The sequence below is a fragment of the Amblyraja radiata genome, chromosome 14 (assembly GCF_010909765.2).
Source record: "Amblyraja radiata isolate CabotCenter1 chromosome 14, sAmbRad1.1.pri, whole genome shotgun sequence".
NCBI lineage: Eukaryota > Metazoa > Chordata > Chondrichthyes > Rajiformes > Rajidae > Amblyraja > Amblyraja radiata.
Genome location: NC_045969.1, coordinates 48,328,898 through 48,393,710, shown reverse-complemented (window position 1 = coordinate 48,393,710; position 64,813 = coordinate 48,328,898). Strand labels below are relative to the sequence as shown.

General features: G+C 43.4%; 1 protein-coding gene across 3 annotated transcripts; it reads left to right on the top strand.

Moving 5' to 3' along the window:
- Positions 1-20,387: 20,387 nt before the first annotated feature.
- Positions 20,388-53,134, top strand: b4galt4 (beta-1,4-galactosyltransferase 4). 3 transcript variants are annotated; one of them, XM_033033285.1, is made up of 7 exons: positions 20,388-20,462; positions 29,847-30,257; positions 36,022-36,254; positions 36,799-36,986; positions 44,427-44,549; positions 49,286-49,390; positions 50,216-53,134. In XM_033033285.1, the coding sequence occupies exons 2-7, from the start codon at positions 29,996-29,998 to the stop codon at positions 50,397-50,399; spliced, it is 1,095 nt and encodes a 364-aa protein (XP_032889176.1). In that variant the 5' UTR covers positions 20,388-20,462; positions 29,847-29,995; the 3' UTR covers positions 50,400-53,134. The 3 variants fall into 3 exon arrangements, with proteins under 3 accessions (XP_032889176.1, XP_032889178.1, XP_032889177.1); XM_033033287.1 differs by lacking the exon at positions 20,388-20,462 and adding an exon at positions 20,473-20,673; XM_033033286.1 differs by lacking the exon at positions 20,388-20,462 and adding an exon at positions 20,473-20,688.
- The last annotated feature ends 11,679 nt before the right edge of the window (positions 53,135-64,813 follow it).

Below are 64,813 nucleotides of genomic sequence, written 5' to 3'. Positions count from 1 at the left end.
CTCTGCTGTATGATGCTGGGCTCCATAACTTTAATCCAATGCCACTCACTTTTCCTGTTGAAAGCATATTCACTCAAGGGTATTTACATAGCTTTGAAAAACAAAACATAACTAAACTGCATATGTAGTGGGCGGTAGAGTTGCTGCCCTACAGTGATTACAGCGCCAGAGACCCGGGTTCAATCCTGACGATGAGTGCTGTCTGTACGGAGTTTGTACATTCTCCCCGTAACCGTGTGGGTTTCCTCCGAGATCTTCGGTTTCCTCCCACACTCTAAAGACGTACAGTTTGTAGGTTAATTGGTTTGGTGTAAATGTTTAAAATAAAACATTGTCCCTAGTGTGTGTGTGTAGGATAATGTTAATGTGTGGGGATCGCTGGTGGCTGAAGTGCCTGTTTCCGTGCTGTATCCCCAAACTAAACTAAAATCTGAAATAAAACAGGAATACTTGGCAGGTCAGCAAGTGCCTGTGGAGACTGAAACCATGTTAATGTTTCAGTCATCGACTCTTTCGAGGAAGGAGTGGGGCGTACATAGAGAGCTTAACAGAGCAGCAAGCATTGTGGTAGTGAAGGCATGGGTTTGATTAAACTCATGCGAATTCTGATTCTGCTCTCATAACCTGAGCATTTGAGTTAGTTATGGGTGAATTCAAAGCACCCAACAAAAGTTATTGGCATCTTTGAAACAGTCAACTATAATTATTATGAAGCTTTGTGTAAAAACTTATTGGAAGTGCCCTTTGCCAAGAGCTCTTCAATAAATGTCCCCAAGAAGGTTAAGAGAGAGCCATTTTTAGGTTTCTCAATGGTACTAAAGGACTGCTGTGTGTAGTGTGCACAGGGACAGGATGTTTGGGAGCATTTATTTAACTTGGAATGGATTAGGTGTGAATGGGAGACACTGAATTTAAGCAGCACAGTAGCTTAGCTGGTGGAGCTGCTGACTCACAGTGCCAGATACCCCAATTTGACCTCAGGGTGCTGTCTGTGTGGAGTTTGTATGTTTTCCCTGTGACGAGGCGAGTTTCCTCCAGCTGCTCTGGTTTCCTCCCACGTGCACAGGTTTGTAGGTTAATAAATTGTCCCTAGTGTATAGAGAGTGGATATTATTCTTATCGAGTCCACACACAAGATTAGAAGTTGTTAAGCCAGAGCTGCATACAATGTATGCATCTGCATACAATGGTATCTGTCTTGTCGTTTCTTGTACGTGGTGGTGGAAAGATTGGTGGAAACAGGGCCGTGACGTGAATGCTCTTTCCTTGACCCCAGAGAGTGGATGAGAAAGTGGGATAACAGCATTAGTGAGAAGAGTGATTCAAGGTCAGCATGGACTCGGTGGTCTAAAGGGCCTGTTTCAATGCTGTATCTCTAAACTAAGAGCAGATGCAGGTGCAATTTTTTCAAAGTGTGCTACAAACACCGTCCAAATTTTCTCTCTCCCATTTCACCAGATGAGTACAGATCTGCCAGAGAGCAGTCAGGACAATCCACTTCAGTATTTGCAGTATCATGCCTTGACTCACAGCAAGGACATATATGGCATTAAACACACATCTACTAATCGCAGTTTGCTCCTGCAGCACAATATTATACTCTGAATAACAATACAAGGGAAGCACTATGTTTGAACTTCTTTGAAATTATTGTCTTTTCAAGTGTATCCACGGGTTTTTGTTTTCTGATGCTGCATTATGAGCCAGAGGCCGTCCAGCTTGTGCTTGTTGTGGTTGAGCTTGTTCAGTTTGCCGCTCAACAAGAGTGCCTTCAGCATTATTAAATCCAGTGCCTCCATGTGTCGAGGGTCAACATCTCACTGTGACAAGAGTCTTGACTGTGCGGACATTTACTACAGTAGTTCTTGGATAATTTATAGGCAGAGTTGCTGGTGGTTTGAATTCACCCATAACTAATTCAAATGTGTAAGTTATGAGTACTGAATCAAATTCTCAAGAATTTAAACAAACCCACACCTCCATCGCCACAAAGACATACTGCTGCTCTGTTAATCTTGCCATTGTACATTCATGCTTCTGTCCATGATTGAAATTCTCTTGGCAAAGTCATAATGTTGTTTCTCTCTGCAGATGCTGCCTGTCGTAGTGAATATTTCCAGCCTTTTCTGTTTATATGTCAGATGTTTGGAAGCTGCATTATTTCCCATTTGTTATCCAATGAATTGCTCTCTCCAATGATGTTTTAGATCTTCAAGGGAAATATGTGTGAAATAGTGACAATCTGGGAGGTTCTGGTAAAGCTTTACTGTAAATCATCTTTGATATGGAAAAGTTCTTATCATCTCATCCTTTCCATAGATGATCCCAGTCTGAAGTGTCACCAATGTATTATTACATATTTGATATTTCTAGCCATTGCAAGAGTGATTTAATAGATTGATACTTTAATATCACATGTGATATGTCACAGTGAAATTCTTTGTTTTGCATTCCATACACAAAGTATGTAAAGAGGGTGTCGACAAAGTTACAAAGTCTTCAATGGTCCTTCTTTGTTCTCGGCCACCGCCCCATGTCGGGTCCCCCTTTGTTCTCTCGGCGGCGTGTCCTCTTCCGACCTCCAGCACCCACCGCACGCCCATCCCACCTCTGGCAGCCCCGTGGCTTGTCCGAACTCCGGCACCCACCGTGGCCACCTATTAACCAGAATTAAGAATAAAAACTATCGTTCCAATGTGACTTCTCGGAGTTCATGCTCAGACAATAATCTTAAAGTAATAAAGATGTGAGCCTTTCATGAGAAGTAAATGTTGAATAATGTCCTCCTACATTTATGAAGCGTCATGTATGAAGTAGAACATCCCAAGCCTCATCATATCTGTGATAATCAAACAAAGTTCAATGTTCGGTAGGTTGAACCAAGCATCTTTGGACGGTAAATTGAGGAAGCATTGCTTATCCATTCCTGATGCTTCAGTTACCCGCCAAGTTACTCCAGCACTGTGTTTTGCTCAGGGCTCTGGTAAATCTCTTCTGCACCCTCTCACGCCTTCACATTCATCTTGTAATGGGATGAAGAATTGCACACAATATTCCATATGTGGCCGAACCAAATTTGTATAAAACTGCAACATAACTTCCTGATTATTGAACACAACGAATGTCAACTAAACTCCAAAGTACGAACTGCCTCGGTTGCACTAGGAACTTAGGGCTTGTTTTGTTTTGCACCATATTGTTTTTTTTATTTCTTAAATTTTTCTGGTATTGTTTATTATCTTTAATGTTTACCATACCCCTTTATAATGTGTTTCGGTTGTAGCGCATGGACCTGCCGACCCACTCACGGCAGCTTAGAGCGCAGGCTGCCGGCACCACCCCTTGACTTGCAAGGTGCACCAGTGAGCCCTTATTCCACTTCCTTGTCCCATGGAGTTGCCGACATCCTCTACCTTTGAAGCGGCAGCAGGTGAGAGGGGAGGGAGCCCCATGGTAACTGAGTGTATTTTATAGTTGGCAGCGGCCTGAAGAAAACACTAACCTCACAGGCTACAACGTGAGCCACAACAGCCATGTCACTACACGATGCAACAACTGGTGAAGAAGGGCTCGCTGGTGCTGACCAGTGGCATTGCCGCCTAGTTTGAAGGTGAAATCACATAAAGTGCTGGAGTAAGACTGAATCAGCCTGAAGAAGGTTCCTGACATCACCTGTCCATGTTTTCTAATGATGCTGCCTGACCAACTGAGTTACTCCAGCACTTTGTGTTCTTTTGTGTATTAAACTTAATTTGCAGTTCTTTGTTTCAACTACATACGATGATAATATCTTACTCAGTTACAATGTCCAATCACAAGTAATGGACACCTTTCCCCTTCCCCTGTGGTCTGTTATAATGCGGGTTTACTATACTGTGTTTATAAACCTTTGGTCATATTGCTGAAAGTAAGAATTTCATTAGTCTGTTTTGGTGCATATAATAACATTCTCTTCACTTTTTAGGCTTGATGCTTGACTGATTCTTGTACTCAAAGCCCCTATCATTTTGGGATATGGCCAAAGAGGAGGATGAAATTGATGGCCAGTACAAGTCCACCACCGCTTTCACGGCATAGCTTGGTTCCAGAGCCTTGCCGGATTATCCATATACCGGACCATCAGAGGTCACATAATAACAATTCAACAATATACCTTTGACCCACTAATTATACCCCACTCATTCTAAAGTCTAGTCCCACCTGCCTGCATTTGGCCCATATCCCTCTAAACCTATTCTATCTATGTACCTATCCAAACGCTTCTTAAATGTTGTGATAGTACCTGCCTTAACTACCTCCTCCGACAGCTCGTTCCATACACCCACCACCTTTAGTGTAAAAAAGTTACCCCTTGGGTTCCAATTAAATCTTTCACCCCCTCACCTTAAACCTATGTCCGCTGGTCCTCGATTCCCTAGTCTGGGCAAAAGACTTTGTACGTTTACCTGATCTATTCCTCACATGATATTGCACCCCTATATAATGTCACCCTTTATCCTCCTGTGCTCAAAGGAATAAAGTGCTAGCCTGCTCAACCCCTCCCTATGGCTCAGGCCCTTGAGTCCTGGCAAGATCCTTGTAAATCTTCTCTCTACCCTTCCCAGCTTGGCAATTTATTTCCTATAACATGGTGACCAAAACTGAACACAATACTCTAAACGAATATTACCAACATCAAGGTAACATTACCAAATTTGCAGATGACACAAAGCTGTGTGGTAGTTTGAACTGTGAGGAGGATGCTATGAGGATGCAGGCGACTTAGACAGGTTGGGTGAGTTGGCAGATGCATGGCAGATGCAGATTAATGTGGATAAATGTGAGGTTATCCACTTTGGTGGCAAAAACACAAAGGCAGATTATTATCTAAATGGTGTCAAATTGGGAAAAGGGGAAGTACCACGGGATCTGGGGGTCCTTGTTCATCAATCACTGAAAGTAAGCATGCAGGTACAGCAGGCAGTGAAGAATGCGAATGGCATGTTGGCCTTCATCACAAGAAGAGTTGAGTATAGGAGCGAAGAGATCCTCCTGTAGTTTTACAGGGCCCTAGTGAGACCACACCTGGAGTATTGTGTGCAGTTTTGGCCTCCAAACTTGAGGAAGGACATTCTTGCTATTGAGGGAGTGCAGCGTAGGTTCACGAGGTTAATTCCAGGGATGGCGGGACTGTCATAAGTTGATAGATTGGAGCGGCTGGGCTTGTATCCTCTGGAATTTAGAAGGATAGGGGATCTTATTGAAACATACAAGATTATTAAGGGTTTGGACACGCTAGAGGCAGGAAACATGTTCCCAATGTGGGGGGAGTCCAGAACCAGGGACAATAATTTAAGAATAAGTGGTAAGTCATTTTGAACGGAGATGAGGAAAAACTTTTTCACACAGAGAGTTGTGAGTGTATGGAATTCTCTGCCTCAGAGGGTGATGGAGGCAGGTTCTCTGGATGCTTTCAAGATAGTTAGATAGAGCTCTAAGGGATAGCTGAGTTAAGGGATATGGAGAGAAGGAAGTACTGATTGTGGATGATCAGCCATGATCACATTGAATGGCGGTGCTGGCTCGAAGGGCCGAATGGCCTACTCCTGCACCTATTGTCTATTCTCTCACTGCAGCATGACCTCCCAACTTCCTTACTCTTTAATTGGACTTTACTGGACTTGCACTCTCTTGCACTAAACGTTATACCCTTTCTCGAGTGTCTGTACACTGTGGACTGCATAATTGTAATCATGTCTAGTCATTTTGCAGACTGGATAGCACACAACAAAAATCTTTTCATTGTACCAAGGTACACATAATAATAAATGAAACTGTACTAAAGTAATTATCATTACGCCATGACAATGGCTGCAATATATATGTGTTTTCATTGTGATAAGTTTTCACATGTCTTGAATCACCTTCATAAGAATGTAATGTGTTCAGACTGGTTTCATTTGTGATTTGGCATTCTTTCAAGTGTCATATGTACAAAACAGAACAATGAAATGTTTGCTTGTAGCAGCATGTCAGGCTAGTAAACACAGTACTCAGTAGATAAATAATAAACTAAACAAGGTATTCAGTAAATAAAATACCCAATGTAGTGTAAAACAAACCAAAACCTGAAGTTCCGAGTGCAACCAAGGCAATTTGTATTTTGGTGTTTATATAGAATTTGTAATGTTCAATAGCCTGATGGTTGTTGAGAAGCTGTTCCTGAATCTGGACATTACAGTTTTCAGACTGATGTTTCTCGGTGTGTTTTGTGTGGGGGGTGGTGTGGGGGGGTAAGGGGGAAACCGCTTCGGTCGCCTCCTCCACGGAGGCGACTTTTTCCAGGTCGCCTCCCCCGTGGCCTAACAGCAAGGATCAGCGCGGCCTTTACCGGAGACGCGCCCGGGGCTTCAACAGCGGGCGCAGTGCGGACTCGGCGTGGAGCGGGCGGGGTGGGGAGCGCTCCGTTTCGCTAGCCCGTGGCTGCCGGCAGCCGGAAGCCGCGGTCTGCAGAGCTCCAGCTGGCGCGACGTCTGCAGCCCGGGATCCCTCGTGGGGGACCCAGGGGGAAGAAGAAGCTCCGAATGCCGGCCCGCGGCCAACTTCTACCGCGGGCCCGGCGTGAACTTACCATCACCCCTTGAGGGGAGCTTCGACCGCCGGCCCTGCAGTCTGCGGTGCTTCTGGCTGCGGCGCGAATTTTAAATCTTAGACCGCCGGCCTGCGGCCTACACCAGCCTGAAGCCGCGGTCTCCGGTGGGGAAGAGCCGATCCTAGACTTACCTTAACTTTTACCTTGTCCTTTATCATCTGGACGCCCGCAGCGACGGCTGCGGAGGGTTGAGGTCCCGATCACGGGGGGAAATGGAGGAGGACTGGCCAATTTCTGTGCCTTCCACCAGTGATGAATGCTGTGGTGGATGTTTGTGTTAAATTTTTATTGTGTTTGTGTGTTCTTTATCATTGTACCGCTGCTGACAAATTCATTTCACTTGCACTTTATGTGCAATGTGACGAATAAAACTGATTGATTGATTGACTATATCCTCTTCCAAATGGCAGGAGTGAAATAAGAGTACGTCCAGGGTGATGTGGTCCTTGATGATGCTGGTTGCCTTTTTGAGGCAACACCTCCAATAGATCTCTTCAATAGTGGGTGGTCACTACCCATGATGGACTGGGCAATCACAAAAAGTTCACCACTTTTTGTAGTTTTCTTTAATGCTGGTTGTTCAAGTTGCTGAACCAGGACTTGATGCTACCAATCAATATGCTCTCTATCAGAAGTTCAAGAGAGTATTGTCGAAATAGTGAATCTCCTCAATCTTCCAAGGAAGTAGAGTTATTGATAGGCTTTCTTTATGAATGTATCAAATGCTGGGTACAGGCAGATCTTCAGAGATATGCATAGATATTCAGAGAGATTTTCGGTCACTAGGGGCGCCGCATGATGCCTACTGTCTGTCTGTTTTTCTATCTTTTTAAAATTCTTAGTTTGTTAAAAGTATTTTTTGGAGGATTTTTTTAGTATTTCTATGTGGGGGAAGGGGGTAGGGTAAGGGGGAAACGGTTTCCCAGTCACTTCCTGGCGAGGATGCGACTATTCTCCGAGTCGCGTCCTCGCCCCCCTCTCGCGGCCTACCAACTGGATTGGCGCGGCTTTCCTGCCGGAGACCGACCAGAGCTTCAGCAGCAACATCGCTTTACTTGGATCGTCGTTTGAAGCTCCGGAGTGTTGGGCCTGCTGCTTCAACCTCGGGGAGCTGTGGTTTGCGGAGCTCCCAGCCGCGGGCGGCACTGACCAACATCGCTGAGTCCTGGGATCTCTTTGCCGAGGGCTGCCAGCGTGAATCTCCGAATGCGTGTGTTGCCTGTGGACTTCGGGAGCCGCGGTCTCTGGTAAGAATTGGCCGATTCGGAGTTCCAAGCAGCTGAGAATGTTCTTCCGTTCCGACGTCGGAGTTCCATCATCCCGGCGAGAGGGCCTGAACATCGGGCCGCCCGTAGCGGCGACAGTGGGGGGCTCGGGAGACCCCGACCATGGGTGAACAACAAAGGATGACTGAACTTTAGTGCCTTCCCTCACAGTGGGAAACTTTGATTCCGCTGCGTGGGGATGTCTATGTTAAAGACTAAGTGTGTTCTGTGTTCTTTTTTTATTCGTATGGCTGTATGGTGACCACAAATTTCACTGTACCAATTGGTGCATGTGGCAATAAATGTCTCTTGTCTTGTCTTGTCTCCCAGAATCCTGAAGTTGTTGATTCTCTCCTTCACCAAGACAGGTTTGTGGATTCTTCACTTTCCTCTTCTAAAGTTAACAATAAATTACTTGGATTTACTGACATTGAGAGCAAGTTAATTGTTCTGTCACCATTTAGTCAGACAACCCATCTCCCTCCTACGCTCCTCATTATTATCTGTAATACGACCAACAATCAGGGCCGGCCTTAAGCCGATTGGACCGATTGCTCCCAATTGGGCCCCGCGCCTAAGGGGGCCCCGCGCTAATTCGAATTCGCGTTGTTAAATACAGATTTTAAAAAACATTCACCTTGTTAAATACGGATTAAAAAAAAAAGGATAAAAACCGCTGCACCGGCAAACGGGACTCCCGTAAATTTTATTTTAATTTTAAGTCATTAATACTTGGTCAAAGCACAATTACATTTACTGAGGAATGTAGATCGATGTATTGATGACACTTCCGGAAGTGGCGGCGCTGGGAACGGCTGCGGCTCGCCTGCAGTCCGTTTGTCTTTACTTTTTTGTGTTGTTTTTTTTCGTTTTGTGTAGTTACGTTTTTGGTTTTTAAGCTGTGTTTATGTGGTGGGGGGTTGAAACGGGGCTTGCTGTCTCTCCCTTCAGGGGAATACGACTTTTTGTCGTATCCCCCTTCTCTGCCTCCGTCTGCGCTGTGGCCTAATGGCGGAGCTGGCGACCTCGAGGCTCCGGAGGCAGAGCCAGTCAGGACTTGCATTGGGCTCGCTCCCGTGAGGGCGGCTCGGGGCTGGAACGGTGCTCCCGTCGGAGTGGCCCAGCCCGAGGGAGGAACGGCGCTCCCGTCGGAGTGGCCCAGCCCGAGGGAGGAATGGCGCTCCCGTCGGAGTGGCCCAGCCCGAGGGTGGAACGGCACTCACGTGAGGGCGATCTGGCTCTGGACTGGAACGGTGCTCCGGTGGCTGGGACGGCGTTCTGGCGGCTATGACCTGAGTCCGGGGTTGAGCCGCGGGCCAGCGGCTGCGTCCGCTGGACTGGAGGGCGGCAGCTTCGACCACCCCGGGCCGCGGTGTTTGAACCGGCCCGTTCGCGGGGTTCGGTGAGCCGCGGGACTGATTTACCATCGCCCGGTGGAGTATCGCCTCAGCGCAGAGGGAGAAGAGGAGGGAAGAGACAGTAACCCTAAGATTTTTGCCTCCACCACAGTGAGGAGGTGCTTGGAGGATACACTGTGGTGGATGTTAATTTGTGTTTATTGTTGTTTTTTATTGTATGTTTGACTGCAGGCACGAAATTTCGTTCAGACCGCAAGGTCTGAATGACAATAAAGGTATTCAATTCAATCAATTCAATTCAATTGAGAATTTCTTAAAACTCACTCATGATTGAGAGCTCCGGACAGCACGCACGGGCTTCTTCTTGGTGTGCAGGTAAAGTCATTCACCTACCGACCCACGTCATGTCTCCCTGACTTTCGCTCTCTCTCTCTCCCTCCCTCTCTGTCTTGCGTACTCTCTTCTGCTCCCCATCTCGTCTCTCTCGCTCTCTCACTACCTTTCTCTCACCCTGTCGCCTCGGCATTCCCGGAATCATTTGACGTTTTGCGGTGACGGTGGCATCTGCGGTTCCTTTCTGTTGTGGGGATGGGGTGGGGAGTCCTGGCCCGTGGCAGCTCCTGGTCCATTCCCTCCGCGCGTGTCGCCTTGCCCGCTGAGTTCCTCCAGCACTCAGTTTTTCGTTTGGCTCTGGAGTTGAAGGTGGACACAGGGGGCCGTGTTGGCTCAGCGGGACGGGCAGCGGCTCTGGGGAGAGGGTTGCATTTCTGGTCGAGACCCTGTGGGTTCAGTGGGTTAATCCATTACAATGCAGGTACTACTTCTGTTCAAGTGGTACTTTCTGTACGAGTCCAGGAACAACGACGGTGGCCATGGTCAAGTGCAACTGAAGTACCGCTACTCCCTCCTCACTTCCTGGAGTGCACCACTGGCTCACTATTGTTTGGGATGTTTGCTTTTCAAATACATTCAAGTATTCCGCCTGTCTTCCTCTTGCAAAAACGGAATGCATTAATAGCATGTCTCAATCTCGTCGGGTTAGTTCACCTCATCAACTGCAATTCTCCAGAATGCAGCTTTCTTAACTCCAGAATTTAGTGTTTACCTTTAAAACAAATCCGTGGTCCGCTGAAGAAACAACATGATAGACCACTCTGGAAGTGCAAGTTTTGCTGTACACTTCATACTGTAGAACACATCATAATACACCTTTAGTGAATTAATGGGGTTAGATTATTTTTTTTAATCTGTTGTCTAGAATTAATCGATACCCACTCTATGTACCTTATGTCAGATTTAAATCGGAATTCCAATTTTTTTTTTTCCTATTTGTCAATTTTTTTGTGCCCGGTTATTTGGCGGCCAATCAACTGCTGTCTCTAAGGGGGTTGCGTCCAATCACCGACCAGCTTGCCGTAAAATTCCCGTCCAATCAACAAATCGGTCTCCTCCCGTCCAATCAACCGCTGTCTCCAAGGGCATTGTGCCCAATCACATAATACAGTTTAATGGTAATTAGCAGCTACTGTAAAGGTTGGAAGCCAGCGGAATTACTAACAGTCAAACGGGAGCAGGAGAGATTCACACAGTGTATAATCCATAGCACCTCAGTGTACAATTTCATATTATATACTAAATAACAGGGCTGACAGACCTTGGCTGGGAACCCGAGGCTTACCAAAATTGTTCCCAATTGGGCCCCGCACCTCCTAAGGCCGGCCCTGCCAACAATGGTGGTGTATTTAATGATGTCTGGCTACAGTCATGGCTATAGAGCGAGTAGAACAGAGGGCTGAGCACGCAACCTTGAGGTGCTCCTGTGGTGATAGTAATTGAGGAGGAAGTGTCGTTGCCATTTTGTACTGATTATGTTCTGTTGATGAGGAAGTCAGGATTCAGCTGCAAAAAGGGATGCACAGAGTCCCAGTTCAACTTGGTAGGCAGTTTGGAGGGGATGACGATGTTGAATGCTGAGCGGTAGTCTAAAAATAAGTCTGATGTATGTGCTTTTATTATCCGTGTGGTCCAGTGCAGAATGGAGAGCCAGCGAGATTGCATCCCCGTCGATCTATTGTGGCGGTAGTCGTGATATTGGGTCCCGGATCTTGCTATGATAGATGACATGCACCATAATCAACCTCTCAGAGCACTTCATCATCATGGACATTAGTACCAATGATCGGTAGTCATGGAGGCATGTCATCCTACTCTTGGGCACCATTATATACATGCTCTTTTTAAGCTGGTGAGAACCACAGACTTCAGTAATGAGGTTGAAGATACCAATAAAAACTCCAGCCAGTTGGTCCACATAACTTTTGATAATATGACTAGTTACACCATTAGGTCCAGATGCTTTCCAAGGGTTCAACCCGCTGAAAGATCATCCGACATCAGCCTCTGTGACTGATATCGCAATACCATCAGGGGCTACGGGAGCCCGAGAAGGCACATCAGTGTTCTCCCTATAAAAGCGTGGGGCACATTGCGCTCGTCCGAGAGTGATGCCTCAATGCCGCTTGAGCTGCCACTTGTAATTACCTTGTAGTAAGCGATGGCGTGCAGGCCCTTTTACAGCTGTTGGATGTCAGAGTGCCAGTGCATCTTTTTAGTACCATATCAAGTATCAGCATATACCAAGCACAAAGCTTGATTTTTTTTTACATAGTTGTGTACTTCTAGTGTAGTTTTTGTCTCAAATCCTAAAATTGATGTTTTGGGAGGATCTTGGTGAAATTGGTATAACACTGCCACCAAGTGACCAAATATTTTTAAGACCCTCGGGAAAGAATAATTAAGAACTATTGTAATATTTGTGAATGGATGCAGAAACATTCTTTATTTCCAAGATATTTTATTGAAATATTTATTGAATTAATATGAATCATTTATTGACATTCCCCAGCATGTACACATTTTTCAATGAGCAAAACCAGATACTATAAATGCCATCAATTTTATCCTCCTCTTTGACCACAATCCCAAACTGATAGTTCATAGCCTCAGACGATTATTCATGGCATATATTGAGGAGTGGAATTTGCCCCAGTATAATTTATTTAAACATGGCCATTATACACTGCCTTTCATACAGATCTGCTGGTGCAAGGTTTTCATCCAGAAGCAAGCAGTGCAAGTGAAAGAAACTTCAGGGACAGTTTCCTCCCAGCAGTTATCAGGTGACTGAACCATCCTACCAACAACTAGAGAGCAGTCCTGAGCTACCTCATTGCAGACCTTGGACTATCATTAATCGGACTTTATATTGCACTCACGTTATTCGCATACGTCCCTTTTATCATGTATCTGTACACTGTAGATGGCTCAATTGTAATCATGTATTGTCATTTCGCTGACTGGTTAGCACGCAACAAAAGCTTTTTACTGTATCTTGGTGCACGTGACAATAAACTACTGTAAACTAAACAAAACTGGAGACCAGACTCTGCAGCATAATTCACACAGACTTCAATTTTTCTATTCATTAAAATTATTACAAAACAAATTAAAAATAGGTCATACCCAACAAGTTGAAAGGAATTCAATTTTCACTTGCAAATAGGAATTAACTAGACTAAGTGGGGTCCCATGTTCACACGGGAGGGCTGGTCCCCTAACGCAATATTCCACCTCTCCACCGGTTCCTATATTGGTGGCCAGTGGGGGGGGCTTTCTGGAGCACTAGTATGGGTGTTGTGGGCTGAAGGGACTGGTTTCCAGAGGGCTAGTATGGACATTGTGGGCCAATTTAATTCTTGGGGTGGCAGCTCAGTCACTCAAGCCTGATGTGCTGGCAGCTCACTCACGGCTGGTGGGCTGGCAGTTGAATCATGGCTATTCCTTGAAATTCCATTTCAAGCAGGGTGCAAGGCCACCAAACTCAAGTGCAGTTTCATACCACTTCAAGCAGGGTGCCAGGCTGCCAAACTCAAGTGCAGTTTCATGTCACTTCAAGCAGGGTGCAAGACCACCAAATTCAAGTGCAGTTTCATGCCACTTCAAGCAGGGCGCAGGGCCACCAAACTCAAGTGCAGTTTCCTGCCACTTCAAGCAGGGTGCAGGGCCAGCAAACTCAAGTGCAGTTTCGTACCACTTCAAGCAGGGTGCAAGGCCACCAAATTCAAGTGCAGTTTCATACCACTTCAAGCAGGGTGCAAGGCCACCAAATTCAAGTGCAGTTTCATACCACTTCAAGCAGGGTGCAAGGCCACCAAATTCAAGTGCAGTTTCATACCATTTCAAGCAGGGTGAAACCACCATAAAACCACACAAAACACCACACTCACATTTCAGTAGACATTCAGTGTGTTCAGTTGATTCACAGCTCTCCCTCCCCCATCTTGCAGAGACTGAGCCACACACACATTTCTGGGTTTTATAATCCCTCCCCCTCCCTCCGGAAGGGGCGTGGCCTTCATGGCATGATTGATAGGAGAGAGATTCTCAACATTTTTAAAACACTAATAACACTTTTATTTTTAATTGAAAGGAAGAATCCTCTGCACCTGATGAGCGGAGGGGGACTGAGTAAGATGGCCAAAAATCGCAGCCGTAAGTGTCAGCGATTTTTCAAAAATCAATATACAGAACACCAGGAAGTGGTTAAGATCAGACTTTTAGTAATATAGATAGATATCTTTCATTGGGTGTATGTTCACTTATCTTAGGGTAATTAAAATTTACTCCAGTACTGCACTGGATGAGCAAGAAACTTGATCTAAACTGCACCTTATTCTCAGACCCTTGTGATTATCTTTGAAACAGTTTTAAACAGTAAATTCTCTGAAATCGCTTTCTTCCTGTCAGCGTTTCGAAGGATAAAAGTGAAATTTAACCTGTAAACTTTATTTGTCGAATCATTCCGCTACAAACTATCATTTGTCCATTTTTTCATCTTTCCTAGGTTCCAAGAGTAAAGAATTAAATTGAAAAGCGGTGGTTTGCACCCTGTTAATTGATTCAAAGCATTGATATATGTTATAATTGACAAATTTTAAAAAGGCATACTAGTCCAATGAAAATTTCTTTTTGCAACCTAAAAATAGCTAATTCCTTTGATTGGCAATTAGAAACATAGAAAATAGGTGCAGGAGGCCATTCGGCCCTTCAAGCTAGCACTGCTATTCATTGTGATCATGGCTGATCTTCCCCAATCAATAACCCGTGCCTGCCTTCTCCCCATATCTCTTGATTCCACTAGCCCCCTAGAACTCTATCTAACTCTCTCTTAAATCCAACCAGTGATTTGGCCTCCACTGCCCTCCGTGGCAGGGAATTCCACAAATTCACAACACTGGGTGAAAAACTTTTTTCTCACCTCAGTCTTAAATTTATTCTAAGACTGTGGCCCCTGGTTATGAACTCGCCCAACATTGGGCACATTTCAATTGAAAATGTTATACAGGCACTTCCCGGGTTAAAAACACTTGACTCATAGACAACCATACATATGAACTAATTCCCCAAAATATTATATTCAAATGAGAATCGGTATAGAAATTTAGATTTGGAACACCTCTATAAATTCTACCCTTAACGCATACTTATCCAAAGAGAACATTCCCCCTTCTCATAGTGGAAGTCCCATATCCCCAGTATCAACCTGTCTTCAACAATTCTCACATTCTTTTTTTATTGCAAGATGCCCTAGAACTGCGCATAACGATGCAGCTGAAGTGTACGTAGTGCTTTATTGTAACTTTCATACTTTTGTACTTTTTATAACCTAACGATTCTCTATGGTTATAAGAGCCTCCTCATTTCATCAAGATGTCTTACAAACATCCCGGATCTATGTTTCTACCGTCACCTGCAAGGGTAAAATGATTTGATTTTGAGTCCACAAATGAGTTATCCATGTTTCAGAGACTGAAGAGTGGTTCTTAAACCTGCAACAGACTACTCACTTGTTATAGACACTCGGTTAGAAGTTTCAGTTCACAAGAAATGTAATGGTTAATGAAAACCACTCGTTTGGCGTGAGTAAAATGCTGGGACTCCACGTTGGATTGCAACCTTGTCGTGGTCGGGGAGCTTGTGTGTCCCAGTGACCCCTAGAGCTATGCCAGCGGGAGAATCGTCTCTGTTAGGGTCTCCCATGCTGGACAGGTCGAAGGGTAGAGGCGAGACGAAGAGCATCCACTGGTCCTCCAGGTTGGAGGTTGAGCAAAGGACTAACAACCCTGTCTCTTAAAACAAATATCTTACGGAAACAGTAACTGAAGGAATCAATTCTACTGGGCGTGATGGACTTCCAGGGCTATCGACAGAAGCTAGGACCACCTGGCGTCAAACTGTAGAGGAGGAAATGAAAACAATGGACCTGACCTGGGGTTGTGTCCAGAAGCTAGCCCAGAACAGACAGGAGTGGAGGACCTTCGTTGTTGCCCTACATGCCAGGAGGCATAATAGGCAGTAAGTAAGTAAGTAAGTAAAATGCTGAGAGAAAGCTTGCATTGAGGCAGGCTTTTCCTCTGCAAGTTGGCAGAAGAAATTTCCAATACATCAACAAAACAGTTGAGTTTCCCTCATAAGTTCCCTTATGACTGAGATCTATGTCATTGTTCAAAAATGTTAACTCGGTTTCCCTCTTGTCTGATGGAGTGCCTGTTGTGTTTCCACCATTTTCTGTTGATATGCATTGAAAGTGAAATGTTGGCATCAATAATAGTTAAATCCACCTAATCTCAATAAAACCCGACATTTTACGTGTGAAAATTGGGCGAGTAACAATAGAGAACAATCGGAGTAGCAGAAAGCATTTTAGCCTTTCGAACCTGCACCATCAATCAAGTCATAGGTGCTGCTTTATCTCAATACTGTTCCCAAGTCCTTCTTTTACCCCTTGATGCCTTTTGTGTCAGGTGTTTAAGTTCTCTCCTGTGATGTGCAGATGTGTGCTGCCATTTTCAAACTGTTTTTTAAACTTCCTACTGACAAAAATGTTAGTGCAGCTGCCAAACTGAATTTGCATCATCACTTCTGTAAGAGCAGGACTGCTGTTTCCTGTTTCCAGTCCTGGCTGCATAATGCCTGCGATTGTGTCTCCAGTTTGGTTGCCTGGCTGAAAAGCTTCTGTTATATGATCGATAATGGTTTGCAGCTGCAAACTCCCAGTCAGAATATTTGCTCTAAAATCTTTGGCCTTTCATTTGCTGGTTCTGCTTCAGTGGCAACAATGGTCAATTCAATGGTACTTTATGTGCAAAAGCTCAGTGAAATTATTTTATTTGATTGCATACAGTTCAGTAAAGTATTGTCATACCTAAGCACAATCCCCAATTAGCAAAATATACAGAAATAGTCCACTGAGAAGACAGAAACAGGTGAATTTGTTATGGGGAACAAGGAAATGGCAGACAAGGTACTTTGGATCTGTCTTCACACAGGAAGACACAAACAATCTCCCAGATGTACTAGTGGCCAGAGGACCTAGGGTGACGGAGGAACTGAAGGAAATTCACATTAGGCAGGAAATGGTGTTGGGTAGACTGATCGGACTGAAGGCTGATAAATCCCCAGGGCCTGATGGTCTGCATCCCAGGGTACTTAAGGATGTGGCTCTAGAAATTGTGGACGCATTGGTGATCATTTTCCAATGTTCTATAGATTCAGGATCAGTTCCTGTGGATTGGAGGGTAGCTAGTGTTATCCCACTTTTTAAGAAAGGCGGGAGAGAAACCAAGGAATTATAGACCAGTTAGCCTGATATCGGTGGTGGGGAAGATGCTGGTCAATTATAAAAGATGAAATAGTGCACATTTGGATAGCAGTAACAGGATCGGTCCGAGTCAGCATGGATTTATGAAGGGAAAATCATGCTTGACTAATCTTCTGAAATTTTTTGAGGATGTAACTAGGAAAATGGACAAGGGCGACCCAGTGGATGTAGTGTACCTGGACTTTCAGAAAGCCTTTGATAAGGTCCCACACAGGAGATCAGTGGGCAAAATTAGAGCACATGGTATTGGGGGTAGAGTGCTGACATGGATAGAAAATTGGTTGGCAGACAGGAAACAAAGAGTAGGGATTAACAGGTCCCTTTCAGAATGGCAGGCAGTGACTAGTGGGGTACCGCAAGGCTCGGTGCTGGGACCGCAGCTATTGACAATATACATTAATGATTTAGATCAGGCTCTTCAAACTATGGCCCACGGGCCACATCTGGCCCGCCATGAGATTTTATCTGGCCCGCAGGAAGCACAGTGCAGGACGGAGCGTCTGTCCCTCGAGTCGGGGAGCGCCGCGGTCCGGAACTGCTCTTCGTGTTGCTACCGGGTAGGTCCCTCGAATTGTCAGAGCCAAGACATCACAGGGCCACCGTGAAGAAGGGTGCAATGGGGAGGGGGGTTGTTCGGTGGCTACGGCCAGTATGGGTTGGCGGCGCGTTATAAAGTGCGATCGTTCCTCTCTGCCTCTCTCTGTCTCTCTCTCTCTGCCTCTGCCCTCTCTCTATGCCATCTCTCAGCCCCCCCCCCCACTCTCTCTCTCTCTCTCTCTCTACATCATTAAATTTATAAAACTGACATTTCTTTATTTTTTCCTATGGCCTGCAAAAATGTGCCAAATATATAATGTGGCCCTCATGCTGAAAAGCCTCTGATTTAGATGAAGGGATCAAAAGTACCATTAGCAAATTTGTAGATGACACAAAGCTAGGTGGCAGTGTAAACTGTGAGGAGGATGCTACGAGGATTCAGGGTGACTTGGGACAGGTTGGGTGAGTGGACAGATGCATGGCAGATGCAGTTTAATGTGGATAAATGTGATGTTATCCACTTTGGTGGCAAGAACAGGAAGGCAGATTATTATCTGAATGATATCAAGTTAGGAAAAGGGGAAGTACAACGAGACCTGGGTCCTTGTTCATCACTCAGTCACTGAAAGTAAGCTTGCAGGTACACCAGGCAGTGAAGAAAGCTTATGGCATGTTGGCCTTCATAACGAGAGGAGTTGAGTATAGGAGCAAAGAGGTCCTTCTAAAGTTGTACAGGGCCCTAGTGAGACCACACCTGGAGTATTGTGTTTAAGAAGGAACTGCAGATGCTGGAAAATTGAAGGAAGACAAAAATGCTGGAGAAACTCAGCGGGTGAGGCAGCATCTATGGAGCGAAGGAACTAGGCAATGATTCGGGTCGAAATCTAGTTTGATGAATTTTGTCTACCTGGAGTATAGGGAGGTTTCACGGCAGTCGGGTCACGACCCATGACCCGTACTGTTGCTACGCTACTCTAAATGGAGTGCACGCGATGTACTGCAGGTAGGCACTTACCATTGTTTCCAGCGTAGCCCGTTAAAACATGCCGAAAATGTCAATTTTTGCGCTGCAAATAATTATGGAAATCGGGATAAGCGTTTAGCCTACTTCAGAATTCCAAAGGTGAGGAGAAATGACGGTAGATAGAAGTGAGAGCTGAAGGGACAACAACAGACAGAGTGCTTAACGAACATTGGCCGTTTGCTCACTGCATTTCATCAACTAAGGCATTATTTGTGATTTTTCTTGATTTCTTTGGCATCTAAAAAGTTTCAGAAGTGATCAATCTGGCTGTACATTTTTTAAATCGCCCATGGTTCTCAATTGGGTTTTTACATACAAAATGAAAACGCATCTGAAGAAAATTTTACAGCCAGATTGATCACTTCTGGGACTTTTTAGATACCAAAGGAATCAAGAAAAAACACAAATAAGTCCTTACTGTTGATGAAATGCAGTGAGCAAACGCGATAATTTCCAATATTTTCAATTACGATATCTGCACGGCCAATGTTTACCAAGCACTTTAGCTGCTGTTGTCCCTTCAGCTCTCGCTTCTCTTTATCTTCATTTCGCTTCACTTTTGTAATTCTAAAGTTGGGTACATGTCTCTCACGCTTACCCCGACTTCCACAATTTCTTTCAGCGTAAAAATTCAACATTTTGGCGGTTTTTAACAGGTAGGAAAGTACGTGTTTCTTGCATTAATAACATATACCGGAAGTGACGGATGTCCTCCAGATGGATTGAACGGCTCTGTGCGTCAAGCCCTATGACCCAGTGACCTTACGTGCAACCGCCCTATTGTGTGCAGTTTTGGTCTCCAAATTTGAGGAAGGACATTCTTGCAATTGAAGAAGTGCAGCGTAGGTTCACGAGGTCAATTCCCAGGATGGCGGGACTGTCATATGTTGATAGAATGGAGCGACTGGGCTTGTACACACTGCAATTTAGTAGGATGAGAGGGAATCGTATTGAAACATATAAGATTATTAAGGGATTGGGCACGCTAGAGGCAGGAAACAAGTTTCCGGTGTTGGCGGAGTCCAGAACCAGGAGCCACAGTTTAAGAAAAAGGGGTAGGCCATTTAGAACAGAGATGAAGGGAAATAAATCACCAGAGAGTTGTGAATCTGTGGAATTCTCTGCCTCAGAAGGCAGTGGAGGCCAATTCTCTGGATGCTTTCAAGAGAGAGTTAGATAGAGCTCTTAAAGATAGAGGGGTCAATGAATATGGGGAGAAGGCAGGAACGGGATGCTGAGTGTGGATGATCAGCCATGATCACAGTGAAAGGCGGTGCTGGCTCAAAGGGCCGAATGGCCTACGCCTGCACCTATTGTCTATTGAGATCGCATGCAAGAGGCGCTAAGTTTTGGCACCATTTTCAAAGTGCAGTCCGGCTCTTATGATCGGCGCTCGATCCAGGCGAATCCCACTCCTCATCCTCACCTTTGCGCCTGAGTTGCCTCTGAGAGCACGGAAAGCCAGACCCCAGTTCACGTCTCTCTGGTCTTTATGGGGATGAGCAGTGGCTGACATGATGGATTCCCTCTGCAGGCCGCGGACCGCCAGGGCTTCTGCATCTGGCCACATCGCCCACAGGTTCTTCTGTAGTATTCAGCACAGATACTAGAGGAGCTCTGCTCTTATAATCTTTGGTATTCAGTACAGAAACAGTATGATTCCTCCTCTGCGCGCGCTCACGTTTATAACCTCCCCACCCAGGCGCGTGAGCGCGCGCCCCACCCCCCACCGCCGGGGCGTTTATAACGTGAGCGCGCGCGCGCCCCCCCCCACACCGCCGGAGCGGTTATAACGTGAGCGCGCGCGCGACCCCCCCCCACCACCTCCGGGGCGTTTATAACGTGAGCGCGCCGGTGGAGCGGTTATAACGTGAGCGCGCGCCGCCCGCCCCGCCCACTTGTCGTCCCTTCCAGGGGCCGTTGTCTGGTGAGTGCTGTATCTGCTGTGAATGCTGTATGCGTATATTCCTTCACCCCGGTGCGGTGCGGTGTGGTGGGGGAAGCGGGGGCTCACATTGGAACTGGCATTTCCGTTTAAAATCAATTTGTTTAGTGGTAGTCTGAAGGCTTTTTCCTGGTGGCATTGGGTAGCGGTGATCGTGCAGCAGACAGAGTCGCTGGCTATGATTACACTGGTGGTGAACCGCACAGTTGTGAGTCTGTCCTGCCCCAGTTGCATGTGCAGAATCAGTCTCGTTATTTTTATTAATTAAAAGGACGTTTCTGTAGCGCCTTTCGTTTCCCCCAGGATCTCCAGCATTTCTTCAGCGAAGTATTTCCTGTTGGGTTAACAGAGGCAAGTATTTAAGGGGACAGTTTGGGGAGGGAGAACTCAACAAATGTGTGTTCAATTGAGACATGAGAGCTCAGCAAGTGGGGGTGGGGGGGAAGCAATTAATCGTGGTAATCTGAGGTAGTGAAGTGTTTTATTTGGAAAAGATTTACAAAACTGCCTGCTATATTGTGAGTGGTTTTGGAAAGCAACAGCCAACGATCCAACAATGATAAAACGGGGCGAAACTGGATTTTGTAATGCAGAAACAAGACCTATCGATGCTGTAAGACATTCCACAGTCTGACGAGGAAGTGTTGCAAACTTTTACGTAGCACCAATGACGATAAATTATAATGGGCAATGCAGAAATGGTTGAAGGATTACATTTAAAACATCCACTCTCATTATAGAAGCAGAACGAATGGTTCCAGAATGGTAAGTTTGTTGTAGGAGGAGAGAATGAGATTTTGACGACTATTTAGAGCTTAAAAGAACGAAGAAACACAGAAAAATAGGTGCAGGAGCTTCGAGCCAGCACTGCCATTCTGAGAGATGTGCAGAGTAATCTGGTCCAGAAATAAATGTGAAAAATGAGAGATAAGTACTTTGGTAGACATTGCAGTAGAAAGAATTAAAAACAAATTATAATAGCCTATGTTTAAGAAGGAGCTGCAGATGCTGGAAAATCGAAGGTAGACAAAAATGCTGGAGAAATTCAGCGGGTGAGGCAGCATACAATACAATACAATACAATTCAATTTATTGTCATTTGGACCCCATGAGGTCCAAACGAAATGCCGTTTCTGCAGCCATACATTACAACAAATAGACCCAAGACACAACATATTTTACATAAACATCCATCACATCGCTGTGATGGAAGGCCAAAAAAACTTCTCTCTCCACTGCACTCTCCCCCCCCATGTCAGAGTCAAAGTCAAAGCCCCCGGCGGGCGATGGCGAATTGTCCCGTGGCCATTAAACCACGCCGGGTAATGCAAGATCGCGCACCGGGTCTTGGTGTTAGAGCCCCCGGTGCGCGCTCGCAGCCCGCCGCCATTCCAAGCCGCGCGGGGCGGTGCTGTAAGGCCCCGCTCCAGGAGCTCTTCAACCCCGCAACTCGGGCGGGAGAAGTCGCCGTTGCGGAAGCCCCGAAAAGCGGTCTCCCAGCAGGGACCCGCGGGCTCCCGGTGCCGTCCGCCAAACCCGCAGTTGCAGCCACCGAATCTCCGGGGGTCGGGTCGCAGCAGCGTCCACCACAGCTCCACCCGCTCTGGACTCGGCCAGCTCCGCGACGGTGAGGTGAGTGTCGGCACTGGAGCCCCCGGTTTTCCTGTTGGAGGCCGCTCCTCGTTGCAGCCCCAACTACAACGGAGACCCGACAAAGAAAATGTCGGGTCTCCCGTGCAGGGAGAGATTTAAAAGTTTCCCCCTCCCCCCCACACCCCCCCCACCCCCCCACACACATGCCCCAACAAAAATAACAAACACTACATTAAAACATAGACATAAAATAATAAAAACGCAGACGGACTGCAGAGGCCGCTGCTGGCAAGAGCCGCGCCGCCTACCATCTATGGAGCGAAGGAAATAGGCAACGTTTTGGCCCGAAACACTTCTTATTTCCTTTGCTCCATAAATGCTGCCTCGTCCGCTGAGTTTCTCCAGCATTTTTGTCTACCTTATAATAGCCTATTGTGTATTCGTACCTGCTGCTGTAACCATATCTCTAAGCACGCCTGACTGCTTCCAGTAAAACAGTTCTAAAATAGCCTATGCCGTTTCGGAGAAGTTGAGAGCTTGATTTGCTGAATCAACATACCGAGAGGAGGGGGTTGAGGAAGGCCCTTATGACATTCTCTATGGCAGGCAGCACAGAGACACCTGTGAATACAATCCAACAACTCCATCTTTTTAAAAATGGATACAATGGTGGCATTTGAGGTACCCTGGTACATTCTCCCCCTTTCTAGATGTGGATGATATTCTTTAAAAGTTTTCCACGGTAAGATGAGTTGTTTGAGTAACATGAAATTATTTAAAAAGGTAAAAAGAATTACAGATGTTCAAAATCTGAAGTAATAGCAGAAATAATCCAACCGGCGAGACACCATCTGTGGAGAAGAGCAAGCCGTTTCATGGGAGTTTAGCCGTGCGATGTAATCCATACCAACAATTTCCTGTTGGGTTAATAGAGGCAAGTATTTAAGGGGACAGTTTGGGGAGGGAGAGCTCAACAAATGTGTGTTCAATTGAGACGTGAGAGCTCGGGGGGGGGGGGGGGGGGGGAAGCAATTAATCGTGGTAAGCTGAGGTAGTGAAGTGTTTTATTTGGAAAAGGATTTTGTAATGCAGAAACAAGACCTATCGACGCTGTAAGACATTCCACAGTCTGACGGGGAAGTGTTACAAACTGTTACGTAGCAACAATGACGATAAATTATAGTGGGCAATGCAGAAATGGTTGAAGGATTACATTTAAAACATCCACTCATTATAGAAGCAGAACGAATGGTTCCAGAATGGTAGGTTTGCTGTAGGAGGAGAGAATAAGATTTTGGCGACTATTTAAAGCTTAAAAAAACGAAGAAACACAGAAAAATAGGTGCAGGAGTAGACCATTTGGCCCTTCGAGCCATTCAATATGGTCATGGCTGATCATCTAAAATCAGTACCCCGTTCCTGATTTTTCCCCATATTCCTTGATTCCTTTAGCCCTAAGAACTAAATCTAACTGCTTCTTGAAAACATCCAGTGAACTGCCTTCTGTTGCAGAGAATTCCACAGATTCACTACTCTCTGGGTGAAAACGTTCTTCCTCATCTCAGTCCTAAATGGCCTACCCCTTATTCTTAAGCTATGACCCCTGGTTCTGCCCCCCCCCCCCCCCCCCCCCAGGGACCACAGCAAAACTTCTAGATGAGACGGGCACCTTTTTAAATCTTGTCCACTGCAATTGGCGCTCCCAATGTAGCCTCCTTTACATCGGCAAGACTAAACATAGACTAGGTAACTGTTTCGTAGACCACTTTCGCCGAGGCCTGCAGGATCTCCTGTTCGCTAACCATTTTAACTCCCCTTCCCATTCTCACACTGGGGTTTCTGTCCTTGGCCACCTTGTTGATTTAAATCTTTTTATTTGAATTTCACAGCAATTTGCATACATACAATGATAACAGACAGTGACAGTCAAGGCCTAATTGTGCAACAGTATGTAAGCGACCTTCAAAGCCCTTACCCTTACTCACCCGAATCAGGTCGGAACCAAATGGGGACAAACAACACTCACATACGTACACATCCACACAAATATGGTAAGATAAACAAAACAGATAAGTAATTTAAAAAAAAAGAAGAAAAAAAGTCACTAATAACAGTAAATAAGTAAGTAATTAAATAAATAAGTGTGGGGGGGGGGGGGGGGTTAAGGGGAGAGCAGCTGCAGTAGAGCAGAACAATGGTGGAGAGCACTCAGTCCTCTTCCGAGTCCGGGGACAAGTTGAGAGAGTTAACAAGTTCCAAGAAAGGGTTCCATGTATCTAGGAATGTCTTGGTAGAGCCTTTGAGAGAGAACCTAAGTTTTTCAAGCTTTAAATTGTAAAGCACCTCCTTAATCCAGCGGTCGTGTGTCGGGGGACAGGTGAGCCTCCAGTTAAGCAAGATCAGTCTCCGGGCTAACAAGGTTGTAAAAGCTAGGACCCGTTTCACCGCAACAGAGAGGTTGGTGTTGGGAGGGGTCTTGGCCACCTTGTTTGACAGAGCAAGGACACACGTAAACTGGATGAACAGCACCTTTTATTTCTTTTGGGTAGCTTACAATCCCACAGTGATTGAATTCTCCAATTTTAAGTAAACCCCCTCCCCCCCCCCCTTCAGTCCCACTATCCCATTTCTCCCCGCCAACCCCTTCCTCCTCTGACTACATTTCACTTCTTACTTCCTTGATTCCTTTTCAGCTCCTGCCTTTGTCACTTACTCTACCCATCTGCCAATCAAACTTCTCCCACCAGCAACCACCTATCACTTGTTGAGCTTTGTCCCACCGCTCGCCTCTTTTCATGCTTTCCTCACTACAATCCAGCTGAAGAAGAGTCCTGATCCGAAACATCGTCTATTCATTCCCTTCACTGATGCTGTTTGACCTGAGCTACCCCAGCACTTTTAGTGCAATCGTGAATGCAGAAATTATAAATATGTTTTGCTTAAGATTCCAGCATCTGCAGTTCCTTGTGTCTCCACACTTAAAATAAGTCTTGATGGTAACTGCATATCAGATTTGTTTTTTTTAAAGTTAAACAGCATCTGGTATACTTGCACACAATTATGAATAATGTATTGTAATATAAATTGTCTAGAATGCAGCCAGTAACAATAGACGTAGTTGGGCCAGTAGTTGAAGGTGTCATAAGATATTTGCGAAATAAAATTTAAAAATCAAACATTGTATTGTGGAAGAACCTCTCTTTAACAATTGCCATTCGAACTACGATGTAACAAAGAACTATCTTACGTCTTTTGAATGCACAATAATGGTAGGTGTATAGTGTAGGAAGGAACTGCAGATAATGGTTTACACCGAAGATGGATGAAATGCTGGAATAACTCAGTGGGACAGGCAGCATCTCTGGAGAGCAGGAATGGGTCGAGACGTTTCGGGTCGAGACCCTTTCTGAGAAGTCTGAAGAAGGGTCTCTGCCTGAAACGTCACCCATTCCTTCTCTCCAGAGGTGCTGTCTGTCCCGGTGGTAGGTGTCTATCCCAGTTGCACACCATACTTTGAAATACCATATTTTTATTGTTGCTGCTTTAAATCATTTATACTTTCTGCTTTTAGGATCACACTAAATGCAGCAGAAATGTGTGAGACAATGGGCTTACTTCTGTTTCAAAATAGGCAACAGCTCTGACTAAACTAGGTGCAATACAAATTGGATCTTATAAGTTCAATTGAGAGATACAATTCAGCCTAGGTTTAATGTCTCATAAAGATACATCATTGATTCAGTTTAGGTTTGTATTTTGGGGGGATTTTGAATCCACATCTGATTTGAGAGCATGTTACCCATTAAGTGACAATCCAGGAATCTCTTTCGAGCAATGACTGGTTATTAGGAAATTAAGATGTCAGTGTCATTGTGTTCTGTTAGTTTGTTTCTGAGATTTTTGTGTTTTAATGACAATTTGATTTTGTAGTTGCCATATGCTGTCTTGTATATGGGTGTTAGTTCACTAAGTTTAAATACCCCATTAATGGGGTAGAAACTATTTCTGAAATATTAATCAAAACCTCATGTTTCTTGCTTTAAGAAATGTGTTTACCATTATTACCTGTAGACACAAGAAACTGCAGATGCTGTGTAGAACCAAGAGTGCTGGAGTAATTCAATGGGTCAGGCAGCATCAATGGAGGACATGGATAGGTGATGTTTTGCGACAAGACCCTTCTTTAGACTGACATTATAGCCTGTGAGGCAATGATAGTCCTGAGCTGGCTGATACATATTCAACGGTGTATTTTTTTTTCTAATAGGATATATAGCGAACATATTTGTATGTTTCTGTGACATTGAGGAATTAAATATCATGTTTACAAATTGACTTGACAATTGATGTCTTTGAGTTTAATTTCATCCATATTGTTTACAACGTTTAAAATTTTATCTGTCAAATCTCCCTAAGAGAAGTTCAGAACCTCTGATTATAGAGCAGTATGGAATATTCTGTGATGTGTTCTGCGCTGAAGGCCACTGTTAACTATCGGAGTAACAAAATTAATGCTTTTATCAGTATTTATTACTGTTCACGTAGTCTCTGTGGATTAACTTTGTATTTATAAATAAAGTGTCAGAGCATACTTTGACCATGGAAACAAATTTGCTTTTCTGTGATGCTGCTGCAGAAGAGGTATGAATGAGTCTTTTAAATATTTAACTGTACATTTAACCACCTATCTCTAGTTTACAGTGATGTACTTTGGGTGTGCACAGCACAATCTAGTGATATTGATAGTCCCATCTGGACAAAGTGGCTTTGAATTTCTAGTTCTATTTTTTTGATTCCCTGAAGAATGGATGGAAATCTTGCTGCATGCCACGGATGAGATCACATCTGTTCCAAAATCCATTGAGGGCAGCTTATTCATACAATCTTTGTAGTTACTCCTAAGCTATTTCTCGCCAAATAAGACAGCTTAACTGGTTGGAATCTTTTGAATTTTATAATAGCATTAAAAAGTAATGATTCATTGATTCTTCGTTCCAATATTTATCATTTTAACTTGACTGACTTCAATAATACTGCTCAATTGTATGTTGCATCAGTAAGAGCAAAGGTAAGGTTGTTTACATTTACGTCTCCAAAGCTCTGCTTGCTTTGCAAAGTTGTTTGTTTCAAAGTGAGAAGAAATTAATATACAAGCAAAGATGTTAGATGTTTTTGAGAAGGGAAATTATACGGTAAGTGTGCAACTAGTGGTGTTCCTCACAGCTTCAGGAATCACGTCACTCCCCTCCTGAAAGTTGCACATTCTCTCTGATTCCAGGTTTCCTTCTGCATTCCACAGATGTGGGTTGGTGGGTTATGTGTAGGTGAGTTGTAGAATCTGGGAGGAGTTGGGGGAGCATAAAATGTGATTTGTTTATTTAAGGGTTGATTCTTGGCACGGGCTCAATCAGGGGCCCATTTTCATGCTTTGTCTGTTCACGAGATTTGTGGGATGAGTATTGTAGCAGAACAATAGTGTTGACCAGATTCTGAGTGGAGGTTGGAGTTGGAGGGGATTGCCACAGTGGAAGCGATAACCTGTCAAACTGCAGTTAAGTGTGTGAATTTCATAATCCATCCAGTGGGGGCAGAAAGAGTCAGTAAACATGTGATTGAATAAAGGCAAGATCAGTTGAGTTCTGAATGAGTTGTAATCTGGAAAAATGTGGGAACTCGGGAGGGTGGCGAGGGAAATAAAAGATGTTGGCCTTGTAATAATTGCATAGTTAAAAGTAATGTTGAGAGCAATGTTGACTGGAGATAGTGGTGGGTAGTTAATTACATGAACTAAACATGTGGTATTGGTGTTGATGCAAAACAAATATAAATACTGAAAATTATCTAAATTTACATTGAGTATAAAGTGCCAGCACCGATGCTGAGAATAGATGAATTGTGTCCATGTGTATGGGTTTTGCTTGAATAAAAGGCCAGTAATAAGTATTGAATTGGATGCTTCATGGCATCTGGAATTATGTTAGCCCCTCATCGAGACCACCCAGCCTTGGGCACACTGAGGGAAAATCCATTTACGGGGGAAGTGTCATTATACGAAATGGGTTGACTAGAAATCCTGTTGAAAATTACTTTGCAAATTGGACCAAGGTGAATTAGTAATGGTAAGAAAGGAATTAAAACAGACTATGCGAAGAAAGAGTAGATGCTTAGGATATCAGTACTGGTCTTAAACTATGCAAACATGTGCTGTCGCAAACAGAAGTTGAATTTGAACAGTTGTGGCAGATTTGAATAGATTATACAGAATGTATGGCAATTGAACAGGATAGAGGATTCTTTTCTTTAATGTGATTTGTGAAAATGAATTGGATCAGCATTGGAGATTATCCAAGTGTATGAATGATTAGTAATGTTCTTGGCAACAGGGTAGGGTGCTGACACTTTATCCTCAATGTGAATTTAGATAATTTTCAGTGTTTGTATTTGTTTTGTTCTGAAATTAAGTAATTTAATGGTTTGGACTTTGCAGATCTGCTATTCGATATTTATTGTGGTCCTGTTTCAATTTGTAATTTATATAGTTCAATGAGAATTCTTTTAAAAACCTTTCGAAGAGCCAAAATGGTCTTTGCCATTTTCAAGCAAACTCTGGGATTCAACAGAATAACATGGAATACTTTTTGTTTTGAGACCAGTACGAAAGAAAAGGTCTATTTGCCTTCTAGTGCCATTGAGCATCTCTAATTTTTGCTGTTGCTTCCTTCGAAATAAACATAAAGTATAAGCCCAGAACTGGCTGACTGCATGTGCAAGGCTGGCACAGAGGAAGCCAGTAGAAACATCTGTTCCAACTTTTACATGGTTAAACATTTATTTTTCCCCGTTTTGGGCTGGACATCAAACTGCAGTGTAGTCATCACGATGCGTTGTGGGAGTAAACTCCACTTGAGTTTGCACCAAGTGGAGAAAGGAAAAAACCTGCTACCATTGTTGTTTCCACAAACAACTGAGAGCTGGATCATTGCTCTTATGATTGAATAGGTTACTAGCAGCGTTTTTGGACTTCTATATTGCCATACTGAATTGTATTTGTGTACGCCATTAATTTGGGGTAAACGAGCAACTTAATATAGCCACTTTTGTAACCACTACATAGTGCCTCTGTTCTTGTCTATCCCCACCCTAAAAATGGAGAGAAGCCAGTGTTTTATTGTTTTGCCGTGAAGGAGTTGCAACTATATTGCATCGGGGTTTGACTTTTAAACCATATGGCTAATTTGTAATGTACTGTTATGAAGATGCCATCAATCTCATCCTTTTTCTAGAATAAAATAATTTTTAATCTCTAAAGAATTCGCAATTTGGATAACACTTTGTACATTTTGAAGATTGTTCCATGTGCAGTAACTTGTTTAGAAATATTAGCATTTTGAGGCATCTTCAAAAGCCAGTATGCACATAATTGGATCCTACAGAGATAATGTGACGTGGACTATGGAAATAAGTGTCCTAGGTTTTGATTTTTGGTAATGTAAAGTGAGCAAGTTTGTGTCATCCTCATCACATCACCCTTTTTTTTGCCTGTAATTAAATGAAATCTTGTTATAAATAGTGCTAATTATAATAAATAGAATTGATTGTGTTTTGGGGGTAAAGTTCCAGTCTTGGTTAAACTACATAAGTTATTCTTTTTGAGATAGTATCCTTGGTTCTATAAATTGCCACCATTTTTACAGCAGAAATTATTGTTTGAAGTCTTTTCTGTGAATGATGTGTGTTATCTCAATTAATTACATTTTGATTTTTGTCTCCTAGGTTCAATGACTAGCAGTACAAACTATAAGCTGCACTGTACGATAAATAGATGGAGAGACTTGCGGTAGAGATTTCACAATATTCCTTGATCACTAGTTGATACCGCTCATCTGTGATCCATTACATCTACTGATCTTCTATTTATTTCAATGGCTTGCATTTTGACGACAAGAGGTTTTCTTTCACGTATCAAACTTTTGCTAATTATTATTAGTTTTGGCTCTCTTGTCATTTGGATGATAATGGGTAATGCACAAAATCTTGTACCGGAAGTCAGCCGTCAATCTGTGATAAATACCTTTTGGAAGATGACAAAACTGGATCAAGAAAGGATGACATCAATGATAACTCCAAACATAACTCCGTCTCTAAATTATCTGCCATTGTGCCCACTATTAACACCATACTTGCGTAAGTATAGATATTTTTAATCTATGAGAAGGGAGGAAGAACTTGCAGAATAATTTAGTTTGGAAACTGATAAGTTTATGTATTTTAGTTGGTGAGGATGCAATGAAATATTTAATATTGGTGCAGGCTGAAATAGAGTAGTCGTGTAGAGAATCATAGTATTAATTCATGAGGTATTGTATTTGTTTAACCAGCAATGGCTTATAATTGGGCATACTTGACCATACTGGCATTATTAAAATAGAAGGAAAGATAATTTGCATTGTTCATCAAAACTGGGCGATGGGGTGCAAGATACTGTTTTCAGCCATTCCAATTCCTATGAGTTCTGCTGTTATAGTTTGGGGAAATTCTACAACCAATTTGTGAATATGTAGAATATTTTTTTCAGCGGTTTGAAAATAACCAGAACACCATGTCAACTATTGCTGTTTGAGGGGAAAAAATCAATTTCAATGAATGTTTGAGGGATACATATTGACTAGAACTGTTTGTGTTAAAATTTTATTGTGTTTTTGTGTGTTCTTTCTCATTGTACCGCTGCTGGCAAATTCATTTCACTTGCACTTTATGTGCAATGTGACGAATAAAACTAATTGTATTGTTGTTGAACACTGGATATGGATTTTACTTCGGAGTCACGTGAGTGACTACGTGACGACCCCACCAGCATGCATGCACGTCATTACGTCTAACGCATGGCGCAGCGACCGGTTGGACAGGCGTGCTGCTCCTGCACTGGTAAGTTTAAAAGCCTGCAGGTAAGTTTTAAACTTACTTATTAGGTTGTCCTTTGTTCCAGGAAACTCTTCTCGCAGAGTTTCCTGTGGGATATTGCATACAGTAACCCGGTCGGACCGCGGGGTAACCAATTGCACCGCGGGGATGCCGGCTGCGGGTAGCGGGTGGCCATCTGGTTTGCTGCTCGAGTCGCTGACAGTGCGGTCAGCGACTCCCGAGGTATTTTAATTTCGGGCCTCGGGGTTCTTTTAGACCGATGGTCATGCCGGCTACGGTTCGCGATAGAGTGAGTAGCTGGTGGCCGTCGGGTCCGCGTTCCCGACTCGCTGACAGTATGGTCAGCGACTCCCGAGGAATTCAATTCGGGCCGCGGGGTTCTTAGACCGAGGGTGATGCTGGCTACGGGAGAGTGTGTAACGGTGGCTGTCGGGTCTGCATCCCGACTAGCTGACAGAGTGGTCAGGGACTCATGAGGATTTTTATTTGGCCGGCGGGGTTGTTGACCGCGGTTATGCCGGCATGGTTCGCGGTAGAGGGCCGTAGGGTTACTACCCGACTCGCTGGCGGTACGGTCGGCGACCACGGCTCCGGCAGCTCATAGGAGGCAACGTTGCAGAGACAGAGAGGCTTGGGTTGGACGAGGCGGCCACGAGGTTTCCCTCCGTTATTACTGGACTTCTACACCATCTGATATGGTCCACGGACAGGGCCATATCAGCGCAGGTCCTCGGGGGACTGCGACAGCACCTGTTTTCAGGGCTGCTTTCTAATCTCCCCTCAGTGGAGAGAAGTGCAACCCTGGAAGTGTGTCTAGAGCACATTCTACTTTAGATTCCAGTATACCTGGGGGGGGGGGTCATGTTACATGACTTCATCACCCTTGCCATCACCATTTATTTAGTTGCCACTAGGTCACGTCATCACTATCATACCAAGAGAGGATTTATTTTCACTTACACCAACAAATTGTGTAGTAGAATTGGACCTGCCATGACAGTCTTAATCACTGGCTTGGAAAGCCTTGTTGAGCTTAACTATCGTCACCTGTGCGAGCTATACATGGTGGCGTCATGGTAATTCCGCTCATTAAGGGACTGTGGAAGATTCTTCCCCAAATTGCCGATATCAATTAAGTAATCAAATCTCTCGTTAACTGGGATGGGCGTCTTCATTCAGGTAAACTTCTTCGGCCATGACAAATTGTCAGGTTTGTGTCCAGCATTTCTCCCACTATGTCTGACGTACGGGGGCCAGAGGCGCTCCAGTCCTTCTCTGTATACTGCGTTAGCATCGGAAAGGAGCAGGATTCGGAGTCACTAGCACGTGCAGCCTGTTTGGGGAATGAAGATACCAACAGAGCATCGATTTGCACAGCTAGTCCTGGCGGCTGCTGAAGGAAGCAACCAGACAAACCCAACTCGGAGTGAGTGCCAAGTCTTGGGCATCTATGTCAGGCGAGATTGCGATTCGTCGCACTCAAAGAACGCTCCATCTAAAGGCATGTCAGGCAGCAACTTCTGGTTCAGGGTTGCAAGTTCCTCCCACTCAAAGGACGGAGTGGTAGAGAGAGTGCTACAGGAGTATGCACATGTGCCTGAAGCAACGCCTGGTTCAGGGTTGCCATTCCTCCGACTGTGTTGAGCGCAGTGATGGAGATGATGCTAAAATACATGTGACATGTCCCATGCTTAATGCAAACACATGTCCCATGCTTAATGCAAATACATATCCCATGCTTAATGCATAATGCACGATGGTAGCATGAGAGAAAATGGTGCTTTGCCTCTACAATTGCTGCTCCATCGGTGACGGACTAGCCACTAGAAGAGAAGTTGGCCAGCAGCATCGGCGATCTAATGGGAATGACAACATGGACAGAGTCTGAATGAAATTTCGCTAGAACTCCAGTAAGGTAAGGGACCTGGAGTTAGCGACACTGGTGAGTAGGTCTCGTTATTTACATCCATGAAAGTCACTATGGTGGACAAACAGTATTCAGCATTGCTCCACATAATTTTTCATCAGCAAATCTTCAGTTGTATTACAAACAGCATTACAGCAGCATGGTGCGTTGACAACAACCTGGCCCTTAACTCCAAGAAGACCAAGGAGCTCATTGTAGACTTCAGGAAGTCCAGGGGCGGCACGCACACCCCCATCCACATTAACGGGACGGAGGTGGAACGTGTTTCTAGCTTCAGGTTCCTGGGAGTCAACATCTCCGATGACCTCTCTTGGACCCACAATACCTCAACTCTGATCAAGAAGGCTCACCAGCGTCTCTTCTTCCTGAGGAGACTGAAGAAGGTCCATCTGTCTCCTCAGATCCTGGTGAACTTCTACCGCTGCACCATCGAGAGCATCCTTACCAACTGCATCACAGTATGGTATGGCAACTGCTCTGTCTCCGACCGGAAGGCATTGCAGAGGGTGGTGAAAATTGCCCAATGCATCACCGGTTCCTCGCTCCCCTCCATTGAGTCTGTCCAAAGCAAGCGTTGTCTGCGGAGGGCGCTCAGCATCGCCAAGGACTGCTCTCACCCCAACCATGGACTGTTTACCCTCCTACCATCCGGGAGGCGCTACAGGTCTCTCCGTTGCCGAACCAGCAGGTCCAGGAACAGCTTCTTCCCGACGGCTGTCACTCTACTCAACAACGTACCTCGGTGACTGCCAATCACCCCCCCGGACACTTATTATCACTTATTATTATTTATTCAAATCATTTGCTATGTCGCTCTTCCAGGGAGATGCTAAATGCATTTTGTTGTCTCTGTACTGTACACTGACAATGACAATTAAAATTGAATCTGAATCTGAATCTGAATCTGAAACAGATGCGAGGGCTTAAGATGACAAATTACTAATACCATCTCTACTCATGGAGGTGATGGGATTTGCATGAATTACCTGTTCTTCAGTTCTATGGTATCGGCTACCTTTAAACACTAGGTGCATGCTATGGCTTAAGGGTTGTGCGAATAGGCATAATCAGCATGTTCAAGTCCAAGTTCGTAAGCTTTGGTGGTGTCATAGGTTAATCACTTGGGTGCAATCAAGTCTAAGTAGCCAGGGATGGTTTACCTAACCTCTATTAACACGAGAGTAGCATCATGTTAAATCTATGTCAAAACAGAATGGATGATGTATCACTAGTATTTTAATGACTTGATGACCTATGGAACACTAAGATCGAGATGTTGCATCCAGGCTCAATCACCAGTAGAAATATATTTTTAATATATATATATAGGTGGCATGGCAGTGGCGATAGATGCACTCTCGCTACTCTGGGGAGGTTTGTCTTCCACCATTTTGCCTTGTTGGTCGGGTCTTGCTAATATTCAGTAAATCCGCTTCAGGTATTTTGTAGTGACGGTCCTATGCAGTCATGGTTCCCGCTGATGTTGGGAATCATACAAGAACCTTATATGATTAATTCTAACATAGTATTGCTGGTTCAGGCTGTGACTCGGGAAACCATCCTATGCATGATCAATTTGTTGACATGTATACGGCACGGATTACTGACAACTGGGAGTTCATTTTCGAATGGGTCTTTGACATAGTTAGTTATAATGCTATTATCTGTACCAAATGTGCCTTCTCATCATATTTCTGCTAAGAAGCAGGACCCACTCTGTTGGGTCTCACCCTCTAATATCCAGATTCATGAAGGGTATCTTCAACTCAAACCTCACAGGCTCAGACATGCAGACATATGGGATGTTAACATTGTGCTGACACCGCTTCGCCAGTGGGCTCCGGTTTCATCCCTGTCCTTGGTCAAACTCACTTAAAAGTGGTTATGCTCGTGGCTCTGGTTCAGCGCAATGGGTCCAGTCATTGCATAACGTGACTGGTCAGCATGCAGGCTAATAACTATTTTTGTTTATGGCTCAGTCAAGCAGAGTAGACCAGGGGCATCAGGTCTAACTACAATTTGGGCATACCCTATGGACCTTCGGTTATGTGTGGTCATCTACTACTATACGTTAGGTCACTTAGAGCCTTAGTGGCACGGATCTAGCTATGTTTGTCAGTTACATAAACCTCATAGAAGGTATCGGTATAGACCATCTCCAGGTTAAACGGGTTCTGGCTAAGCAGGAGTGACTAACATTTTAATCTCACTATTTTAATCTCACTCCTCCACGGCTGTAACAGTTCAGCGGTAGGGGTATGGACGTTCTACGGTACCACATCCTAGTGTCTCCAGGGTGGCCAAACGAACGATCTTTCAATACATTGTACTAACCCATTGCCAACTCAATTATTTCTGTCTATAGTTCCTCCTGGATGACAGGGGTTACTATTGTGATTATTGGTTCATAGAAGAGCATCAGCATGTCTACATCTATGACATGTCTGAATGCATGATTATGTTTACTCATCCTTGGTCAATTGATGTAGTGTGTGACGCATGGACTCGTTCCACGGCATGAAGTCACATAGCTTTAAAATCTTCACGTAGTCACTCACGTGACTCCAAAGTAAAATAGTAAGATTAAACGAGAGCTTACCAGTTTGAAGTTTGATCTTTATTTTATGAGGAGTTACGATGAGGGATTACGTGCCCTCCGCTCCCAACCCCTCCTCATAAAACTCAGCTGGTAGTTCTAGTTTCTCGAATCTTACTATTCTCAGGTCAATGTTTCCTGTCTATGATTTCACACCGCTGCTTCGAAGATTGACGCGCATGCGTGCTGGCGGGGTCTTCACGTAATCCCTCATCGTAACTCATAAAATAAAGATCAAACTTCAAACTGGTAAGTTCTTGTTTAATCTTACTATTTCTCTGCTTGTTTTTCAATAAAGTAGACCTTTTGTGCTCCTTTGTGTCTTTTGGAGTGAATTGGAAGCCTGTGAATGGAATTGAAAGAGCATGTATACAGACAGCCCTTTGGCCCATCAATCACCCGTTTACACTAGTTCTATGCATCATACTTTTGTATCCACTCCCTAAACACTTGTTCTTAATAAATAATGGGATAAACATTTTTTTTAAATTTCATTCTTTTAGGTGGTTCAACCAAGTTAATATTTGATCCACGACTCACCTTGGAACGAACTCAGAAGAAGAACCCTAAAGTACAGAGAGGGATGTTTGCCCCTCAAGAGTGCCATTCACCTCAACGTGTGGCCATACTGATTCCGTTTCGGAATCGGGAAAAACATCTCCTGTATTTACTGGAGCATTTGCACCCATTTCTGCAGCGACAGCTTCGAGATTATGGGATATACATCATCAATCAGGTACTTAATAATTAAAAAGTACTGAGAAGACTGTACTTTGACTATCAAATTTACACATCAATTTAACCGTAAATTATGTAATTGTAATTCAGTCTTGATGGACATTGAGTTTTATTAAGTTTGGTGATAACTTTAAAGCCTGTAAAGTTTTCCTTGCTAAATGAATATCTATAAATTGAGTTTCTTATATGACGAAAGGCTTTATTACAATGGCTTTCCTTTTGTCTGCCATCTCCCTCACTATTCCCTATATGGAGGATGCCTGTGCGTGACTTTGTTTAACGTAGGGAGACTCATACTCAGACAGCCACCCCACGGTTCTTACCTCGACCTTACCGCCATGGGTGGCCCTACCAGGAGCATAGCTCCAGATGGCATCGCTCTCAGGATCTCGGGTCCACTCAAGCTTCTCCACCACGACAAGGTGACAATCCATGGAGAAGGATTATGGGAAGCCATATATAAGCTATATATTATCTGTATATAAGTTTTTGCAGGGAGTCTGGTATAGATGAAGCATGCTGATTGCCTTTTGCTCCGTCAGGCTGGTAATGATGTGTTTAATCGAGCCAAGCTATTGAACGTGGGTTTCCTGGAAGCGTTGAAGGAACGCAAGTGGGATTGTTTCATCTTTCATGATGTTGATCTTATACCAGAGAATGACTTCAATCTGTACATCTGTGACCAGGAGCCAAAGCACTTTGTTGTGGGTCGGAATTCTACTGGATATAGGTAGGTGGAATTTACGGAATCTCACTTTTACACCAGATGTTATTTGAATGCGTCTAAATGGAAAATTGTATATGGAACTAATAAAAGATCCGTACTCGATTCAGCGTGCTGATTTGATGAAACCCAGTAAAGGCCAAGGTCCAATTTTTGCAAAATGGCATTTAAAAAAAATTGTCTGCCATTTCCTTGTTCCCCATGATAAACTCACATGTTTCTGTCTTCAAGGGGCCCACATTTGTCTTAACTTCTTTTTTCCTCTTCACATACCTAAATAAGCTTTTACTATCCTCCTTTATATTCTTGGCTAGCTTACCTTCGTACTTCATCTTATATCCCCGTATTGCCTTTTTAGTTACCTTCTGTTGATCTTTAAAAGTTTCCTGCTCATCTTTGCTATGTTATACTTTTTTTAATTTTTAAACTATCCTTGACTTCTCTTGTCAGCCACGGTCGCTTCTTACTTCCCTCAGAATGTTTTTTCCTCTTTGGAATGAAATTATCCTGCATCTTCTGGATTATTCCCAGAAATACCTGCCATTGCTGTTCCACCGTCATCCCTGCTTGTGTCCCTTTCCAGTCAACTTTAGCCAGCTCCTCCCTCATGCCTCCATAGTCCCCTTTGTTCAGCTGCAATACTGACACTTATGATTTTCCCTTCTCCCTCTCAAATTGCAGATTAAAACATCATATTATGGTCGCTACTTTCTAATGTTTCCCTTATCAAATCTGGTTAATTACACAACACTAAATCCAGAATTGCCTTCTTCCTGGCAGGCTCCAGTACATACTGCTCTAAGAATCCATCTCGGAGGCACTCTACAAACTCCCTTTCTTGGGGCCCCGGTACCCCCAACCTGATTTTCCCAGTTTACCTGCATGTTGAAATCTGCCGATAACAACTGTAGCATTACCTTTGTTACATGCCAATTTTAGTTCCTGATGCAACATGCACCTTACATCCCGGCTCTGTTTGGGGGTCTGTAGATAACCCATTAGGGTATTTTAACCCTTACAATTTCTCAGTTCTAACCACAATAACTCTACATCTTCTTATTCTAAGTCACCCCTCGCAAGGGACTGAATTTCATTCCTTATCAACAGAGCTACCCCACCCCCTCTGCCCACCTGTCTGTCTTTTCAATAGGACATATGCCCCTGAATGTTTAGTTCCCAACTACCTGACTGAACGACCACAATATGTGAAGCTACAGAACTGTCTCGGACATGGTAGTGAGCAATACAGGGGATGGTCCTATCTCCCTTCCTGTTCACCTCCGGACTCAGAAACAGCTTTATTCCCAGAGCTATAGAGGCTCTGAACCGGCCCTGCTGAGTGCCCCCATCCCCCCTGGACTGTCTCCCTCAGATGGTCACGTCGCACAGTTTATTTATTTATCTTATTTTTTTGACATCGGTTGGAAGCTGCATACTAAATCTCGTTGCACTGATGTGCAATGACAATAAAATATATTATTATTATTATCTACACCTCGGACTTCAGATGTAATTCGGACTCCTGCCACCTGCAAAAGTTTTTGGATGACTCTGCAATTGTGGGCTGCATCAGTGAGGGGAGGGAAGCTGAATACAGAGGTGTAGTCAATGACATTTGAGTGGTGTAGGCTGAATCACCTGCAGATCAAAACAGACAAGACTAAGAAGTTAGTGGTGGACTTCAGGAGGAGAGGAACACCCCTATCTTCCCCCCCCCCCCCATCTCCATCAATGGTGTGGATGTGCAGTTTACTGTAAACTGGACTGTTCCAGGAACGCTGAGGCCCTGTAGAAGAAAGGACAGAGCCGGCTACACTTTTTGAGAAGGCTCCGCTCATTCAACGTCTGCAGTGAGATGCTGCAGATGTTCTACCAATCGGTGGTAGCCGGTGCCATCTTCTTCACTGTTGTGTGCTGGGGCAGTAGGCCGAAGGCTGCAGACGCCAACAGGATTAACAAGCTCATCAGGAGTTGGATTCATGGGCTTGGAGGGGAGGATGCTCTTCAAACTGCAGAGCAGCTTGGACAGTACAGCTCACCCCCTCAATGACTCAATTCTTTGATTAGTATGGGTGTCAGGTGTTCTGAGGAGAAAGCAGGAGAATGGGGTTAGTAGGGAAAGATAGATCAGCCATGATTGAATGGCAGAGTAGACTTGATGAGCCAAATGGTCGTATTCTGCTCCTATTACTTATGACACTGGTCAACGTGAGGAGTACCTTCAGTAATGGATTGATTCCACCAAGATGCCGCACAGAATGCCACAGGAGATCCTTTTTCCCTGTGGTTATCAAACTGCAACTCCTCCCCTTTCTGTCGTGGGGTGGACCGACTCCCCGACACCCCCCCCCCCTCCCCAAACCCTCCTCGTGGCAAATCTGTGGTCCTATGCATTAATCTGGTGCATCTAAACTAGAACAGTTGGGGGGAGGGACTCAAATAGAGAAAGCTAGTTGACAGTGTGTGAGGCAGGAGGCAGAGAAGGAAAGCACTCAGACCCAACATGTAGGGGAGAAAGAAGAAAAATATAATAAACCGAGAATAAGTGGTGGGTTTCTTAAATGGGTGAGCAGAGAGACAGAGGGGTGTAAAATGAGGGGAGAAGCAAGGTGAAAAGTAAAAGTGGCAGGCAGACAAATCCAGGGCAAAAATCAAAAAGGGCCACTTTTCAACACAATTTTATAAGGGGTAAGAGTGCTGTAAAAACAAGCCTGAAGGCTTTATGTCTCAATGCAAGGAGCATTTGTAATAAGGTGGATGAGTTGAATGTGCAGATAGTTATTAATGAATATGATATAGTTGGGATCACGGGGACATGGCTCCAGGGTGACCAAGGCTGGGAGCTGAACCAGGGATATTCAAAATTCAGGAGGGATAGACAAAGGAAAAGGAGGTGAGGTAGCGTCGCTGGTTAGAGAGGAGATTAATGCAATAGAAAGGAAGGACATTAGCTTGGAGGATGTGGAATCGATATGGGTAGAGCTGCGAACCACTAAGGGACAGAAAACGCTAGTGGGAGTTGTGTACAGGCCACCTAACAGTGGTAGTGGAGTTGGGCATGGCATCAAACAGGAAATTAGAAATGCGTGCAACAAAGGTAAAACAGTTATAATGGGTGACTTCAATCTACATATAGATTGGGTAAATCAAATTGGCAGGGGTGCTGAGGAAGAGGATTTCTTGGAATGTATACGGGATAGTTTTCTACACCAACATGTAGAGGAACCAACGAGAGAGCAGGCTATTCTAGACTGGGTTTTGAATAATGAGGAAGGGTTAGTTAGCAGTCTTGTTGTGCGTGGCCCCTTGGGCAAGAGTGACCATAATATGGTTGAGTTCGTCATTAGGATGGAGAGTGACATAATTATTCGGAAACAAGGGTTCTGAACTTAAAGAAAGGTAACTTTGAGGGTATGAGACGTGAATTGGCCAAGATAGATTGGCAATTGATTCTTAAATTGTTGACGGTGAATAGGCAATGGAAGTCTGCATGGATGAACTACAAAAATTGTTCATCCCAGTTTGGTGAAAGAATAAATCAGGGAAGGTAGTGCATCCGTGGATAACAAGGGAAATCGGGGATAGTATCAAAACAAAAGATGAAGCATATAAATTAGCCAGAAAAAAGCAGCCCACCAGAGGACTGGGAGAAATTCAGAGTCCAGCAGAGGAGGACAAAGGGATTAATTAGGAAAGGGAAAATAGATTATGAAAGAAAACTGGCAGGGAACATAAAAACTGACTGCAAAAGTTTTTATGGATGTGTGAAGAGAAAAAGATTAGTTAAAACAAATGTAGGTCCCTTGTAGTCAGAAACAGGTGAATTGATCATGGGGAACAAGGACATGGCAGACCAATTGAATAACTACTTTGGTTCTGTCTTCACTAAGGAAGACATAATCTGCCGGAAATAGCAGGGTATTGGGGGTTCAGTATTGATGTGGATAGAGAACTGGCTGGCAGACAGGAAGCAAAGAATAGGAGTAAACGGGTCCTTTTCAGAATGGCAGGCAGTGACTAGTGGGGTACTGCAAGGCTCGGTGCTGGGACCCCAGCTATTTACAATATATATTAATGATTTGGACGAGGGAATTGAATGCAACATCTCCAAGTTTGTGGATGACACGAAGCTGGGGGGCAGTGTTAGCTGTGAGGAGGATGCTAGGAGGCTGCAAGGTGACCTGGATAGGTTGGGTGAGTGGGCAAATGCATGGCAGATGCAGTATAATGTGGATAAATGTGAGGTTATCCACTGTGGCAAAAACAGGAAAGTAGACTATAATCTGAATGGTGGCCGATTAGGAAAAGGGTGTCATGGTACACCAGTCATTGAAAGTAGGCAGGTACATAAAAATGCTGGAGAAAGTTAGGGCCGAATGGCCTACTCCTTCACCTAATTTCTATGTTTCTATCTTCACTCCCATTTTGCTTCCCTTATGTCAAAAGTCCAGATCTCTACGCTATAATACATAAGTGGTCTGGCAATTAAAAAATTAATTGTAGAAAGAGGTCTGTATTCTTGTGCTCAAATCCTTTTGCAATTATGATTGTATTATTTACCATGCTAATTTTTTGTTGTAGGTTACAAACAGCTGGGGCCCCAGTTACACATGAATCAATGTGTAATCAAATTACACTTGTAACTGCTTCCCAGCCTAAAAATAACCTGTTGATTTCTTCCCTTGTTTTCTGCTCCTGTGTCAATCCATATTCTATTGCCATTGCCTTACTCATGATGTTATATGGTCTTATTTTATTTAATGGTCTCTTTTCTGACACCTTATCTAAGGCTTTCTCAGTGACCAATTGCACTGGTTTTCCCCTTATCTACAAACATAGAAAATTCAATGATTGTACTGCTTACCTTTCATATACTCTTGTTTATGCAATCCAGTAAAATCATATGATAGATAAGCACAATCATCGACGAGTACAAAAGTGTAATCGTAGTGTAATAGTGAACTTCACTAAACCTGTAAACAAAGTGTCGTCAAGTTTCTGCCGCCAACAAAGTTTCTAAATTCTTAAGAGTGCAGTCTCATTTTGACCTTGAAGGCCCATTGTCCTGGCAGCACCGATCCTCTCTTGAAAACAGCCCTTTGTACAGCATACATGGTTGGAAAATGTAGGAAGGCTATAGTGCCATCTGCAAACTTACTAATCATGCCTTGTGCATTCTCATCCAAATTATTGATGTAGTTGATGGCAACCATTAATGAAGCCCAGCACTGAACCCTGAAGCACACGTCACAGGGCTGCAATCCAAAAAACAACGACCTTTCATCATCACCCTCTGCTTCCTTCCATGAAGCCAATTTTCTATCAAATCAAGCAGCTCTCCTTGGATCCCATGCATTCTAATCTTCCAGAGCATACTACCATGTAGTACCGTGTCAAATTCTTCGCTGAAATCCATATATACGCCTACAGGTCTGCTCTCATCAACTTTGTTTTTTCAAAAAACGCAATGAGATTAATGAGGCCCCATGTACAAAACTGTGCTGACTATCCCTAATCGGCCTCTATTCATCTAAATGCTTGTATATCTTATCCATCAGAATACGCTATAGTGTCTTTCTGATTACATATGTTAGACTCACTGGCCTGTAGATCCCAGGCTTTTCCCTACTGCCCTTCTTAAATAGAGGCACAACATTTGCCATCCTCTAGTCTTCCGGCACCTCATCAGTATGTAATGATGACTCATAAATCTTAGCCAGGGCAGCTGCAATTTCTTCTCTTGCTCCCATAGTGTCCTTGGTTATATCTGATCAGGCCCACAAAAATTGTCTACCTTCATATGTGTTAGGACCTTCAGCACTTCCTCGACCATAATACTGCTGCCCTCAAGACACTTCCATTGACTTCCTCAAGTTCTCAGGTCCTTGTCTCTTTCCCCATGGATTATCCTTAATATTATCACCAGAGCTATCTCCTGTTCCTTTTTGTCCTTTGATTTCCTTTTTTAGCCTGCGCCTCAGTTTCCGAACTCCTCCAGAGATATACTTGACCCCAGCTGCCTACACCTGCCCCATGCTTCCTCCTTAATCCTGGCGAGAGCCACAATTTCTCTTGTAATCCAAGCTTGCCAATGCCCACCTGCATTGCCCTTCCCTCCAACAGGAGCATGCAGGAACTCTTGTCAGTGCACTTTTAAAAGCATCAAATTTTTCAGATCTCCCAGTTCTCCCACCAGTCTTACTATCTCTGATTTCATTCTACCTATGTCCCACCCACTCCCCTGACATCAGTCTGACGGGTCTTGGCCCGAAACATCACCATTCCTTCTCTCCAGAGATGCTACCTGCCCCGCTGAGTTACCCCAGCATTTTGCATCTACCTTACATTTTTCAGATGTTCCTTTACCTTCAAATATCCTGCTTCAATGAACTTGAGCGAGTTCCTGTCTAATACCTTCAAAGTTGACTGCCCCAATTCAGAATTTTAACTCGTATGCATACCCTGTATCTATCCATAACTATCTTAAACCTGATAGAACAGTGGATCCTGGGCCCAAAAGCTAGTCCACGAATACTTGATTGTCCTCTCCTGTGTAGGGTCCTCTAAATATTAGCTAAGGAGGCCTTCATATTGCCTGAGGAATATCTTGCTATTAAATGCTGCATAGCTTGCAAAATAGTGGTATTCTGGAAAATATATTTGTAATTTAATCCAGAAGTAGGTGTGATAGTGAATTGGAAATTTGTTACTGCAGAACCTACTTTTGAGAACAAAACAAAAAAGTTAAAATGCAATTTTCCATAACATTGTTTAACTTGGTTATCACATTAACTTCTATTATATTTGTTACATTAATGTAGAGAATTATTCGTCCAAAGATTTAGCAATGGCTGCCCCTTATTCTAACCGCAACTAAGTGTATTTTTGATTATTTGTCAGTAGATTCACTGTAATTAATATATCCAGTTTCCATAGGCTAACAAATTTAGTCAATGATATTATTTCCCTGAAGAAATACCATGGTACTGATCATTTTTATTTGGGTTTTGTGCTCCTTGAGTATTTAGTTACTGTGTAAGCATCTTGTGGTTGTGATAAATGTAATTAGATCTGTCTACATGCTATAATTATTGCACTTCCTGTATTTTATCATTAAGTTATTAATTTGGTGGTAAAACATTTGCGGTTTATGGCTGCATAATAATTGAATCAATTACTAATTTATTTTACAGCCATTTAATTTGGGGTAAGTTTTCATGTTTTCTTTCATTGATCCTCAAGGAAACAATAAATTATTGTAAGGTATCAACCAATAACTTTAAATAGTCAACTAGTCGTGGTGGTGTTAAAACAAAACTAATATTTTCTCTTGTATAGTCAGTGTTTATATTTTAATTATTCATTGGGCACAAAGTAAACATTTTTTCATTTCCACCTTTCTTTCCCCTCCCCCACTCCCATTCTTGTAAATTCCCAAATAACTAGGTTACGCTACAGGGCATATTTTGGTGGAGTGACAGCAATGTCCAGGGAGCAATTCTTAAAAGTCAATGGGTTCTCAAACCGTTACTGGGGCTGGGGAGGAGAGGACGACGATCTTTGGAGCAGGTAGGTTGCTGTATTTATAAACGTTGCGATAAGAGATATTTGGATAATTGCCTACTTCGGATCATTATTCATTTTGATTGTTTTGCTAACATGCGTGAATATGTGCAAATCAGATTCCTAGATAGTTTGTGTTAACTACTGCCTATTTTAAATTTAAAAATAGGCAGAGGTTTATTTTTAAGATGTTTAAGAAGGAACTGCAGATGCTGGAAAATCGAAGGTAGACAAAAATGCTGGAGAAACTCAGCGGGTGAGGCAGCATCTATGGGGCGATGGAAATAGGCAACGTTTTGGGTCGAAACCCTTCAGACTGGTGTGAGGGTGGGGGGGTGGGGGGGAATAAAGGAAGTGGTGGGGCCAGAAGGCTGAGGGTGTGCTGAGAAGGGGAGGAGAATGTAAGGACTACCTGAAATTGGAGAAGTCAATGTTTATACCGATGGGGTGCAAACTGCCCAAGCGAAATATGAAGTGCTGCTCTTCCAATTTACGGTGGTCCTCACTCTGGCCATGGAGGAGGTCCAGGACAGAAAGGTTGGATCGGAATGGGAGGGGGAGTTGAAGTGCTGAGCTACCGGGAGATTAGGTTGGTTATTGCGAACCGAGCTGAGGTGTTCGGCGAAGCGATCGCCAAACCTACGCTTGGTCTCACCGATGTAGAGCAACTGACATCTGGAGCAGCGGATGCAATAGATGAGGTTGGAGGAGGTGCGGGTGAACCTCTGCCGCACCTGGAAAGACTGCTTGGGTCCTTGAATGGAGTCATGGGGGGAGGTACTTCAACTACCCCTCTCATTCCAAATCCGTTGTTTGTACCGTTGTTTTCCTCTCTGAGGCCGTGAACTCTTTTGGTCCAGCAATAGGGATAATAGGGATAATCCAGAAAGGCTCCGTAACCAAGGATGCCGGAAAATTGGTGGTGGACCTGTTTATCATATTGTAGATTATGAAAATTAGCAAGGACTATAAGGGGTAAGAGCAACAACAGTGCAAAAAGAGATGGTCATAAAATTAACAGTTTTGCCCCTTGAAGTTGAAATTATTATAAAGTCATACAATAGGGTAAGAGGCCCTTTGCCCCTATGCTTTTCCCATTTGCCCATATTTGACACGTATCACTAAATTCTTCCTTTTCATGAACCGATCCAAATGTCTTTTTAAATGTTATTGTTCTGTATGTGATTCAACCACCTTTCTCTGGCAGCTTGTTAAATATACTGACCATCTCTGTGTGGAAAATGTTCCCCACTTGGGTTCCTTTTAAATCTTTCCTCCTCTTACCATAAACCTCTGCCCTCTAGTTCTTGATGAGGGGAGGAGAGGAAGATTCAGCATTCACCATTGTATATGCCCCTCGTTAAAATACACCTTTATCAGATGATCATCCTTCAGACTCCTACTTTCCAAAAAATAAAGTCACCCACCCTACCCACCTTTTCCCAAAAACACAGTCCCTCAAGTCCTGGCAACATACTTGCAAATCTTCTCTGCATTTCTTTCCAGCTTGATAGCACCAATAACAGTCACCATCCTATGATGGCACTTTCAGAGAATTATGTACTTGGACTTTACTCTAATGGTTAATGAAGATTTGGCAGACGCATGTAGTCATAGTTTCATATGTCTTCCCTATGGAGAACATTGATACAGGTAGAGATAATAGAGGATAACAAAGTTTAATGATAATGAAGTCTGTCTTTGAGGTTGTTAGTCATTAAAGGGACTGTGCATTTGCAAAATATATTAAGGGGACTAATATCAGATGGAAACCCTGCACGCCGGGTAACCACAATCTCTCCACATTTGGAGACATATTTGGGAGTAACATTTTAGCTTGGATGGAGAATTGATTATAGGAAGGAAAACAGTAGAATGTAAACAGTGTAGGAAGAAACTGCAGATGCTGGTTTGAACTGAAGATAGACACAAATAGCTGGAGTAACTCAACGGGACAGGCAGCATCTTTGGAGAGATGGAATGTGTGACGTTTGGGGTCGAGACTCTTTAAACAGTACAGCACAAGAATAGGCCCTTCGGTTCACAATGTCTCTACCGAACATAAAACCGAGATCAATTCTCATCTGCCTGAACATAATCCATGTCCCTCCATTCCTTGCATATCCTTGAGCCTATTCAAAAATCTCTTTAATGCCATTACCACTAGCCTGTATGTTCCAGGCACTCGCTGCCCTCTGTGTGCAAAATCTCCTTTAAACCTAGCCCTTCTAACCTTGGTTATGTCCTCTAGTATTTGATATTTCCATCCTGCAGAGAATGGTTCTGACTGTCTACCCTGTATATCTCATAATTTTATATGCTTCTACCAGGTGTCCCCTCTGCATTCCAAACAAAGTCTGTACAACCTCTCCTTGTGGTTGATACCCTGCAGTCTAGGCATCATTCTGGTAAACCATCTCTACAGCATTTTCAAAGCCTCCACCTCTTTCCTGCAAACTGCAACCAGAACTGCATGCAGTACTCCAAATGCTGCCTAACCAAAGTCCTATAAAACTGCATCCTGACTTCCTGCCTCTCATACTGAAAGCCTCAAACAATGAAGGCAAACTTATCATAACCGTCCTTTGTCACTATCTGCATGTGTTGCCACTTTCAGGGAGTTATAGACTTGGACTCCAAGATCACTCTACATGAATGTTGTTAAGGGTCTTGTAATAATGGGGGGGGGGGGGGTTTCTCCTTGCATTCGACCTCCCCAAGTGCAACACCTCACACTTGAAAATCCTGCCATTTACCTGCCCACTTCTATGGCTGATCTACATTCTGCTGTGTCCTTTGACAACCTTCCTCCCAGTCTGCTATCCCAGCAATCTTGGTATCATCAGCAAATTTGCAAACAATCTACCAATGTTTACATCAAAGTCATTTATATGTATCACAAATAACACGGGTTCCTGCACCGATCCATGTGAACTCCACTGGTTACAGATTCCTGGCCTGAATATTGTCTTTCCGCCACAACCCTGTCTTCTCAGTAAACTAGTTTAGTTTAGAGAAACAGCACGGAAACAGGCCCTTTGGTCCACTGGGTCTGCGCCCACCAGCGATCCCCGCATATTAATAACTATCACGCACGCACACGCAATTTTTTTTTTTTACATTTACCAAGCCAATTAACCTACATACCTATACGTCTTTGGATCCTGGATCTTTGTAACCAAGTCTCTGTTAATTCTGTGCATCTTAATCTGGTAAGGGGATTTATTAAAATCCATGTAAACCCTCATCAATCATCTTCGTTAGCACAGCAACAGGCGTCTTTGTGCGACCATGATGCTAAATTAAACTAACTCCATCTGCCTCCACATAGTCTGCCCCTTCTGTTCCATGCCTGTCCATCCTCTTATTGTTCTTTTTATTTGCTACTATCCCCTCTACTCTCCGTGCGTTCCAGGTACTTATCGGTCTTTAAAAAATAAATAAAAAATTACTCGCCTGTAAACCCCCTTTTAAGCTTCCACCTCTCACCTTAAACTGATGCCCTCTAGCAATTGCCATTTATACCCTCTCCAAAGCCATCGCATCTAAATCACACTTTCCTTTTGTGTGATGAACAGAACTGCATACAGTACTCCAAATGCTGCCTAAACAGTTTAAAAAAAAAAAAAAAAGCTGCAACATGGCTTGCCAACTTTTATACTGCATGGCCCAACTGACGAATACGAATATGCTGCCTTCAGCACCCTAGCCCTTTGACAACCTTGCTTGCTATCCACAAGTCCAACTGCAAAGTCACTAATCAGGCCACCTATGCGTTTTATATATAGTGATCCCAGCAATGATCCTGGTTGAACACCATTGGCTAAAAATGTTGAGAAACTAGTTGACTTATTGGACTACAGGTATATAATTCCTTTAAAGTGGCATGGCAGGTATATAGTGTGATGAAGATGACTTTGGCGTGCTGGCCTTCATCAGTCGGGGAATTGAGTATGGATATTGTGTTACAGTTGTTTAAGACATTGGTGAATCTGCACTGGGAGTCTTGTGCTATAGAGAGGTTGTGCAGGCTAGAATTTTATTCCTTGATGATGCACAGGAGTCTGAATGATGATCTTAGGGAGATCACAAACAAGAGGGCATAGATTTAAGGTAGTGGGGGGGGAGGATTTAACAGGAACTGGAGGGGCACGTTTTTCACACAGGGTCGTGGTTATATGCAATGAGCTGCCAGATGTAGTTGAGGTGGTGCAAAAACATTTAAAAGCCATTTGGATAGAAAAGGTTTGGAGGGATACGGGGCATCATGGATGAGTTGGATTGAAGGGCTTGTTTCTGACCTGCGAGACCAGTAGTTATGTGCAAAGGGATCTGAGATTACTGGTATAGACCATCCAGTAAGTGGATGTTGCAGATATTACCATCGGTTTAAAAATGCAAAAAGTATGTTGAGATTGATTGCAAGGGGTTTGGATATCAAAAGTAAGGAGGATTTACTGAGATTTGCTGGACTTTGGGATTTCACATTTTGAATGCTCTGCAACTTTGGTGTTTGTGTTAAAAGGAAGGTATAGATCTTGGATTGCTGCAGCATACATTCACAGGATTGACTCAAAATCAGAAAGTTGGTCTTGTAGAAGCAATTTTTTGGAGGCTTGGAGTGGACCGGTAGCATTTTGAGGATCCCACCTTCAAAGTCCCAGAAATTTTAGTCTGCTTTAAAACTGGGATGGAAAAATTGCAAAAGTGTTATGGCCACTAAAATGTATTTCATTCTCTAGAGCTCAGCTGCAAAAAATGAAACTGGTGAGGCCAGCCCCTGAAGTTGCCAGATACACGATGACTTTCCACACAAGGGACAAAGGAAATGAAGTAAATCGTAATAGGTGGGTAATGGGCCTGTCCCATTGCGGGGCCATAATTTGTGAGTTTAGAAGACTGCGCTCGACTCAAACTTGCAGCATGGTCGACACGTGGTCATCGGAGGTCTATATAACTCTCCTTCATGCTCGAGAGAAGTTCCTGCATACTCGCTACCTCAGTTTGGTCGAGGAGTATTTTTTAGCATGCTGAAAAATTGTCCGCGAGTAAAAATTGGTCGGCATGGAAAAAAATCTATATTTTTTTATTCGTAGGTTTAGTCCAAGTAGGTCGTAGTAGGTCAGCATGTTATTCGTAGGTAATCAAAGGTAGTCATAGATAGTGTTAGTATAGTCGAAGATGGTCGTCTTCACTCTCCACTATTCGGTGTCCAATTTTCCAGAGAGCATCGGCGAGTAAATCGTAGATAGTCGAAGCTAGTCTTCAACATGGTCGAAGGAGATCAATGGAGGTCTTCGACATGGTCGTAGGAGGTTCTCTACATAGTCGAAGGAGGTCGTAGGAGGTGTTCTACTTCGGTGATACAACAAGACCATGACACTCTCCTTGACTCTCCTAAACTCTTCTAAACTCTCAAATTAGGTCACTGCAGTGGGACAGGCCCTTTAGAATGTAAACTTTGGCAGCTACTCATCTCCATTCTAGTTTGTTTAGTTGTATTTATATTTTTTAGAAGTGAATTTATCATTCTAAATGTAAGTTGGACTTTGATCATTATTGCACAGCATCACCAAACAGACCCAAGTAAATTTATGTCCTGTACTAAGTTTAATTTTACATTTATTTATACTGTTGACCGTGAGCTCTTGAACATCTGATATTTTTTACAGGATGAAGCTTCTAAGAGAAGTCTCTAAAACCTGGAAGACTGATGGTTTGAACACGTGCTCCTACAATACGATATCACAAGATCATAGGCCTTTGTACATTAACATCACAGTGGACATAGGTGGACCCCGTCGCAAACCGGAAATGACCAAACGGAGTGAACCTAATCTTGTTGGTGGCGTTTAGATTATTGGCTCTTCTTCAGCCATTGTACTGATTCTCCTTTTGAGCTAAATGATCAGATCTTTGAGTTGCTATACCTGCAATAACTCCTATAAGTGACGTTTTGTATGTTGCCAGCGAATCAACCCATCTGAGGTGTGTGTATACAATGAGTTTTTTAAACTCAAAGCAGTGAACCTGCTGGATAATATAGTTGGGCTAACACAGCAAATAGATATTGCTCAAGTACTACATTAGATCATATTTAATCAGAGTTTAGTGAAGTTCTAGGTTGAAACCTTCAAATTTCTACCGAATGGTGCTTCAAGATGGAGACTCGCCAGCACCGCTTTGGTTAGACAACAAATGCGATGCCTATAGCCCAAGTATGAATAATGCATGTTTTTGTTTTAATTTGTCAGGCACTTGCAGAGAGGTTTTGGATGTGATGTGGTATCATATTTCCTTTTGCGAAAACCTGTCAGCTCTTTGCTACACAATTGGCAAATCTCCATGTAACTTGAACTCTCCAACATCACCTCTTTCCAAAGCAACAGATCATGGAAAAGGCCTGCACACTAGTTAGTGGTCATGTACTTCTGTTGTGAAGAAATCAAAGCCACTTCAACTTGTGCATGCGTATCAATCTGATTACATATTTAAATGATACAAAATCGAACTACATGCAACTTTCAGAAAAACACACCTAATGCCCACTTTTTTGTTTTCTTTTTTCATTCTGTTTATATACACAAAATTTGGCATAAGGACTTCTACGCCTTATGTATGAGTGAGCACATTGACTTGTTTGGGTCAATCTTAAATTGGTAGGAAGCAAGTGAAATTTGCATAATGTAGGCTTTTATATAGATTGGGGAAAAGTGAATTTAAGTTTTCTCTGCAAAAATATTCCTCTTGCATTTTCCTGGAATGAAATGTGAAGAGTTCATTGTCCTGCTGACATGAAATTGGTACAGTGAGATAAGTAACAGAAAGATAGAGCAACTATCTGAACCTTGCATCATCCTTAGAAAGAGGACAGGAAGCAAGAAACTGACTGCTGTAAATTCTATATTGTCCTCGTCTCTTGTAATTGGACTGTGGGTTACGGGTCTGTACCTATGGCTGGGTGCTTGGCTGTGTAACTGCATTTTAGCATTCAGTTTGACTGTTGTGGATAATCTCTGATGTCTGCCACAGATCATTTGCATTTACCAACTAATAAGAGAGCTAGTTTTCTGTACCTTAGCTTAAATGTGTTCTTGTAAACTTATTCCCAAAGAAGGTAAGGGTATAACTAGAATACCATCCCTTAAAAGTGCCCTAGGTCAATATATTGATCGAAGAACAAGACTTGTATGGCACACACCACATCTGAGTGACATGGTTAATTTATACTAAATCAGGAGCACATGTTGGCCCCAAGGTTGCTTGGAGCTAGACTGAGCTTTCCCACTTTGTGCGAGGACATGCGTTCCAGTGAGAAGGATCAAAAGGTAAATAATAGTCTGAATGGAGGCAGATGCTTGACAAAGTGTTTGCCTGATCTGAGCTTGATCTCACTAATGTAGAGGAGGCCATAAAATATTTCAATTCTGCTTTGCCTTTGCTGTGAAGTTGATTCAGGTCAGAATTCATGCTCTTTTTATGAGGGTTCCAGAAAAACTTGAAACATTTCAATATTCAAGTACAATTATGCAATGCAGAGATTAGCATCCAGTTGAGATAATGTATTGCTTCATTCGAAATTAAGCAGAAACTCTGTTGCTTATATTTGGATTATGTGTTATTTTGAATGTGGTAATTGGCATATTTTGCAGATATTTAATGTCTGAGCACTTCTATTGGTGCTGGTACAAAGTGGATTTGTTAATTGATTCTACTGGCATCACGTGAGATGAGGTTTGTTGTAGCCGATTGGGCAATTTGCCTTTGAGTTCACCATGAGCATTTGGAGCTGGCCGAAAGTCTGATCAGGCTTTGAGTAATTTTGGTCTATTCTCTGACCACCTGCTTCAGGTGTATGTTGTTATCATGGCTCAGATTTTTTTACTCCAGTCTGTAGTTCCTATATTACAGTGGGGATGAAGGATGATTTAGAAAAATAGATATGACCCCTGCAGAATTTGTAAATCACTGCCCAGTACTTGGGATGCAGAATAAAATTCACACTTGTTGAATTTATTTTGGGGTGGGGAAAAGTAAATGCCAGTAAGGGAAACACTGGCACAATGGTAGAGTTGCTGCCTTATAGTGCCAGTGACCTGGGATCGATCCTGACTACGGATTCTGTTTGGATGGCCTCCCTGTGACAGCATGGGCTTTCTCCAAGTGCTCCGATTTCCTCCCTCACTCGAAAGACATGCAAGTTTGTAGGTTAATTGGCTTCTGTAAATTGTCGCAGACCCGGTAGATCGAAGGGCCTGTTTGTATCTCTAAACTAAGCACTTTTCTTTTCCAACTTGCGTTTTAATGCCTGCACAGTTGGTGGAGTATCCACTTCATGTCATCTCATCACTATTGAAACAAATGATATAGATTTTAGAAAGTATTTTAGAAAATTAAAACAATTGTACACATCCATGAACAGGCTGCAGATATTAAGTTACTTTCCAGTCAAAATGAAAGCCTGTAGGAAGGGACTGCAGATGCCAGTTTAAACCAAATTTTAAACGAGACACAAAAAGCTAGAGTAACTCAGCAGGTTTGGCAGCATCTCTGGAGAAAAGGAATAGGTGAGGTTGTGGATCGAGAACCTTCTTCAGACTGAGTCATGGGAAGGAAAATGAGAGATATAGATGGTGATATTGAGAGATATAGAACAAATGAATGGAAAATATGCAAAAAAGTAACGATCAATGAAAGGGCGAACTCACAATGGTCTATTGTTGGCTGTGGGTTAGGTGATAATGAGTTATATGGACAATGAAACCTAACTGGATGACAGTGAAATTAGTACGACGACTAGAGTGGGGGACGGGCGGGGGGGGGACGGAGAGAGAGGGGATGCAAGGGTTACTTGAGGTTGGAGAAATCAATATTCAAACAGCTGAGTTGTAAGCTGCCCAAGCAAAATATGAGGTGCTGTTCTTCCAGTTTGCATTTGGTCTCACTGACAATGGAGGAGGCCCAGGACAAATAGGTTGGTGTGGGAAGGACCAATAAAATGTTTGGTAACTGGGAGATCTTTCATTCATTTGTTCTATATCTCGCTATATCACCGCCTATATCTCTCATTTCCACTTCCCCTGACTCTCAGTCTGAAGAAGGGTCTTGACTTGAAACAACACCTATTCCTTTTCTCCAGACGCTGCCCGACCCGTTGATCACTCCAGCTTTTTGTCTATGAAAAGGGAGTCTTGTTAATTGCAAAATGGGTTATTGATTTGTTGCTAGCTTTCTTACTGATCAGATTACAATTGACTCAAAGTATTTTTTAAATGAAGCAAAGAACTTGTTTTAATTTTATCAAATAAAAGATCTCTTCAGTTAATTTAATTATTTCAAATTTAAGTTTGACTCTGCCTGAAAATGAGCTTCCCAGTGTTTTCTGTTTTCACTTTAAATTTGTTTAAATTCACCTTTTGTAATCACATGTGGGCACACCAAGGCCTGGAAAATGTCACCCGTGTTATCCTAAGCTATGTCTCTGTCATTCAGACAGCATGCAAGGAGAAAGTAGACATTCAGCGTTATAGTTGGAGCATTTTTGTTTTGAGTGGAAATGTGGACATACAAATGAAGATTTCTTCTCTGGTATTCCTTTTGGTAACCTCACTATGACAGAGCCTGTAATTGCTCTTTATTGGAGCTAGGTTTCTGGCCATCATAATAAACCTTATAAAGAGTAGTCGAGTTCTGCTTCAGGTGTGTTGGCGTGAGGCGATTAATGGTTAGTGATGACATGGGCCTCAAAACAAACAGCATGAATGTAATCAGGAAACATGGGACAGTAAATGCTGGAAACTGGAGCAAAACTAACGTTCCTAGAGGAACTCGGCAGGTCCAGCAATATCTACGGAGACAAAGGGATGGTCAACACTTTGAGTGGAGACCCTGCCTCAGTCCTGATGCAGGATCTTGACTTGAACATAATTTGCCTGCGAGCATACAATCAGGAGAGAAGATGAGAGATGTTATGAATTTATTGAGTCAACAGTGAAATCCTTGCTAAGCGATAACAAATTCTGGGACATCCTGTTGTAGGGAAATCAAACTATTGGTGCACGTGTAGAGGATGGGAAAAATATTTGAATTAAATGCAACAGCAATGGGAATGGAAGAGCTGATAAGAATGGTTAAAAATGTTTCCCTCCTTATCTCTAATTAAAATGAAATTGATAGCAACCAGGTCCTTGAAACTTGCATAAATAATATGAACTTTCTCCTATCACTACATGATTTTACGTTTAATGGTCATTAACTGGAAAACCCTTTCCATTCTATTAATTCTGACACTGGTTCAGGAATTGTGTTGAATTGTGAACTATTGGCATTTTCACTTGACTGAAAGGTAAATTCGTGGCACTGCAGTTAGTTTTACTTGTGTCACTCAACCTTAATACTAATCTTTGATTGGCTACTGGCCATTATTTGTGGGTTTACTTAGTTCCATGGAGTTATAAAAATTACGTTTTTGCTTTTATTGAAAGGAAGGAATTTATATTCATGCATATGTTATGTAATAACTTTTATCAGTTGGGGGTAATTATAAATCAAGTGTTTAACGTGATTAAATGTTATTATATGCACTGGAGAAGCTGCAGGAAATCTTGCTTTTTAATTATAGGAAGGGGTGGTTTAGTTGACGGTTGAATTGCTGTAATTGAATTGATTGAAATCACTGGTGGTTATTATTGAATCTTCATTATATTACTGTCATGCATAATTTAGTCAAGTATTTAGACTATTGTTTTAAACATGTATTTATTAGTCTTGCATTCCATTTCCAGTTTATATTACTTTAAAGTGAAGAAATTATCTTTCCAGATTTCTATCTTGTTCTATATGGAATCATGTTCTTAGCCTTTGTAAATACCTAAAGGTTCTTTACAAAAGATTATGTATGGTGGGAAATTGTTTTGTATACAAGTTGTTTAATACCAAAGAGATTTAGGCTATACTTGAAGGATGTATTTTGTATTTCTATCGAATTGCTAATTTTGAAATGATACGTCGACGTGCAATAAACTTTAGCTGAAAAGAAAGTGTTTAATGTGAAAAGCTCTGAAAAATGCTGCATTAAATGTGGAGTCTTATTAATTTACACACAATAATGTAACTTGAATCTAACTCTTAAGGGCATTTTTGTTGATCTATGGAAATGAATATTAATTTGCACACACCATCACCTGAATCAGTTCGCTTGAGGCGGTTGTGAATATTCAAAGACTAAGTATAATAAAATGTTCAAGCAAAAAACACACAAGGGCAAAGAGTCAAGTGAAAAGAGAACTTATTTTGTGACCTAGAGATAAAAGGATCTGCCCACCAGTTATTGGGGGATGAATGGTTCCTTTGGGAGCTACTTTGGCATTGTAATAAATATGTGGTTTTGTGGATTCCGGCTTCCCTCCCTAGTCTGGGTTAGTAAAACAATGAATTGAACACTGGAATCCAGACCTTTCTTTATTAGTATTCACTGCGGGGCCGGCCTCGCATTCTCTCACTCAAGCCCTCAGCCGCCTCGTGCAAACAGAACAGAAGGAAAGACACCTGACCCACCCAACAAAACGATCACCCTTTTATATCCCTGGAAGTGGGACACTAACAGTGTGAAAATACAGGGGGTGGTAACCCTTACAAACCAATCACAATTACCAGTGGGAAGATACAATGGGAAGGCAATTCCTTTGCCCAATCATAGATACAGAACAACCGTCAGTAGATTGAAACAAAATAGAAATCTCATCAGGGGTCCAGACTTAGTGGTGACAGGTGGGTCACATGAATGGGAGGGAACCCCTATGCCCAATCACAAATTCAGTGCAGAGAAACAAAGTAGAAACATCTTAAGTAGCCCAGATGAGATGGTAACAGGTAGGTCACATGGGCAGAAGCTTCTTGAAACTTCATCAGAGGTCCAGACGTGGTGGCAGGTGGGTCACATGATTACCAAGAACTGGGCCTCCACCCTATGATGTCACAACGAGTGAAGCCCAGTCTTTCACACTCCTGCCATTTCCCAAAACACCCCAATCCCTGCATAATTCACATTCCCTCCTTTTATCATTTCATGATCACCACCTCTTTCCGTAAAGGATTCACTCGACATAGGAGCTTTTGTTCCCTCCTTTTAACATGCATCATTACATGATCTTTACAAGCAGGGTGAAATGACAACAGTCTATAATTCAGTGGTCCAACAGTGATGATGATGATGAGGTTGTGCCAGGAGTCCAAATTATTCGACCAATAAATCTCCACCTCCCGACTTTTCATGGGTGTGGATTCTTTCAGGGCTATCACGTCAGCATACTTCATTCTCACGAGCAGTATTCCAAATTAAATGAACAGCAGCAGTGTGTCCAGGGTAACTCAACTCATCTATACTGAAGATAGATCTCAAAGAAAAGAAGAGGTTAGCAGCTTAAGCTTTAGGCACATTACTGATAATTTTACAATGGTGAAGGTGGACCCACGCATTTCTTCCATAAGGTGGACCCATGCATTTCTTCCATCTCCCTTGGCACCAATTGGGGTTGTGAGGAGGACGTGATAAGGTCCTTCCCACCGAGTATCCAGTCCCTTATCCAATTTTTAACCATAACATCACCAGGTTCAATCTTAGACGAAGTAGTTAGAGGTGGAGTTTCAATATACTCTGCTCGTACTTTGGAATGCAAATCTTTCAATGCCCTGGTCAATGATAAAATATAGTTACTCATTTCCGTTGTCATGTGCTGAAAGTGAACAGCTTTTGGGGTACTCTGGTTCCATGGGGTTCTGAGTGGATGACCATACACAATCTCTGCTGGACTCAATCGTGCTCTCCCTGCTGGTGTAGTGAGCATCTGGAACAATGCCACAGGAAGTAATTTAAAACAGCCCCTGTTTCAGCTTTTTAATTTAGCAAGTTTTTTTAATGTTTGATTAGCTTGTTCAACAAGTCTAGCAGCCTGTGGTTGATAGTCACAGTGTAATTGCTGCTGGATACCCATTTGTACACAACATTCTTTATTTACCTGTCCCACAAAATGTGGACCATTGGCTGAACTCAGACGAATTGGAATTCCATACCTAGGAATAATTTCTCTTATAAGTACCTTACCAACTGTAGAGACTTTGTTGTCCACTGTAGGGTAGGCCGATCCATTTGCTAAATACATTTACAATCACTAATACATATTTATATCCCTGACATCTTTCCATCTCAATGTAGTCCAGCTGGAGGGTTTCAAAGGGACGTATGGGTAAGGGTGTTTTCCCGCTTCCACAAGTTACACCTTTCCCGGGATTATGTTGCTGACAGACCAGGCAACGGCTACTAATCCTCTGTGCCAGAGTCTGCAACTTTGGATGCCACCACGGTGCTAATAGTGTATCGCCTGTTGCTTGCGCACCACAATGAGTTGCAAAGTGTACACATTCAATAACCCACATTGCGAGTTCATCTGACATGTCTGTCCTGCCGGGGTAACCAACAATCCCGTCATACAATCAACCGTACAACCAAGTTGCTTCCATATTTCCATATCTCGTTCAGGAACGTCCTCCTGGAATCTAATGACGTCTTGGACAGTTGCCATTGGCTTTTCCGAAGGAGACTTGTCTTTTTCTTTACTTTTAGTCTGCCTCTTAATTTTAGGTACAGCCACCCTGCGCTCCCAGGACATTTCTTTAGCTTCTTGGTCAGCATGACAATTTCCTATATCTACTGGAGTTTGGGCATCTGTGTGAGCACTACATTTCATAACGGAAATTTGTTCTGTCAACATTAAGGATTGTAACAGGTCTGATACTAATCTTGGTGGGATATCTGTGTTCCTGCTGAAGTCAAGAATCCTCTATTTCTCCACAACTGGCCAAAGTCATGGACCACTCCAAAGGCATATCTATAGTCAGTGTAAACGTTTACTCTTGAATCCTTCCCTAAGATGCAGGCTCTTATCAAGGCAAACAGTTCCGCTTGTTGGGCAGAGAATGGTGTTTCAATAGCTTACCACGCCGAGCCACTGTCTACTTGCCTCCGTGGTGCAGGGAATTCACAGATTGGTTCGACTCGGCTGTTCTCCAGACTCTGTGGCCAATAGTATCACACCAAGAAACTTCATCTTCTATTGGGCTACTAATACTTTTTTAAATTAAAAGCATTGTACATCTTAATCATAATATGCAACATAATACATTTCGTGTACAACTTTAAGCTGTAATAGAAAAAGAGAAAAGGGAAAGAAGAGAGGAATAAGGATAGTGGTGAAGTGTATTCTGCAGTAGTTGGCGTTAAATGAATGATGATGTTTAAGTAGACTGCGTGCTTGAGAATGTGAGAAGAGGGGAAAAAAAGGAAAGAAAAAAGAAAAGAAAACAGGCCCCAAAGAAAAGAGGGTCTTAGAAAGGGAAAGGAAATAAGTAAAAAATCCAAAGAAGTTAGAGCTAAACAAAAAAGAAAGGGAATGTGCCTAATTCATAATGATTCACACCCATCACCTAGTTCTAAAACAATAACTTTCTAGGGTTGTGCTGTACCATATTAATACTACTAATTATTTTGATTGGGAAACTGCATATCCCAGTGCTGATAGATGATTCATCTAACAAAGCAGTTGTTTTGTTTATCCTGGCTGGCTACAAGTAAATCATCCACGTATTGAGCCGGGGTGGAGCCACATCGAAAGCTTAAGGTTTGCAGCTGTCCTTGAATACATCTGGAAAACAATGTTGGAGAATGCACAAATCCTTGAGGCAATCGAGTCCATGTGTAATGTTGTCCTTTGTAGGTGAAGGCGAAGAGGTACTGACTGTCCTGATGTAGAGGTAGGGAGAAGAAAGCATGCTGTAAGTCCACTATTGAAAAGATCTGTGCCTGTGCTGGAATTTGTGCGAAAAATATGGGCTGGATTAGGCACCAGTGTGTGAAGCGTTTCTAGTATAGCATTAATGGACCGCAGGTCCTGGACCATTCATTACTGATTCGGTTTCCCTGCTTTGGGTACTGCCACGATAGGCGTGTTGCAGGAGGAGTGGCATTTTACCAGAATGCCCTGTTGTAGCAGTCCCTGAATTAACTTGTCAATTAACTTGCCTGCTGCATCAGCAGATACTGTTGTATAGAAGGCAGTGTTACATTTTTCTGGAGAGCTACCTGGATGGGGTCAATCCGAACACCTGAGTAAGGTCTTCTGCCCACACCTGTGGGTCCACATACTCTTGTACCTGCGCAACTGCGTTGTAACCGTCCATGATGACTGATAGATTTGAACAATACAATTATTGGGTAATTTAGCCCCCTCCTTGTTTTCGTGATGGAGACTTTCTGCTCCAATGACAATACCCACCACAGCTAAAGCAACAGTCTGGTCCCAATGCTCTGGTCACTCTAAAATGCTGCTTTGGGGGAACTTAGGGTTGGCTGTAAGTGGGTCATATGGTCCGCTGGATAACCTGTCCCTGTCGCTCCACCCATCCTGGCACACAGTACTGGGGTTCCACCTGGTAATTACTAACATTTGGAATGGGTTTTGGTCCTTCCTTTTTTATTACATACTCCGTTTTTGCTTTAACCTGGGGCTGATTCTCCTGTCTCTTACTATTCTTCCAATGGTATCTAACTGCACGGACCATTTGACTCAGACTATTTGCAGACCAATTAGTTTTTATTGCCTCTGCAACAGCGGCTGGTAGGCAGTTTATTAAAACAACACAACACTGGGGTGAGTTCGCACAGTTCCGATTATTAACATCTCCCGACTGATCCATATACATCTCTGAAAATCATTCCAAAAATTCTTCTGCCCCCTCTCCTTTCCGGGGTCTAATATCCAACATTTTGGAGATATCAGTGGGTTTCTGCAGAGTGGTAGTAAGGGCAGCTAGGATTGCATCCTCCCGTGCCGTGCTCTGGGCAAGTAGGTTATTGAGGGAGCACAGCGTAGGATTACAAGGTTAAATCCCAGGATGGCGGGACTGTCATATGCTGAGAGAATGGAGTAAATGGGCTTGTAGACTCTGGAATTTAGAAGGATGAGAGGCTATCTTATTGAAACATATAAGATTATTAAGGGTTTGGACACGCTAGAGGCAGGAAACATGTTCCCGATGTTGGGAGAGCCCAGAACCAGGGGTCACAGTTTAAGAATAAGGGGTAAGCCATTTAGGACGGAGACGAGGAAACACTTTTTCTCACAGAGAGTTGTGAGTCTGTGGAATTCTCTGCCTCAGAAGGCGGAGGAGGCCGGTTCTCTGGATACTTTCAAGAGAGAGCTAAATGGGGCTCTTAAAGATAGTGGAGTTAGGGGATATGGGGAGAAGGCAGGAACGGGGTACTGATTGGGGATGATCAGCCATGATCACATTGAATGGCGGTGCTGCACCTATTGTCTATTGTCTATTGTTAGATAGTGCATCATGAGTTGGGGATCCCAAGTCACATGTTTTACTGGGGTTAAAACGTATTGCACTATAGCTCACAAATCTCTTCAATCGGCATGATACACTCGTATGGTAGTTTGGAGATAGTCTGCAAATGAGGCAGGTGATTTATTTCTATCAGTGTGGAAGAACAATTAATATCCTTCTTTATTTCATTTTGATTGGAATTGAACAAGGTAACGAAAGGGCGTATTGGAGAAGAGAATTGGAAATCTTTGTCCTGACCGGGTGTAGAAGACAATCCGTGGGAAACAGCAAGGTAGATTTGATGTTCTTACCTCCTGTTTGGGAATATGCGGAAGGGTGAATGGTAATGTAAACATAAACAAGTTTAACTGATAACTGTAGTGTATTTTGGGTACTTGGAACTGACTCAAAAGAACTCTCAGATACAGGGGTAAACTAGCAAGCATCTTTATTGTAGGACGCCACCATGAGTCTCCCTTGGCGCATGCGTCCCCTCACACAAGACATAACATATGCTAATTACATTATATACATTACACTGCTCCTCCTTTAGCTTGGAGGCGAATAACACCATTTCTAGTACGTTAAATATAATTAATTAACACAGTTGCAAAATTATATTATTACAGTCATCTTACATTACATCCTCATAACTGTAAACTGTATCTAAACTTAGCACTTATAATGGTTCATTCCACTCATCTTTCTAATCACTCTAGCTCTACCTGTATCTCTGCCTCTTCCCTTTTCAAATATCCTAATCTAATTTGCAGATTTCTTCCTGTTCTTGATATTCTGCTAAAGTTAACATTTCCTCTGTTTCTGTTCCTTATTTGTAGGTGGGATCTGACACATGACTGCAGGCTTTCGTTTTTCAGTCGCTCAATTTCCTGGCGCTGCATATTTATCTGCTCTTGTTGTATAATGACATTCTGCAATGCATAAACATTTGTCCATTGCTCAGTGAAGGAAGCTCCATGCTGGACTATACTGAAGTGTCCTAATCGCAATCGGTCCTGCATACTTTTGTCTCGACCGGCAAGCCTACCTCTGAACCGTACCCTTAATCGGTAACCACGGTATGCAGTTTGCAGAGTGACTGCAGCCGCCTTTTGCATCAAGAAATGCTTTCTTGTAATGCACATTCTTATGAATGACTTAATACAGCGTGCTGCCTTGGTTTTCTCTACCAATACTCTGGTTTTGATCCCGCGGTATAAGGCCTGAATACACACCACTGCTTCTCTCAAACTTTTATACTGTCTCACTTGGACATCTCTTATCTGGCATGCTCTGTATCGTTGCTGTACTGCAATGGCAGACCAGCGTAGTTTCTTAAAATACTGACGCTGTTTATACATCTGATAATAAGTCTGTATGACCTTGACAGATTTATGCAGGCCCCGCAGTTGCCTTCGAACAAGCATTCCACGGTAGGCTGCCTGAAGCAGTACCGATAAAATCAACACCATCTATCAATCCTTATCCCCTGTACCCGACTCCCCAGCATCTACTCCACCACCTACCAAGGCCCCTCCTTTCAACATCTCCACTGACCTCCTTACCCCTCCTCCACACTGCTTCCTCTCCCAGTTTGACCTGGTCACCCCTACTGAAATCTCCAAACTCATCAGCTCTTCCAAACCCACTACCTGCTCCCTCGACCCTCTGCCCACTGCCCTGCTGAAGTCCTGCCTCCCCGTTCTCTGCCCCTACCTCACTAATCTCTTCAACTCCTCATTGTCCCAAGGAATTGTCCCCTCCGCTTTCAAAACTGCTTCTGTCACACCAACCTTAAAGAAACCTGGTCTTGATCCCTCCTCTCATTAACTACCGCCCAATCTCAAACCTCCCCTTTCATTCAAAAACCCTGGAGCGTATCGTTGCGTCGCAACTTCATTCCCACCTCCTTGCGTATAACCTACTTGAACCCCTCCAATCTGGCTTTCGCCCCCTCCATAGCACAGAAACTGCTCTCCTCAAAGTCCTCAACGACCTCCTCACCTCTGCTGACACAGGTTCCCTCAACATCCTCATCCTCCTCGACCTGAGCGCAGCCTTCGATACAGTGAACCATAACATCCTGCTCACCAGACTCAAAGACCTCGTCATTGAAGGCTCTGCACTCAGCTAGCTCCGTTCCTACCTTTCCAACAGATCCCACTTCATCTCTCTCCACAACCACACCTCTGCTACAGCCACAGTCACTCAAGGCATTCCCCAAGGCTCCGTACTCGGCCCCCTCCTCTTCATCATCTACATCCTCCCCCTTGGTCAGATACTCCTCCACTTCAACCTGGACTTCCACTGTTACGCCGATGACACCCAGATCTACCTCGGCACCAAATCCCCCCACAACCCCCCCCTCTCTCATATCAACTCCTGTTTGTCAGCGATAAAAACCTGGATGCAACATAACTTCCTCAAACTCAACAGCGATAAGACAGAATTCCTCCTCATAGGATCCAAAGCCACACTCAGCAAAATCAATAACCCCACTCTCACCATTGACGGCACCACTGTCTCCCCATCTCCCCAGGCCCGCAACCTTGGCATGATCTTTGATTCCACCCTCTCCCTTGAGCCTCACATCCGCCATGTCATTAAAACCTCCTTCTTTCATCTCCACAACATCGCCAAACTCAGACCCTCTCTCACACCTCCCGCTGCTGAAAGACTCATCCATGCCTTCATCACCTCCCGACTGGACTATTGCAACTCACTTCTCCTTGGCATCAGCTCCACCTACATCAACCGACTCCAACTGGTCCAGAACGCAGCCGCCCGACTCATCACCCACACCAAATCCTGGCATCACATCACTCCAGTCCTCAAACAACTTCACTGGCTTCCCATCTCCCACCGGATCACCTACAAAATCCTGATCCTCACCTACAAAGCCCTCCACCATCTGGCCCCCCCATATCTCACTGACCTCCTCTCCCCCTACCAACCCTCACGGTCCCTCAGATCCACATCAGCCGGTCTCCTCTCCATCCACAAGTCCAACCTCCGCAGTTTTGGGGACAGAGCCTTCTCCAGGGCAGCTCCCAGGCTCTGGAACTCCCTCCCCCAACTGATCCGCAATTCCGTGTCCCTTACCATCTTCCAGTCCCGCCTCAAGACCCATCTCTTCACCTCTGCCTATCCTTAGCCCCACGTCCCCCTCCCTTTTCATCCGTGCATTAATTGCCTCATATTGTGTTTTGAATTGAATTCTGTCTTTACTTTGTGAGGTAAGGGAAACAAGTAGAGTAGCTATGGAAACTATGAGGATCAAAGAAGAGGAAGTACTGACACTTTTGAGAAATATAAAAGTGGATAAGTCTCCAGGTCCGGACAGGATATTCCCAAGGACATTGAGGGAAGTTAGTGTAGAAATAGCAGGGGCTATGGCAGAAATATTTCAAATGTCATTAGAAACGGGAATAGTGCCAGAGGATTGGCGTACTGCGCATGTTGTTCCATTGTTTAAAAAGGGGTCTAAGAGTAAACCTAGCAATTATAGACCTGTTACTTTGACGTCAGTGGTGGGCAAATTAATGGAAAGAATACTTAGAGATAATATATATAAGCATCTGGATAAACAGGGTCTGATTAGGAACAGTCAACATGGATTTGTGCCTGGAAGGTCATGTTTAACTAATCTTCTTGAATTTTTTTAAGATGTTACTCGGGAAATTGATGAGGGTAAAGCAGTGGATGTTGTGTATATGGACTTCAGTAAGGCCTTTGACAAGGTTCCTCATGGAAGGTTGGTTAAGAAGGTTCAATGGTTGGGTATTAATGGTGGAGTAGCAAGATGGATTCAACAGTGGCTGAATGGGAGATGCCAGAAATTAATGGTGGATGGTTGTTTGTCAGGTTGGAGGCCAGTGACG

Bases quoted from the DNA above. Each gene is read 5' to 3' on its own strand.
- b4galt4 (XM_033033285.1), top strand. From the start codon at position 29,996: ATGGCTTGCATTTTGACGACAAGAGGTTTTCTTTCACGTATCAAACTT. The intron at 30,258-36,021 runs GTAAGTATAGAT...TCATTCTTTTAG, and splicing joins ACTATTAACACCATACTTGC to GTGGTTCAACCAAGTTAATA. The intron at 36,987-44,426 runs GTAGGTGGAATT...CCAAATAACTAG, and splicing joins CGGAATTCTACTGGATATAG to GTTACGCTACAGGGCATATT.